We start from the raw sequence: 72,089 nt of genomic DNA, 5'->3' as shown, positions 1-72,089 counted from the left end.
TTCAGACATGTTTAGGGAGTATTTATAGTCTAGGGTTGAAGTCCTTCAGTCCAAATCCGGGTCGGAGTCTTTTAACCCGTGACTTTTAATTACCGGGCTATAGACCTCGCGAGGTCAAGCTTATAGCGCGGTCAACCTAGCTATAGACCTCGTGAAGCCTGGTCTGTAGCATGGTCAAGCTAGCTATATACCTCGCGAAGCCTGGTCTATAGCACGATCAAGCTGGCTATAGACCTCGCGAGGCCTGGTCTGTAGTGTCTCGCCCTTTTTCTCTCAAAATCGAGTTTCGACATGCGATAACTCTTTTAAGGAGGTATTAAAAGAGGAGAGTCACCACCTAACAATTTTTAAGGTGCGTTAGGGCACCTATTTGCATATGACTCGGGTTTGACTAGTTTTCATCACCAAAGATCGGGTAAGGGCTCAAAATTACCTCGAAGAGAAGGTGTTAGGCACTCTTCGAGGCCCACAACTGTGGATCCCGGCCGAACTTGAATTATATGTATTAGTCAGATAAACAAAGACAGAGAAAACAAGAAGTTTGGGAAGTTAGATTATCAGAGACTTTGAATAAATACAAACACTTGATTCAAAGATAAGATGGGGGGTCCAATGTTTTTTAGCCTAAAGGATCACCCCGTGCAACATAAATAATACTTCGTAACTCCCTCAAGATGGGGTGTTACTCGTATTATTCAGCAAGCACAGACTATAATCTTCTGCTACCCGATTCATATCTTTAAGTTATTACCTAAAGCGCACAAGTTGATTCTAAATCGTGCATTATGCGTGCACAACCTGTCCCATGCCTATGGTCCATGGAGCATTTGGACCTCTATTTTTGGGTGGTTCTAGACTTGACTTAGGCTGCTCAAAAATGTTAAAACTAGGCGACAATTCAAAACAAATAGGACTGCAATTAGATCAAATTAAAGGCTCACATTAACCTCCGTAATTAGGCAAACAAATGCACGCCAAATAGATTTTACATATTAGGCAGTTTTCAGAATTGAAGGGATTGCAGTTATTAAACTCTATAGGCATAGTTTATAGATGTTCTGATTCAGATGTGCAAGCCATTTTTAGACCTAAATATTTCCAAATTACCAATTGGTAAATGCCAGATGGTGCTAAGTGGCTTATTACAGATTATCAGTGGACAAATCTATAGGCATGATTTCTAAGTGATTTATATAATAAGAAACAGTGAAACTCATTAGAAGTGCTCAAAATTATTAGGATTCCTAATAATTCGTGTGGATGAACAATAAAAAAATGTTTGAAAAGCGAGTAGTGAGTCATATAAGCATGATTTCTAAATCTTGGCGATTGGAAATGATTCTCATACAATTAGCTCCTATAGGCATGCTTTCTAGATTGACAATGAGATTGCAATAGTGAATTAATTAGTTAAAACCCTATGGGCATGATATCTATTGAGCAGATTAAGGAGCAGTCATTAGCAATTATTTCCTACAGGCATGCTGCCTAGCAATACATAGCAGTAGACACAAGAATAGATAGAATACTCATGCATTTACAACATACTAATTATGTGAGTGTGTGATTCCCTAATGATATGATTTCTAATAGTGCACAAAGAGATTTACATATAACAAGTCAGATAGTAAATAAATCACACAAATCCTATAAACATGCTTTCTACCCTTTTCATGCAAATATTAAGAGATACCCATTTCCCAATTTCACTATCACCCCAATTGTTATTACAGAATTATTACAGGCCCAATAATGAATAAATTACAAAGTAGTACAAGCAATAACAGTAGGCCCAAGACAGGCCCAAAAGATACCCAGCACTGACAAGCCTTCAACTAAGCTCTTTCTCCACACAGATCTCATCATAGCACAAAAACCATAGGGGAACTCGAACCAAACCCAACAGCCATGGTTTGATCATAGGATCCAGGAAACAATCATTTACACAAGTCAATTTGCACATTCAATAGGCAGAAAGAATGATAGAACTGAGTAGTAAGGAAAATGGCCAAAGAACCTCAGGCCCTAGTGTGTCAGAGTTCACAAGGGTCTCAAAATGAACCCCGAGCAGTGCTCACACTAGAGAAGTTAATAGAGAAAGCTTTAGTGGCCTTGCCTTTCAGCCGACCAAGAATTATAGGTTCAAAATAGGGTAAGTAACCCATGAGAGTGAAAATAGTAGTCAAATGGCAGTGTTTGAAGAAGTGCATTTGGATTTTTAGAAACAGGCATTGTAAAGGTGATCACATAATGAACATATCAACATAGAGGGTAAGCAAACTCAAGAGACAAGTTAATATCATAAGTCCACACTTAGCACATTGAGGCAAGGAACATTTGTAAGAAAGCAAGGGGGATTATGGCTTCCGGGATTACGAAATTAATAAGCAAGGCATTATGCCTAATAGGACAAACAACAGAACATTAACTTGACAGGTTCAAGCCTAAGGGTCAAATTATGCTAAACACCAGGGGTTGAACAGTGCAACTCACATCAATAAGGCAAATAGAATCAAATGTTACAGGGAACACAAGTTAAGAAGCTATTCTAAAAGGTTTCAACTAGTTTCTAGGGAGTACAGAGTTGGGCAGGGTAAGGACATACTAAGTGATAAAATAATCATAGGATCAACTCATAGCTAGAATGAGGGTTTTAACATGGATTGGGGCATATCACAGATACAAATCAATCACTATAGAAATCCAGGACAAGGTAGGAAACAAATTGGTGTCATATAACCAATGTAAACACTCAAAGTACCAATACATTAAGCTAAACGCACTTCAAACAGTCTAAATTGCTCAAGTTAAACACAAATACATTTTAAAACTGACAATTTAGGCATGAGCAAATGCTAGAAAAGTTCATATCATAAGCAGAGTTACACATAGAGATAGTCTAAAAACACATTAGGTTATGCAATTTTATAGGCATGAATATGCTAATCAGGCATATAAGAGAATGAACATTGCAAGGGCTAAAGAACTCACCAGTTACTGATTGACAAGTAGACAAACAAGAAAAGAACAGAATCACTTTGAACGTCAATAAAGCAGTATAACCCAGGACCATAGATGCATCAAGTTCCCAAGGGCTTCATGGAACCCAGGGAAATGCTCACACCCAAGGAAGATTGAGAGAAATAGGAATTCTGGTGGCCTTGGCTTTCAGCCGGCCAAGAGCCAAAGTAGAACAAGAGAATAAGCAAACAACAAAGTGAAGATCTTTAGCTTTTTAGTGGAAATTTTGTGATTCAAGGTCTGTCCAAAAGCGAATGGGGGAGGGGTTTATATAGCAGTCAAAATCGAGCAAACATATAAGGAAACAGAATAATTTAAGTAACAAACAAGGAAAAGAAACATGCAAATCGAATTGAAATTAATTTAAGAGAGAAAACCTGTAAACCCTAGTTTTCTTTAGGGAAAGTGTAAATCAGGAGAGTCCATACAAAATCGAACTCACACAGTATAGTATTGAACTTATGTAGACGAATTAATGCTCAAAATCTAAGATTCGAACAACTTTGGTTCGATTTTGGAAGATATTACTTGCCATGTTTAGGCAAGTACCTAGGTAACACCACAAACGGACAACCAGTACCAAAAGGATTCGAATATGGCAAGAGAATGGTAGTCGAATCCCATTATTAGTGGGATTAGGAGAGGGGATTAAGGGGAAATGGCTAGGGTTCTCCAGAATAGAGAATAGGAGAGTTGAGCTTTTAGGGGCGGCGGATTAAGGGGAAATGGGTAGGGTTCTGGGTTAGGTTAATTTAAGGGGGGGGGGAGTGGAGGATGGCCATTGATCTTGAGAGATCAACGGATGAGATCAAAAAATTGGACGGGCGGGTCGTTTAGAAGCGGGTCGCGACCGGGTATTAGAAATGGGTCGTTTGGCTTTGGGCTTTTGTAATTGGGCGAGGTATTTGAGTGTTTGGGCCATTCATTTGGTCCTAAATATGGCCTAAAACTGGGCCACAATTGAAATACACAAAATTATCAAAACATTATAAAAGTAATTAATAAATAACGAAAAATATTATTTGTTCACTAAAATAATTGAAAATAATAACTTAACATTATAAAAATATAAAAAGCTATTTTAGCACAAATAATGTAATTATACATGAATATAGGCTGTTATTGCAAAAATGTGCAATTATCCTAAAAATGCAAATGGAATTATAGAAAAATTAAAGTAAAATATTATAAAACATACATGTTGGTGTAAATAATAAGTTTGGATGATTAAGTCATCACAAAATAATTTAAAGGATAATTATTAGATATTTATATAATAAAAATGTAGAAAGAAATTGATTTAGAGCTTTAAAAATGATGATGCAAATATGCTATTCTGAAAGTATATATGCATTTTTAGAAAATATGAGGGAAAATTTAGGTATCAACAGCTACCCCTCTTTACCCGGGAATGATGAAAGAATAGTCGGGTAAAGAAATGATGACCGATTTTGACTGAATGGCATGATTTGAAAAATGGAGGCCGAACTATGGTTTCTGAGTTGCCTACCTATCCCTGGTGGTACGGGACTCAGGCCATGTGTTGTTCTGAATCCAATAGTGAACTGAATCGATGGAATTGTTATAGGAATAGTCGTATGCTTCGGAAAGGCTCTTTTAGATAGGACAATATCAAATGAGTTTATACGAAATCGTGAATGGATGTATCATAGAACGGGTATCTGAACAGTTATCAAGTAAAAGTGGGTAACCGATGGTGGTTGACCGTGTTTGAAATAATTGCAGGATGTAAGCATTGAACAAAAACCAGAGCAAAGATTGCTCCCGTTAAGAGAACAGTTACCTCCTGGATTACGTGCAAAACTTAAACACAATGCATGAAAGTATATATTGTATTATTGCGAGAATTTAAACATGATACAAATTCTCTTTGGACCATGAAAGATGTCTTTGGACGATGAGGATGATGTCCTTAGACCATGATGTCCTGGGCCATGAATCGCGTGATAAAGGATTCGCATGACATGAAATGATGTTCTCGAGCCATGAGAATGGTGCCTCTGAACCATGACGCCTTTGAATAATGATGTGCATTATTGAGAGGTCCCCAGGCCATGGCATGGTATCTTCCGGCTATGCGAATGATGCCTTCAAACTATGACACCTTTGGGCAAAATGGCGATGTTTCAGCCCATGAGATACAAATACATGGTGCTTGGTCATATGCGAAGCAAAACAAGATAGAGCTTAGTCTTGTGTAAGATTGGGGCAGGGCTTAGCCCCGGGAAAGTAGAAAATAGTGCTAGATTTCAAGTAGCATAACAGAGGTAGCATTTGGTATTATGCAAAGATAAGGCGATGCTTAGCCTTATGCAATTAGGGAGGCAGTGTTTAGCCTCATGAAAGGAAAAGGAGACAGTTCTTAGTCTCATGCAATAAAGAGACAGTGCTTAGTCTCATGCAAGGAAAGGTAGAGCTTAGCCTTATGCAATTAGGGAGGCAGTGCTTAGCCTCATGCAAGAAAAGGAGACAGTGCTTAGTCTCGTGCAATTAGGAGACAGTGCTTAGTCTCATGTAAGGAAATGAGACAGTGCTTAGTCTCATGCAAATAAAGGCAATGCTTAGCCTTGTACAATTAGGGAGGCAGTGCTTAGCCTCATGCAAGAAAAGGGGACATTGCTTAGTCTCATGCAATTAGGAGACAATGCTTAGTCTCATGCAAGAAAATGAGGCAGCGCTTAGTCTCATGCAAGGGAAGGCAATGCTTAGCCTTATGCAATTATGGAGGTAGTGCTTAGCCTCATGCAATGAAAAGGAGAATGTTTTTAGTCTCATGCAAAGAAAGGCAATGCTTAGCCTTATGAAATTAAGGAGGCAATGCTTAGCCTCATGCAAAAAGAGGGCGATGAGTGATAGTAGAGTATTTCTTAGCTAGAGATATGTTTGCATTTGGCAACTTTGTCATTCTGAAAATAGTGATTTTTGTGAATATTCCTGTTATGTTCATTGTGCCTGCATTCAAAGAAAAATTGTGAGCTTTGCGGGGAAGGTTGGTCCGTGCTTTCACCTTCTTGCATTGATTTTGCTCTTGTTTCGAGATCCTGTTCGAGTTGTCCTGGGTAGCATCTGCCTGTTTATAAAATAAAGTTTTTGAGAAAATATGCGTGCATTTGATGAATGTAGCTAATTAAAAACACAGTAGTATGCAATATCAAGTAAGTTAGACGAACCAATGACTGTGACACTTCAATAAGAGATTCGTTGACCGTTCTGCATATGACGAAGTTGGCTGGACATGCTTTAGAATTTTGAGGGTCCTCCTCAAAATTCTGCCTCAGTTTCTGACCATGGCAAAAATGAAGATTTTATTGAGACCGAACCCACAGGGCTACTTACGTATCCCCTCTTAAACGGGAATCAGGTCAACCGTAGTTCAGTTACATCAGAAGAAATGCGAATAATCTAAACATAGTATCTCTTGACTGCGTCTGGGTTGATGGGCTTTGGCCAAATTTCTCCGTCTATTTCCGCAAGTATGAGCGCTCCTCTTGTTAGTACTCTGTGAACTACGCGGGAAGATTTCCCTTTGGCTTCATCTTGATGCGGGAAGATCCGCTTCAGGACCAGCTGCCCCGGTGTGAACTGTCTAGGTCTGACCCTTTTGTTGAAAGCTCTGGACATTCTGTTTTGGTAAAGTTGACCATGGCATACCGTATTCATTCTTTTCCCGTCAACAAGAGCTAATTGTTCATAGCGACTTCGTATCCACTGAGTTCAGCCTCTTGCATAATTCTTAAAGAAGGAATTTCGACTTCGGCGGGAATGATAGCTTCAGTACCGTAGACCAGCAAGTAGGGGGATTCTTTGGTTGATGAGTGGACTGTGGTACGATACCCTCAATAAGGCAAATGGAAATTTCTCGTGCCATTTATTGCAATTATCTACCATCTTCCTTAATATCTTCTTGATGTTTTTATTAGCGGCTTCCACAGCTCCATTCATTTGTGGCATGTAAGCTGTGGAATTTATATGCTTGATCTTGAAGGTTTCACACATGGATTTCATCAAATCATTGTTAAGGTTTACGGCATTGTCGGTGATGATGTATTCTAGCACCCCAAATTGGCAAACAATACGATCCTTGACAAAATCTGCGATGACTTTCTTGGTTACAGCTTTATAAGATCCAGCCTCAACCCATTTTTTGAAGTAGTCTATGGCCACTAAAATGAACCTGTGCCCATTTGAAGCGGCGGGTTCGATTGGACCGATGACATCCATTCCCCAAGCGGCGAAAGGCCAAGGTGCACTTGTTGCATTGAGTTCATTTGGTGGCACCCATATTATATCTGCATGTATTTGGCACTGATGACACCTTTAAACATACCTGATGCAGTTCGTTCCCATAGTCATCCAAAATATCCTGCTCTTAATATCTTCTTGGCTAAAATGAAACCGTTCATGTATGGTCCGCAAGTTCCGGCATGTATCTTTTTGAGCAGTTTGGAAGCTTCATTGGCGTCAACACACCAAAATAATCCTAGGTCTGGAGTCCTTCTGTACAGAATTCCTCCACTTTGGAAGAAATGGTTGGATAATCTTCGGAGTGTGCGTTTTTGAGTATGATTTGCATGCTCCGGGTACTCTCCGTTTGCTAGGTATTCTTTGATGTCATGAAACCACGGATTCCCATCCGTTTCTTCTTCAACATGAGTGCAATAAGCTGGCCGATTATGGATCCTTACTAGAATAGTGTCGATGAAATTCTTATCTGGGTGTTGTATCATGGAAGACAGGGTGGCCTATGCGTCTGCGAACTCATTTTGGATTTTCGGAGCATGTTTGAACTCTATCTTTGTGAATCTCTTAATCAACTCTTACACATAGTATAGATATGGTAATATTTTGGTATTCTTTGTAGCCCACTCTCCTAGAACCTAATGTACCAAAAGGTCTAAATCACCAATTACCATCAATTCCTGAATGTCCATGTCAATGGCCAAATTGAGCCCCAAGATGCAAGCCTCATATTCTGCCATATTGTTGGTGCACGGAAATATGAGTTTTGCGGATGCCGGGTAATGTTGACCTGTCTCTGATACCAAAACAGCTTCGATACCAACTCCTTTGAAATTTACAGCCCCATCGAAGAACATTCTCTAACCGTCGTAGGTTTCAGTGATCTCTTCTCCTACAAATGATATCTCTTCATCGGGAAAATATGTTTTCAACGGTTCGTATTTAAAAGGTGACTTGGATCAAATAAGTACGACTAGAAAAAGAAATACGCATGTTAGAGCCAATTTGAGCAAAGAAGGGAAGAGAAGGGAAGGGATTTGCATATTAATACGAATTCAAATAAAGGAAGAATAGAATAGGAGTGGGATATTCATGTAGCAGCAAAATAATAAAAGAACAAGGGAACACGTTTATTAGAGAAGACTAATTCATATAAACCAAGTTTGCTATGGTAAGAGCCTAAATATCCCCAGCAGAGTCGCCATGCTGTCGTGCCCTTTTTTCTCGCGAAATCGGGTTTCGACATGTGACAACTCTTTTAAGGAGGTATTAAAAGATGGGAGTCACCACCTAACGGTTTTTAAGGTGCGTTAGGGTACCTAATTGCATATGACTCAGGTTTGACTAGTTTGCATCACCAAAGATCGGGTAAGGGCTTGAAATTACATCGAAGAGAAGGTGTTAGGCACTCTTCAAGGTCCACAACTATGGGTCCCGGCCGAACTTGAATTATATGAATTAGTCAGATAAACAAAGACAGAGAAAACAAGAAGTTTGGGAAGTTTGATTATCAAAGACTTTGAATAAATACAAACACTTGATTCAAAGATAAGATTGGGGGTCCTATGTTTTTTAGCCTAAAGGATCACCCCGTGCAACATAAATAATACTTCGTAACTCCCTCAAGATGGGGTGTTACTCATATTATTTAGCGGGCACAGACTATCATCTCCTGCTACTCGATTACTATCTTTAAGTTATTACCAAAAGCGCACTAGTTGATTCTAAATCGTGCATTATGCGTGCACTACTTGTCCCGTGCCTATGGTCCAGGAGGCATTTGGACCTCTATTTTTGGGTGATTCTAGACTTGACTTAGGCTGCTAAAAATTATTAAAACAAGGCGATAATTCAAAACAAATAGGACTGCAATTAGATCCAATTAAAGGCTCACATTAACCTCCGTAATTAGGCAAACAAATGCACGCAAAACAGATTTTACATATTAGGCAGTTTTCAGAATTGAAGGGATTGTAGTTATTAAACTCTATAGGCATGATTTCTAGATGATCTAATTCAGAATGATTTCCAAATTACCAATTGGTAAATGACAGATGGTGCTAAGTGGCTTATTACAGATTATCAGTGGACAAATCTATAGGCATGATTTCTAAGTGATTTATACAATAAGGAAGAGAGAAACTCATTAGAGGTGCTCAAAATTATTACGCTTCCTAATAATTCGCGTGGATGAATAATAAAACAGCGTTTGAAAAGCGAGAAGTGATGTTATATAAGCATGATTTCTAAAGCTTGGCAATTAGAACTGATTCTCATACAATTAGCTCCTATAGGCATGCTTTCTAGATGGACGATGAGATTGCAATAGTGAATTAATTAGTTAAAACCCTATGGGCAAGATATCTATTGAGCAGATTAAGGAGTAGTCATTAGCAATTATTTCCTACAGGCATGCTGCCTAGCAATACATAGTAGTAGACACAAGAATAGATAGAATACTCATGCATTGACAACAAACTAATTATGTGACTGTGTGATTCCCTAATGACATGATTTCTAATAGTGCACAAAGAGATTCACAAATAAGAAGTCGGATAGCAAATAGATCACACAAATCCTATAAACATGCTTTCTACCCTTTTCATGCAAATATTAAGAGATATCCATTTTCCAATTTCACTTTCACCCCAATTATTATTACATAATTATTACAGGCCCAATAATGAATAAGTTACAAAGTAGTACAAGCAATAATAGTAGGCCCAAGACAGGCCCAAAAGATACCCAGCACTGACAAGCCTTCATCTAAGCTCCTTCTTCACACAGATCTCATCATAGCCCAAAAACCATAGGGGAACTCAAACCAAACCCAACAACCATGGTTTGATCATAGGATCGAGGAAACAATCACTTACACAAGTCAATTTGCACATTCAATAGGCAGAAAGAATGATAGAACTGAGTAGTAAGGAAAAGTTTGATATATTTCTGCATCGAATGTAGAAGTTAGAATTTCAAAAGTTCTTTAGGCTTGAATCGATGCGCAATTCATGGTTTTAGCATTGTTTGATGTGATTTGAAGGCTCGAATAAGTTTGTATCGTGGTTTAGGACTTGTTGGTATATTTGGTTGTGTTCCAGGGGGCCTCGGGTGGAGTTCAGAAGGTTAATGGATCAAGTTTGGAATTGAGAGGCTATTGAAGCTCACCAGTTCTGGTGCAATCGCACCATTGGAGTGGTGATCGTAGGTGCGAGTGGGCAAGCATAGATACGGCTTGGAGGGGAGTGTGTACTGGTCGCATGTGCAAGGGAATTTCTGCACATGTGTGGCCGCAGATGCGGCGACTGGAGCGCAGAAGCAAAAATGGATTGGGGATTGTGGAGCGCGGATGCAGAAGGATTTCTGTAGGTGCGGACTCGCACTTGCGCGTATGTGGTCGCAGAAGCGGAGGCAGTGGAGCCTTGGGCAATACGCAGAAGTGGAATATTTCTCGCACCTGCGAGACTGACGGTGCGACTAAATGAGTCGCAGGTGCAAAAGTGCTGTGAAGAGTATTAAGTTCGAGGGTTTCGTGATTTCCTTCATTTTGGACATTTCAAGCTCAGGATTAGGTGATTTTTGAGAGGGATTTCGAAGGGATACTTGAGGTAAGTCATCGGTGGTTAAATTTACTCAATAATTATGTTTCTCTATTGATTTTCCCACCTAGATTGTGTGGTTTTGAGGTGTAATTTTGGAGTTTGAGGCTAGGAATTTGGAGAGTTTAAATTGGGGACTTGGGTGTCGATTTAGTGCTTGATTTTGGTAAATTTTATATGGCTGGACTCATGGTTAAATGGGCTTCCAAATTTTGTGACTTTTATAAGATTTCAAAACGTGGGCTTGGGGGGCGGCTTTTGGGTTTACTTGTTGACTTTTGATTCAGAACTTAGTATTTACTTATGGAATTGATTCTTTTGGCTCGTGTTGATTGTATCGAATTGTTTGTGGCTAGATTCGAGGCATTCAGAGGCTGTTTCTCGAGGTAAGGGCTTGTTGGAGTAGAGTTTTTCACAATTTGAGGTAAGTAACACTTCTAATCTTGGTTCTGAGGGTATGAAACCTCGAATTTCATGCTATGTGATTTATGTCGAGGTGACGCGCATGCTAAGTGACGGGCGTATGGGTATGCGCCGTAGAATTTGTGATCTAGTTGATTCCCTGGAACTGCGTAGCTATATGCTGGTACTACTAGGACCCATAGTGGTCATTCTTTGCTGTTGAGTTATCTGTTTAATTGTAGTTGTGTATTTAGTCAGATTCATCATTACGTGTTATATCTCAATCTTTGTTATCATAACACATCTCGTATCATTGATTAGGGTTGATTAGAATGAGTGTTGTGAGCCTGAGAGACTGGAAAGTTTGGTGACTGAGTTGGGGCCTAAGTGTCGTGATGTGAGTGATATCTATATATATGTGGATCGGGTTGCACGTTGCAACAAGCCTTATGGCTATATATGTATATGTGGATTGGGTTGCACGCCACAACAAGCCTTATGGCTATATGTAGATCGGGCTGCACGCCACAGCCGGTATCGTACAGTGCTGAGTGACTGAGTGTGGCGAGCGAGAATTGAGACAGGCAGATTAAGTGCTCTGAGAGCGTGAGTACTTGGGATTTCACTGTGTTGCATCATATACGGTGTTCACCTTGGCATGTAGATATAGAGATGTCACACTCTTCTTATCAGTCACACTTGACCTATTTTACCTACGCTGAACTTAACTGTTGAATCTAGAAACTTGTCTAGTTTTCTATATTGTTAAACACTGTGTTTTACTTTATTATGTGAGCTCTTCACTGCTTTCAGTCCTCAGGTTAGACTTGTTACTTATTGCGTTGGTTGTACTCACGCTACACCTTGCACTTCGTGTGTAGATCCTGGTGTTTTCAGGCACAATGGCTGCTGATTCCTGACAGTTCATCAGTTTGGAGATCATCGAGGTAGCTGCCTTGGCGTTCGCAGTCCTTGACTCTCCTTCTTTAACTTTTAGTCTTGGTTATACTGTTCTACTTTCCTAGACAGTTTTCCAATGGTTGGACCGTGTTGTTATGTAGATGTTCATGTACTCCGTGAACACAGATCTTTTGGGAGAATTTTGTACTACGTTATAATGTTTATATCTAGTTTTTACAAGATTCTTACTTATTTAAATATATTTCAGTATATTTGGAATTTAAAAGATGTGGTATATGTGAGATGTCGGCTTGCCTAGTAGCATGATAGGTGCCATCACGACATGTTGAGGTTTGGGTCGTGACGAGTTGGTATCAGAGCCTAGGTTACATTGGTCTCACGAGTCATGAGCAGGTTTAGTAGAGTCTTACGGATCGGTACGGAGATGTCTGTACTTATCTTCGAGAGGCTGCCGAACCCTTAGGAAAACTTCACATTCTTGTATTCTTGTCGTGCGTATTTATTGATTCTGGGAACTAAACTTCGGTAATTCTATTCTCTCACAGATGGTGAGGACACGTGCTACCGGTCAGGATGGACAGCCACTAGTACCACCGGCTGGGGCCATGAGAGGTTGGGGTCGCAGTAGGGGTAGAGGTGCAACTCGTACAACAGCTAGAGCAGCATTTGCTGATCCACCAGTTTCCCTAGCTCGGGAGCAGACTCCAGAAGTGGTTGAGCCGGTGGGACCAACTCAGGCACCAGTTGTGCCTATTGTGATTCCAGGCCTTTAGGAGGCTCTAGCCCATATATTGACTGTTTTCACTGCCTTGCTCAGGCGGTCTCAGTTCTGGCCGTAGTAGCCACTTCTCAGGCTAGGGGAGGTACTCAGACTCCCTCCGCCCGTACTGAAGAGTAGGTGATGCAAGGACTTTAGACACCAGGGGTACTACCAGCCTAGCGGGTTATAGTTACTCAGGCCTAGGTAGGTCCCGTTATGACAGAAAATGAGCAGAGGAGACTAGAGAGATTTGGGAGGCTCCAGCCTCCGTCATTTAGTGAGGCTGAGTCTGAGGTTGCCTAGAACTTCTTGAATAGGTGCCAGCAGATTCTTCGCACAGCAGGTATTCTGGAGACTACTGGGGTCTCATTCACTACTTTTCAGTTTACTGGGGCTTCTTTCAGATGGTGGGAGGCTTATGAGAGGCGGAAGCCGGTCGGTGTAGCACCACTTATATGGTAGGAGTTCTCCGTTCTTTTCTTGGAGAAGTTTGTGCCACAGTCTCTTAGGGAGGAGCGCGCAGATAGTTTTAGTAACTCTGTCGGGAGGGCATGTCTGTAACCCAATATGAGATGAGGTTTTCAGAGTTGGCTCGTCTCGCAGTTTGGTTGGTTGTCCACTGATAGGGAGAGGATTAGGAGGTTCATTGATGACCTCACCTATCAATTACGTTTGCTTATGACTGGGGATAGGGTATCCGTTGCTACGTTCGACGAGGTGGTTAATATTGCCTGGTAGATAGAGATAGTCCGTAGTCAGGAGCGTGAGGCCAAGAAGCCTCGTGGTTGAGGTGGTTTTGGTGGTGTTCCTTCTAGGAGGAAGTCCCACCACATCAGGCGTCGTCCTTGTAGGCCCACTCAAATGACTCGTCCAGTTGATCGTGGTGCATAATCTAGCCATGGTTCATACAGTGCCCGTCCGGGTCAGTCATCTCTCAGTTCTCTTCCATCTTGGAGTTTATCCCATGCTCGTTCAGTTTAGGGTTCATCTGCAACGGGTTCTTCTTGCGGGTATTCTGGTTCTCGGGGCCCGATCCAGTCCCCACCACCATTGTTGAATCGGGGTATTCTGGTTCTCGGGTCCCGATCCAGTCCCGGCCGCTTGGGAGGTCAAGTTCAGCAGAGGGGCCAAGCTATGACTTCAGCACCAGTTATTTCACCACCCGCCCATCCAGCTCGGGGCGGGGCTCAAGAAGCTAGGGGTCGCCCTAGAGGGAGAGGCCGATCATATGACGGTCAGGCCCGATTCTATGTTATTCCTGCAAGACCAGATGTCGTTGCTTCAGACATAGTGGTCACATGTATTGTCTCAGTATGCCATAGGGATGCTTCTGTAATATTTGACCCTGGTTCCACTTATTCGTATGTATCATCATATTTTTCTCATTAAGTGGATATGCCCCGTGAGTCCTCAGTTTCATCTGTTCATGTATCTACGCGGGCGATACTATTGTTATTGACCGTGTATATTAGTCTTGTGTAGTGACTATTGGGGGATTGGAGACTAGAGTTGATCTCTTATTGCTTAGTATGGTTGATTTCGACGTGATCTTGGGTATGGATTGGTTGTCTCCATGTCATGCTATTCTGTATTGTCACGCTAAGACCGTGATGTTGGAAATACCGGTATTGCCAAGGATCGAGTGGAGATATTCTCTAGATTATGTTCCCAGCATGGTGATTTCTTATTTGTAGGCCCAACGCATAGTTGGGAAGGGATGTTGTAAGGCCCAGTAAAATTTCACTCAGAACCTGGGGTATAGTGATGTCAAGATAGACTTATGTGTTGATGATTGTAGAGATTCTTCATGGCAAGCTTGCTCGCCGCAGTACGAACTTTTTGCGTTGAACAGTGTGTTGGGGATTTGAAGAAAATGTTTGGCAGAATAGGGGATTTCTGCGGCCCACTATGCGATCGTAGAATCACTCTATGGGCCACAGATCCGCCGCAGAGTAAAGAAGAGAAATAGCCCATTATTGGAGGTTGTTTTGTGGTCCATTATGCGGCTGCAGAACCACTTTGTGGGCCGCATAATCCATCGTAGACCCAGCATGAAGATTTTTGGAGGGGTGTTTTGCGGCGCATTATGCAACCGCATAACTGGTCTGCGGACCGCAGATCTGCCGCAAACCTGACCCGAACAACCCAGTTCTTAACATCACTTCTGTGGCCCATTTAGCGGACCCCATATTCATTCTGCATTCCACTCTGTGACCGCAGAGCTGTGTTCGGAGGATCCATTTTTTTATTTTTATAACCCCACCCTATTTCGATATATAGATGTAAAGGGCCATTTTTGAAGCAAAAATCTAATATTTGAGAATGAGGAAATGCCATGGAGTAAGAGGGAAAGCTCCTAAGCTAATTGTTCACCTATTATTGCTCAAAAGTTGTAAGATTTGCAAGGAGAACCTCACAAGTTCTTCATCCAAGAGGTAAGGTTCCATATCCTAGTCTCAATTTCGAATTTGGGGTAGAAGATGGTTAATGGGGAGTGTGATTATTGGGTGTAAGAGTGTATCTATGCATGAATGTACAATCCTGAGTTGTGGGAAGGTAGTTGAGCTCAAATGGGTAGACTTGGAGTTGTGGGGTGAAGGAAATCCACCATAGGAGAAGCTGGAAATCATAATGCCGACCTAGTATTTGATAAAATGCTCAAATGAGCTGGAACCACGAACTCCTTCGTAATTTGTGTTCAATTTTTTTATATTTCTAAATAGATCGAGGTGGCTAAGATTTTAGAACATTGTAGTAATTTAAGGAAGCTCAAGGCAAGGTATGTTAGCTAAACTTCTCTCTTAGAATTAAATCCCACGATGTTCGTGTAAGTTCCTAGTTGTTCATTTTAAACTTGCTATTCCAACTAAACTTGGTGTCGAAAGGTATATATATATATATATATATATATATATATATATGTTAGAAATGTGTTTTGAATATTTTTATAATATTATGTTGTTCTTCGGGAGCGTGTTCAAAGCATGAGTCATGTATTAAACTGTTGTGACTTCAAGTCCAGTTCAAATGGAAGTTGTTATGCCAAATTGTGTAAGAAATCTCTGTGTGCCTAACACCCTTACTTGCTCACATGTATATTTAAAGTCTTCATTTGAAAAGCCTTGTTGTTGATTATCCATGATGAAATTTGAAAGTGAAAGAAGTGAGCATAAAATATGATGTGCGGCCCACGTGCCAAGAATGATATTGCGTTATAGACATTGGTGCCAGTGAAATGAATGATATGCAAAAGGTTATGAAATGAGTGGTAAATCCTTTAAATAATAAATGCTTTGGGAGTATCGTTTAGCCACCGAGGAAGGGTAGGTCAAAATAACCTAACCCTGAAACTACACATGCTGGTGTTGGAGTGATTGAGGGATAAATCATCGTGTTAATGTGATGAGGTTGTTTCCCCTTATACGGGATGAGATTGATGTGTTGAGATGTTTAACCTTAAATGGGATGAGATTATTGCTAGCGAGATATGATGTGATGTCGACCCATACGGTATTGTGGTGAGACGGCTTAGCCGATCGGGCTGAGATCTGACGCCATGCCACACACATGGTGGTATTATGAGTGGATGTCTCGGGATGAGACGGCTTAGCCGATCGAGTTGAGATTGGATTCTGTGCTAAACACACAGTGGGGTATCGGTGCTAAAGATCTCTCAACTTAAAAAGATTGGAACTTACTTGAAATTTACCTTTCCCCTAACTTGACACCTTGATACTATTTTATCTCTTATTGATTTAATGTTTCCTTCTCCGTTTACTATTACTTGTTCCATTGAGAGGGTGTTTAGTTTTACATACTAGTACTATTCCATATGTACTAACGTCCCTTTTGCTGGGGGTGCTGCATCCTTAATGGATGCAGGTGGTTCCATAGCAGGTGGTATTGATCAATGATAGTAGCGTACCCTCTCTTTAGCTGACTTGGTGAGCCCCACTTCATTTTGGGGCCCTGTATCTCTTATCCTTTGTACATAGTATTTTGAGGGATAGTCGGGGCCTTGTTGCCGGCACTATCGTAGTACTCTTTTGTTTCTGTTAGAGGCTCCGTAGACATGGCGTGGGTTGTATCGTATTTTGGGAAGGTTGAACTAAATATGTTGTAATCGTATCACCTGTTCCACTTCAACTATGATTGTATAATGTACTATTTTGGAGGCTTGTTAATGATGTAACCTATGGCAATGAACTGGTATTGTTCACATGATCTCTTACTATCTAATTAATAGAATGTATTCTTTTCTTTATTCACAGGCAAGTTGAGTAGATGGCATTGTGCAGGCTTACTCGACCAAGGTATCTCTGTTGAGCGTCCGTCGCGCTCCCCAAGGTCGGTGCGTGACAAGCTTGGTATCAGAGCCTAAGGTTTTAAAGTGTCCTAGGATGTCTTAGAGTCGTGTCTAGTCAAGAATGGCAACTGTAATTTCTTCATAAGTCAATTCTTCATTAACCTCAATCGTATCAATCGGAACAATGAGTGATGGATCTCCAACAACCTTTTTCAACATGGATACATGAAACAACTTTGGAGGTAGTTCAAGCTTGTAAGCCACCTGACCAATCCTTCGAATGATTCTGTACAGCCCGACATACCTCAGATTCAATTTCTCTTTCTCATCGAATTGCATTATACCCTTCATGGGGGAAACCTTCAACAACACCCAATCATATTCATTGAACTCCAAATCCTTACAACGAACATCCGAATAGGACTTCTGACGACTCTGAGCAGTTTTCAACCACTCCTTAATGATCTTAACCTTCTCCATAGCCTAATGCACGAGGTTTGTCCCTATGAACTCCGCTTCCCCAATCTCGAACCACTCAATGGGGGATCTATATCTCCGGCCGTATAGAGCCTCGAATGGTGCCATCTGAATACTAACATGGTAACTGTTGTTGTAGGCAAATTCTATGAGTGGCAAATTATAATCCCAGCTACCCTTAAAGTCAAGAACAAAAGCGCACAACATATCTTCAAGCGTCTTAATGGTCTGCTTTGCTTGCCTGTCTGTCTGTGGATGGAATGATATACTAAGATTTACCTCACTACCCAACCCTTGCTGAAATTTCTTCCAAACGTTAGCTCTGAACTATGCCCCCGATCAGAAATGATGGAAACTGGAGTGCCATGCAACCTGACTATTTCCTTGATATACAACTAAGCATACGGTTCCGCTGTGTCGGTAGCCTTAACAGGTAAGAAGTGTGCTGATTTTGGGAGTCGATCCACAACCACCCAAATCAAGTCAAACTTGCAAGGCGTGCGAGCTAGTCCTACTACAAAGTCTATATTGATCGTCTCCCATTTACACATCGGAATTTCTATGTTTGGTGCTAGCCCACCGGGACGTTGGTGTTCGGCCTTCACTTGCTGACAGTTTGGACATCTTGCCACAAAGTTCGCTAGATCACTCTTCATATCACTCCACCAATAGACTTCCTTTAGATCATGATACATCTTTATAGAGTCCGGGTGCACAGAATATCTAGAAGTGTGAGCCTCGATCATGATTCATTACCGGAGGCCATCCACATTTGGAACACATAGTCTCCCTTGGTACCTTAGTGTACCATCATCCATTCCAAGAGAAAAATTCGTAGTCTTATGTTTATGAATCCCCTCCCTCAACATAGGGAGTTAAGGTGGAACCGAGATCAATAAGAGAATATACATCATGAGATTGGACAGTCAATATACCTGTGACAACATCTGGGGAAGCCTTTGAACTCTGGCGACCCTTCATAGCATAGAAGCGGCTGGGTCCTCCCAAACTCTGTGCACCACCTCTAGCTGCACCACGACCTGTGGGTGCTGGAGTGCCTCGAGCCAGAGGAGGTGCTGCAGATGTAGTGGCTGCAGAACTGTCTGGTTGTGCCGTACCCCTGCCCACACTCTGGCAGGACAAACGGTAATCCCTCTGAATGTGACCCCTGATACCACACCCGTAGCGTATTTGATGGTCCATGAAGCAGGCCCCAAAGTGCATCTTCCCACACCTAGGGCATGAGGGCCTCCTCTGTTACTGAAATCTCCCACTAGGCCGACTATGCTGATAGGATCTCCTGTTGCCCCGGCTGGGCCTAAAACAACTCCATTACTGCTGACTGGGCTGCGATGGCTGTGCACTAACCGAGGACTGAGCAAAAGACTGGGATGGCACTGACGACCCTTTCCTAAACGCTGACCTGCCACCACCACCACTAAAGTTGCCTGCTAACCGGGCCTTGTTGCTACCCTCTCGCTCCATTCTATTATTAGGTTTGCGGTTCTTTGTGGCTTGAGGAAATGCCGCCATCTTACCATAGTTCATATCAAAATTCAAGGTAGTTGTAGCGGCTTCATTGACATCAAGGGGCTAAGGCCCTGTACAAACCGGCGCACTCTAGTCGCCATAGTCGGCAACATGTATATGGCATACTTGGACAGGCGCACAAACCTCATATGATACTCTCACACATTCATGCTACCTTGTTTTAGACTCTCAAACTCGGTGGCAAGGGCTGCCATAGTCTTGGTAGGCAAGAAATGGTCGATGAAGGCATCGGCAAACTCACTCCACCTCGCTGGAGGGCTCCCCTCCTCACAGGAGTCCTCCCACATCTCAACCCAAGAATAGGCCACCACTTTTATGTGGTAGGAGGAAAAATCCACTCCCTCTTTCTCAGTAACATGCATAACTCGTAGGGTCCTGTGAATCTTATCAATAAAGTCATGGGGGTCCTCTTCAGGAACAGTACCTGTGAACACCGAAGGATCCAGTTGAAGAAATTTGTTCACCCTGGAACTAGCAGAATCTCCTTGCTGGCTGGAAGAGGCATGTGCAACATTCGATCTCTGAGTTTGTGAAGCCACTATCTGTATGGCTCCCCTAAGGTCCCCATCAGAAACACCGGGATCGGAAGATGGGGCTGGAGGTGGAGTAGCTGCACCCTCTGTATATGTAGGAACTGGTGTAGTCTGATCAGGAGTAGTAGAATCAGGCAGTGTAGTAGCTTGGGGGAATATCCTCACCCCTTGGGTGCTCACCCACATCATCAGGTACAGAATCAACTGCCACTCCTAGGGTGGCATCGGCCTCTTGGCCAATTCTTCCCTTCTTCCCTTCTTCCTAGGTGTCATGTACTAAAAATCAGAGAAATGTAGGAGTTAAAGGATGAACAGTCTTATAATCAGCATTATCGCACGATATATAACATCAAAGAAAAATAAATGTTAGCCCTTTCCCCCTCCAGATTAGATTATTTACGCAATAATGATCAACATGTTGGTACGTTTTCTCCAAGTAATTCACATAATATTATGGTATTCTTTGGGATTATGGAAATCATGTTGGACTTTGGACAAGGTTCATCTAAGCGGCTTGATGTGTCAATGATATCTCAATCCGAACTATGTTTAGCATGATGCATGTACATTTGAAATCAGAGTGTGGTTTCTAGAAAGGTCTACACCGATACTCTCAAGTGAACAACTTGAGAGGGAAAGGCACGGGACCGTCGACTACACCGCTGATCGACTAGACTACTTCAAATAAGCCTTTTCAATTTAAAATGGTATTTTTAGGAAAGTGCGAACACTCATCAGGCGCCGCTATGTTGATAATAAGCACGAGTTGAGCATGTTGTTGGGAGCATGCTTTATGCAAAAAATAGTAACACTTTCTCAAATATTCACATGATGAAAGTGCGTGAAAACAGTAAACAATATAAACAGGAGAAAGAAAAGAAATAGGGAAAGACGAAAGAGAGAAGTCAATTTAATTCATGAAAACATGCGAGAACATAATTAAAAGAAGTAAATAGGGAGATAGGTATGGGAGAGACATGATATAGCAGTCTTAAACAAGATGAAGGCAACATAGAGAGGATGTGCATATCATAGCAAGTAAAGGGAAATAAGGGGAGGGGATATACATGTCATAGCAATTTAAACAAATAAGGGAATATAAGGGAAATGATGTTCATGTCATCAAAAAATCCACATAAGTCAACTTTGTTATGGTGAGAGTCTAAGTGTAAATCCCCAGCAGAGTTGCCAAGCTGTCGCACCCTAGTTTCTTGTGAAAGCGGGTTTCGATATGTGACAAATCTTTTAAATGGGTATTAAATGAGAAGAGTCGCCATCTAACGATTTTAAGGTGCGTTAGGGAACCTATTTGCAAATAAAATTGTTTTAACTAGTCAAACGTCACCAAAGATCGGGTAACGACTCAAATTACCTCAAAGAGAAGGTGTCAGGCACTCTTCGAGGTCCACAACTGTAGGTCCCGGCCGAAGTTTATACTATGTGTGATTATCGGATTATTATTGTCCTAAGTAATCATATAGGTGAGCAGAGATAAGGATTTTAAAAGTTCTATTATAACAGGTGCAAAGAAAATCGGGCAACAATTAAACTATATAGATAATCAATATAAGTCTTTTAGAAGTTGCGAGGTACAAATTATTCTATATTCGATGACTAAGTGTGAGCAATAACATATAATGGAGAAGGGGGTCCTAAGTTTTTTAGCCTATAGGATCACCCCATGCAACATAAATAATACTTCGCAACTCCCTTAAGGTAGGGGTTGCTCATATTATTCAGCGGGCACATACTATCATCTCCTGCTACACGATTACTATGTTAACGTTGTTTACTTAAAGGCACTCTAATTAAATTAGAGGTCGTGTCCTATGCGTGCACTACCCATACCATACGTATGGTCCAGGAGGCTTTAGATATACAATTAGGTGGTCCTAGACTCTACATAGGATGCTCAAAATTGATAAAACTAGTGCACATTCAAAATAAATCGAACTTCATATAAAAATGATAAACGGCTCAAGTTAACCTCCACACATAAACAGAAAATGCACGAGGACAGATTAGGCAGTAGATAGTTCTAAGAATTAAGATGCATTAGAGTTATTAAGTCTTATAGGCATAGTTTCTATGTGATTCTGATTTCCAGTATTACACATGCAACATTACAACTTTAGACTAACACATTGGCAGATTAAAGGCATTGCAAGTCCTATAGGTATGATCTCTACTTGTTTTCATGATGAGATGGTACACTGCTTGAAAGCTCAGGATTAATAACGCTTATTTTATAAAAATGTTGTCTAAGATGAGTAACAATATCCTATAGGCAGGATTTCTAACTGTGGACAATTGAAAATGATTTTTATTTTGTCTATATAGGCATGTTAACTAAGTGTGGCAATACAAGAAAGTAGCAATAGTAATTGATTAGTTGATTAAGATCTTATAGTCATGGTATATAGATGACCAATATACTAAAAGCAATAGAAGCGACTGATTGATTGATTAGTTGAAACCCTATAGACATGGTATCTAGATAATCATTAGCAAAACATATGTTATTGTATCCTATAGGCATGTTGTCTAAGTGTGCACAATAGTAGACATAGAAATGGCTATGGAAAATACTAGCATGCTTTGAATAGTGTACAAGTGAAGTGTATGTGATCCCTATAGATATGATTTCTATGAGTGTGTAGAATGGGAGCACGTCAAACGAATAGCAAACAAGGAAATTAAATCCTATAGGCAAGTTTTATAGCCGTTCATGCGAGAATTAGAATACCCCAACTTCTTTTCACTAGTCTCTCCATCGTTTGTTTAGAAATTATTTTATGCCCAAAGATAAAAGAAGAAACAGACTCAAAAATTGCAAAATCTAGATGATTACAGGCCCAACAAATAGAACAGACTCAAGAAGAGGTATACCAGCACTACTTGGGCCTTTAACAGACTCTTTCCCTCGTATAGGAGGCCCAAATCCAAACACTTCCCAAAATAAGAGTGTATGTCCATTCGCACAACCCAAAGCCACACATGGACTCATATCCCAATAGTTACAATATTGACCACTTTACCAAATAAATTAATATACCACACATGGAAATCAACTAAACAGTTCTAAGGCAACACCTCATAGAGACAGGGTTCTGTGAGATTTAGCAGGATTCGTAAACGCATGGGCATTTCATAAAGCAAGAGTAACAATATTGATTAAACAAAGAACATGAAACTAGGTGAGTCAATAGACTAAATTTAAAATATGATAAATGCAACATAGGTTAAATCATTTAGCATGTGACAACATGCTAAGGATAGTCATAACACTAGGAGAGATAAAAAGACATGCCATTTTGGATTAACAAGGTAAATGTCACGCCCCGACCTCGGGGAGCGCGACCGACGCTCAACCGAGATACCCCAGTTGTACAATGCCTTCTATCCAAACTCACCCATGAACAAAGAGAAGATATATTTCTTTAATTAGACAATGGGAGATAATGCGAACAACACCAATTCATTATCTTTAGTTACGTCATTAATAAGTCTCAAAATACATACAATTTCATAGTTTGAAGTGGAATATGTGATACAAATACAATGTTACTAGTCTGACTTTCCCAACACCAACATACGACCCATACTATGTCTACGGAGCCTCTAATAATAGAAGACAAGAGATACAAGACCCCGAGAAGAAGTGGGGATCACCAAGTCGGCAGGGAGGAGGATGTACCGCTATCACTGATCAATGCCTCCTGATGTGGAACCGCATGCATCCATTAAAGATGCAGCGCCGCTGACAAAAGGGACGTTAGTACATATGGATTAGTACTAGTATGCAAGACTAAACACCCTCTCAATAGAACGAGTAACAATACAATGAGAAACAATTATAGGATCCAAATGATAGCCTCAAATAATACCAATGCATCAGGTCAGGAGCAAGATAAGTTTTCAAGTAAACTTCAAAGCTTAGGTTGGGAGATCTTTAGTACCAATATACCACCGCGATTTTAGCACGGAGTCCGATCACGGCCCGATCGGCTAGGCCGTCTTACCGCAAGACATCCAATCACGATCACGATCACAATCACAACCACCACCATGTATGCGGCATGGCATCGGATCTCGACCCAATCGGCTAGGCCGTCTCACCACAATGCCATGTGGATTGGCATCACCCTCCCTAGGAATCATCTCATCCCAATTAAGGGGAATGACCTCAACACATCAATCTTATCCCATTTAAGGGGAATATTCTCAGTACATCAGATCGGGGATTTGCCTCAATCACGCCTACACCGGCACATGTAGTTTTGGGCTTAGATTATTTCAACCTACCCTTCCTAGGTGATTAACGATACTCCCAACATGTTTATTATAAAAAGGATTTTCAACTCAATTCATAAACTTTTACACATATTTTCATTTCATTGGCACTAGTGGCCACAAATGTAATATCATTCTTGGCACGTCGTCCATATTTCATATTTCATGCTCGCCCCTTTCACTTTCAAGCATCATCATGGATTATCAACAACAAAGTATTTCTAATTAGGACTTTAAGTATACAAATGATCAGTTAAGAGTCTTAAGAACATTGAGCTTTCTTCCATATTTTGGCATAATAACTTTTATTTGGAGTACGACTTGAAGTCATAACATTTTAATACACAACCCATCTTTTGAACACATTCTCAAATGATAACATAATATGACAAGAGCATTGGAAACAAATTTTGGACACATATGTTTCAACACAAAGCTTATTCGGAATAGTCAAATTTATAAAGAAATAACTCAGAAAATTAGAAATAAGAAATAGACCTATCATACTTTAGAATTACGAGAACAACGTGGGACTCAATTGTAAGAGGGAAGTTTATCCAACATACCTTGCTTGATCTTCCTTAAATTACTACAATGTTTCGAAAATCCTAGCAACTTCAATATATGTAGAAACATAACAAGATTGAACCATAATTAGGAAGATACTCAGGGGTTCAACTCATTTGAGCATTTTATCGAACACTAGGTGGTCATTATGATTTCAAGGTCCTCCTATGGTGGATTCCTTCATCCCACAACCATATGTATAGCCTTTCGAGCTCAACAACCTTCCCTCAACTTTGTTGGTACATGCATGCATAGATAATACCTCCTAGTTTTCCTTTTGAATTCTCCAAGTCTTGAGCAAGGATTGATGAACAAATAGCTTGAGGATTTATCCTCACTCTAGACCACTTTCCTCTCTCTAAAATAGCAGTTTGAACCTTCTAAAATAACCCCCAAGGTTGTTTTATAAGAATGGGATCAGGTAAAAATTTACAAAACTTAAACTTACGAAGTCGGGTCTGCGGTCGTAGACCGTACCGCAAAATGACTATGCGGCCTGCAAAGGGGACCGGATTAATGACCCCAAGAACTGGGTAGGCTTGGATAGGTCTGCGACTGATCTGAGGCCCGTAGATCAGTTCTGCGGTTGCATAATCGGCCACAGAATCTTCTTCCAAAGTTTTCTCCTACTGGTTATGCGATAGATGTGCGGCCCGTGAAACCCCGGGTTTGAGTAAAAGTTTACGGGGCCTTATAGTAAACATATTAAAAATATATGAGGTGAACACGCTAGGCTTTTCCGGAATGAGTTTAGATTAGCATTAGCCTAGAAGGATTTTAAAACCTGGGAATCTAAGTAATGAGGGGTCAGACATGGCCATAGTTAGGAAATGACAATTACACATGACAAACAGGCAAGCAGGCAATCGATGAGAAGCCTAATCACGCTGAGTATAACACAAAGATCTCATAGTCTAAAGGTATCATGGCTGGAAGACATTATCTGAAGGTTAAATAGAACAGGCAGACTCAAAACTTAAGCAAGTCGACTATGCGTGATCATGGAATCTAAATGTATTGGGATTCAACTAGAAGCATAAACAACACCAAAGAATTCAGGATTGACCAAACACCAAAAACAAAGCAACATATTTCGTTAAACATTGCGACAACATATATGGTTCATGTAAGCAAGTAAGAACAAAGTTCATATAAAGGAATTAATAGTAGAAGTTCATTAAGGCAAATTTTGGGTAGGAGATGATTCCCTAGGAATTTTAGTGCGAGAATCCAAAACAAGGTATGAGAAAAAAACTCACAATAAAGAGCAGAACAACAAAGAAAACTTAAAGGTAAATAGTCATTCAAGTTGAACATGTTGGAGTTTAAAAATCTAGGCAGGTTGTGACACTCGAAGACTCGGAATTGAAGAATAGTTACAAAGTAAGTAAAACTAAAAATGATAATAATACAATATTGGAGTCATATTGGTTCAAACAACATGGGTAAATAAAGCACTGCAAATAAGCAAAGAGGATAGAATTGCAAAGGTCGAGACACTCACCAGTTTATAGATTCAACAAACAAATAGAAGAGAAGATTAAGTGTCAGCAACAAAGAGAGCAACCAAAAGACCCAAATCCTAGTGCGTCAGAGTTCAAATGGGCCTCAAATAAGCCCCGAGCGGTGCTCACACTAGGCAGGTCGATGGAGAGGGTTCTGGTGGCCTTGGCTTTTAGCCAGACAAGAGCCAAGAATGCAGAAAGTATAGAAGAATGAGAGTTGAGAGAACAGTAGTGGTAATAGTAGTTAAGTAATAAATCATTAGGTCTTCCAAGGGAACGGGAAAAAGGGGGGGTTTATATAGTAGTTGAATTTGAACAAACAAACAAGGAAATATAATCAATCAATCACAAATAAGGAAAGAAGAGCATGTAGAATCGATTTGGAATGAAATTAGAAGAAACATCAGGCAAACACTAGTTCTGCCTAGAATCCTAATTGGCCGAAGAATCTTTGTAAATCAGACCCATATAATACTTTCCATGAATATATATAGAGGAAAAATCGTCTAAATCTAAAGGAGCGAGTCTGATTTTTCATGATTCGGGAGATTGGTACTTGCCAAAAATGGGGCAAGTACTATGTAATTCCATAGTCTTGTAATAAAAAATGAGATAATCCATAAAAGGTAAGTGAATCACTGTATGGCCCCGTAAGAGTTTACCTTAAACCCGGGGTTTCGTGGTGCCGAAGTAGGCTTATGTGTTGACGGTTGTAGAGATTCTTCGCAGTGTGCTTACGAGCCGTGATCCAGAATTTTTGGGTTGAACAGTGCATTGGGGAATTGAAATTTTATTTTTTGGAAGTGCAGGGCATTTTTGCGGCACAATCTACGGTCGCAGAACCGATCTACAAACCGCAAATCTACTGCAGACTGAGGCAAAAATCTGGGCAAATGTTTGGACCATTATGCGGTCCATTGTGCGGTCGCATAATCATTTTGTGGGCTGCATAACCCATCGGATACCCATCACAAAAATATTCGGAGGGAGGTTCTACGACGCATTATACGACCGCAAAATAGGTCTGCGGACCGCAAAGTGAGGTAGAAATGCCCAGTTTCAGAGGGCCATTATGCGGGCCATTTTATGGACCGTATAAGCATTTTGTGGTAGCATATGCAACCGCAGATCTGTATCAGGGCTTCCTTTTTTCTAATTTTTAAACCCGACCCCATTCTTATAAATAGTCTTAGGGATCATTTTAGAAGCTTAAAACTTGTATTTCTAGAGAGAGGGAGTGCCATAGAGTGAGATGGGAAGTTCCAAAGCTTATCGTTCATTAATTCTTGCTCAAAGTTGAAGAATTTACAAGAAGAATTCTCTAGGTCTTCATCCTAGAGGTAAGATTCTACTCCCTAGCCCTCAATTTCATAATTTTAACTGAAAATAGGTAATAAGCCAAACAATTCTTGGGTGTGGGAGTTGCTTCTTTTACATGCATGTACCATCAAGGGTAGTGGGAAGATTGTTGAGCTCATTTGAGTAAACTTTGGGTACTGAGATGAAAGAATCCACCATAGGAGGATCTTGAAACCTTAATGCACACCTAGTATTTGATAAAATGCTCAACTGAGATGGAACTATGAATTCCTTCCAAATTTGTGTTAAATTTTGCTTTATCTCTAAATAGATCGATGTGTCTATGATTTCCGGAACATTGTAGTAATTTAAAAAGCTCAAGCAAGGTATGTTGGCTAAACTTCTCTTTTAGAATTGAATTCCCATGATGTTTTTGTAAGTCCCGAATTGTCCATTATGAATTGACTTTTCTGAATAAGTTTGGTGTCGAAAGATGTATATATATGAATATGTTCAAAATGTGTTAGGGAATATTCTTATCATATTATGTTATTCTTCAGGAGCGTGTTCAAAGTATAAGTATGTATTAAAATCTTGTGACTTCAAGTCAAGCCCAAATGAAAGTGATCAGATCAAATTGTGTAAAAAATCATATGTGCCTAAGACCCTAAATTGCTCAAATGTGCGCTTAAAGTCTTGAATAGAAATGTTTGTTGTTGATAATTCGTGATAATGTTTGAAAGTGAAATAGTGAGCATGAATTATGAAATACGGTCAACGTGCCAAGGATGATATTACGTTATGGCCAATGGTGCTAATAAAATAAATGACATGTAAAAGAATATGAAATGAGTGGTAAATCCTTTTAATAATAAATGCCTTGAGAGTATCGTTTAGCCACCGAGGAAGGGTAGGTCAGAACAACCTAACCTCGAAACTACATGTGCTGGTGTAGGAGTGATTGAGGGGTAAATCCACGTGTTAATGTGGTGAGACTGTTTTCCCTTATATGGGATGAGATTGGTGTGTTGAGATGTTTCCCCTTAAATGGGATGAGATTAACGCTAGTGAGATGTGATGTGATGTCGACCCACACGGCATTATGGTGAGACATCTTAGCCGATCAGGTTGAGATCAGATGCCATGTCGCGCACATGGTGGTATTGCGAGTGTATGTCTCGGGGTGAGATGGCATAGCCGGTCGGGTGAGATCAGACTCCGTGATAAAGCACGGTGGTTTATCGGTGCTAAAGATCTCCTAACTTAAATTACTGAAACTTACTTGAAATTTACCTTTCCCCTAACTTGACACCTTGATATTGTCTTAATCTCTTATTGATTTCATGTTTTATTCTCCGTTTACTGTTGCTCATTCTATTGAGAGGGCGTTTAATTTATATACTAGTACTATTACATATGTACTAACGTCCCTTTTACTGTGGGCGCTGCATCTTCAATGGATGCAGGTCATTCCATAGCAGGTGGTATTTATCAATGATAGCAGCACACCCTCTCCTCAGCTTACCTGGTGGGGCCCCACTTTATTTCGGGGTCATGTATCTCTTATCCTTTGTACATGGCATTTAAAGGTGTAGCCGGGGCCTGTTGCCGACACTATTGTAGCACTCATTTGTTCCTGTTAGAGGCTCCGTAGACATAGTTGTATCTGTTTTTGGGAAGGTTATACTAAAAATGTTGTAATCGTATCATCTGTTCCACTTTATCTATGATTGAACAATGTACTATTTTGGAGACTTGTTAATGACGTAACTAATGGAAATGAAGTAGTGTTGTTCTCATGACCTCTTACTGTCTATTTAATGAATGTATTCTTCTCTTTATTCATGGGTGAGTTGGGTAGACGACACTGTGTAGGCTTGCTCTACCAGAGTAACTCTGTTGAGCGCAGGTTGTGCTCCTCGAGGTCGGGGCATGACAAACTTGGTATCAGAGGCTAAGGTTTTAAAGTGTCCTAGGATGTCTCAAAGTCGAATCTAGTGGAGTCCTTATTATCGGTGTGTTGTCGACCACATCTATAATTAGGACGCTACTTGGACATTTAGGAATAATACACTTCTATGATGTTCTAGATCATTTGATGAAGCTGATTGTAAGATTGTTCCCCCTTTAACTCGTGCATTGCTCTAATTTTTAGTATATGATATGGCGCCTAGGAAGAACGCAAGAATTGGCCAAGAAGCCAATGCCACCCCAGGAGTGGCAGTTGATCCATTACTTGATGATACGGGTGAGCACCCGAGGGCGAGAATATTCCCCCGACTACTATGCTACCTGATACTACTACACATGATCAGACTGCACCTGTCCCTACACCTACTAGGGTGCAACGATCCCTCCAACTGATATTCGAGTTCCACCTCTAGCCCTAGCTTTCGGTCCCGCTGTATCTGATGGGGATCTTAGGGGAGCCATACAGATGTTGGCTCAAATAGTGGCTTCCCAGGCCTAGAGATCAAATGTTGCACCCACTTCTTCTAGCAAGCCAGGGGATTCCGCTAGTTCTAGGGTGAAGAGATTTCTCCAGTTGGGCCCCCCAATAATCACAAATACTGATCTTCAGGAGGAACCCCATGATTTTATTGACGAGATGCACAAGACCCTCCGAGTTATGCGTGCTACTGAGATGGAGGGACTGAAGTTGGCCTCCTACCGCCTGAAGGGTGTGGCCTATTCTTGGTTTGAGATGTGGGAGGATCCCGTGAGGAGGGGAGCCCTCCGACGAGGTAGAGTGAGTTTCCCGATGCTTTCATTGATCATTTCTTGCTTGCCAAGACTAAGGCAGCCCGTGCTGCCAAGTTTGAGAGCCTGAAGTAAGGTAGTATGAGTGTGTTGGAGTATCATATGAGGTTTGCGCGCCTGTCCAAATATGACATCTACATGTTGCCCACTATGGAGGCTAGAGTGCTCCAGTTTGTGCAGGGCCTTAGACCCTTGATTATAAATGAGGTCTCTACAACCGCCTTGAATTCTGCCATGAACTATGGTAAGATGGTGGCATTTGCTCAAGCCACAGAGACCTACCAATTGAAGAATAGAATAGAGCGTGAGAGCAGCAGCAAAGCCCAGTCCGCGGGAAACTTTGGTGGTTCTTCTTGTGGTTGTGGTGGTAGGTCATCATTCAGGGGAGGGTCATCAGGGCCATCCCAGTCTTTTGCTTAGTCTTCAGTTAGTACCTAGGCATCAGGGCCCAGTCAGCAGCAGGGAAGCCGCTTTAGGCCTGGTTAGGGCAACAGGGGACCCTACCAGCAGGGTCGGTCAGGTGGGAGATTTCAGCAGCAGTGGAGGCCCCCATGCCCTAGGTGCGGGAATATTCACGTTGGGGCCTGCTTCATGGACTAGCCCATATGCTACGGGTGTGGTATGAGGGGTAACATTCAGAGGGATTGTCGTTCGTCTCACCGGAGCATGTGCAGGGTGCAGCACAACCGACCAGTTCTGCAGCTACAACATGCGCATCACCTCCTCCAGCTCGAAGCACCCTAGCACCCGCAGGGCGTGGTGCAGCTAGGGGTGGTACACAGAGTTCGGGAGGACCCAGCCGTTTCTATGTTATGAGGGATTGCCAGAGTTCAAAGGCTTCTCCAGATGTTGTTACAGGTATATTGACTGTCCAATCTCATGATGTGTATGCTCTTATTGATCTCGGTTCCACTTTGTCCTATGTCACTCCCTATGTTTCTATAGAATTTGGGATAGAGCCAGAAAAATTCCATGAGTCGTTCCCTGTATCTACTCCTGATATTAAGTCTATTGCGGTCATGCGGGTTTATAGGGATTGTGTTGTCATGGTGCGTGGTCGGGACACCATGGCCGATCTCACTAAATTGGGGATGGTTGATTTTGATGTAATAATGAGAATGTATTGGCTTTATTAATGTTTTGCCAAGCTTGACTGATGAACCAGAACCGTTATGTTTGAATTTCCAAATGAGTCAGTGATTGAATGGAAGGGGATTGATGTGGTGCCGAAGGGTAGGTTTATTTCTTACCTTAAGGCCACGAAGATGATTAACAAAGGGTGTATCTACCATTTGGTCTGGGTTACGGGCACCGATGATGAGGCACCTACACTTGAGTCTATGCCTGTTCTGAATGAATTTCTGGAGGTCTTTCCGGATGAGCTCCCTGGGATCCTGCCAGACAGGGAGATTGATTTTGGGATTGATGTGATGCCAGGCACCAACCTATATCTATTCCACCCTAAAGAATGGCACCAGCGGAATTGAAAGAGCTAAAGGAACACTTGTTAGAGAAGGGTTTCAGTCGGCCGAGTGTGTCGCCTTGGGGCGCACCGGTCCTTTTTGTAAGAAAGAAAGATGGATCACTAAGAATGTGTATTGACTATCGGCAACTCAACAAGGTCACGATAAAGAATAAGTACCCATTGCCAAGGATAGATAATTTGTGTGATCAATTGCAGGGTGCTAAGTATTTCTCCAAGATTGATTTATGATCCGGGTATCACCAATTAAAGATAAGGGAGCAGGATATTCTGAGAACAGCTTTCAAGAACCGGTATGTGTCACGCCCCAAACTCCGGGAGCACGACCGGTGCTCAACCGAGTGAACCCAGCCAAGCAAGCCTGTTGGATTTCCTTCTACCCAAACTCATCCATGAATAAAGAGAATACATATTTTCATTAATCAAAGAATAAAGTGATCATGCCTGCAATACCAATCCTTACCATTAGCTACTTCATTTTAAAGTCTAAACTTTCAGACATATTTTTTTCATAGTCTGAAGTGGAATTAGTAATTCAAACACAACATAACTAGTTTGACTTCCCCAGCACAAATATACAACCCACACTATGTTTACGGATCCTCTATAAATACAGAAGAGTACTAGGATAATGTCGGCAACAAAACCTCGGCTATACCTCAACCACTAAGTACATGAGAAACAAAAGATACATGACCCCGAAGTGAAGTGGGGCTCACCAAGTCTGCTGGGAGGAGAGTGTACTGTTATCACTGATCAATGCCGCCTGCTATGGAACCACCTGCATCCATTAAAAGATGACCGGCAAAAGGTACGTGAGTGCATGTGGAATAGTACTCGTATAAAAGGCAGACATAACAACGTTTAAAAATATGGTAACTCAAATAAGAGGCATTTAAAGTACATCAAAAGACTACAAAACATCGTGTAGGTTCAAATATCAAGCCTTATTATACTTGCATCATTCTAAACTTCTTTTAGGGTCAACCGAGCCATATGATCTATACGTGGAACACATAATATAATGTAAGTGAAACAATATGTACAAACTGTCTGCATTACTAATGCGTCCCATTAGACCGTTCTTAGTGTTCACATATCATATTATACACCTATGCGTTCATAGACCGTCCATAGTGTTTATTCATACCGTATACCTATACATATCATACACAATGCACCTATGCGTTTCGTCGACCATCCACAGGATTTCATAACACAATACACCTATGCATTTCATAGACCGTCCACAGGATTTCATAACATAATATACCTATGCGTTTCATATACTGTCCACAGGATTTCATAACACAATATACCTATGCGTTTCATAGACCGTCCATAGGATTTCATAACACAATATACCTATGCATTTCATAGACCTTCCACAGGATTTCATAACACAATATACTTATGCATTTCATAGACCGTCCATTAGATTTCATAACATAATATAATTATGTGTTTCATAGACTGTCCACAGGATTTCATAACACAATATACCTACGCGCTTCATAGACTGTCCACAGGATTTCATAACATAATATACCTATGTGTTTCATAGGCCGTCCACAGGATTTCATAACATAATATACCTATGCGTTTCATAGGCCGTACACAAGGTTTCATTCATTATTCCTGTTTTGGCAAACGGCCACAATTCATGTTCATACTTTGCTTACTCGTACTAGCCACGGGTGATCATAGGACATTAATGACATTATTATGTAAATGATCTACAACACATCTCATAATGTTCACACATTCTTTCATTTCATTGGCACTATTGGCCATATATGTAATTCTCATCGTGGCACGATGGCCACATTTAGCATTTTATACTCACCCTTTTCACTTTAAAACATCATCATCATCATCAACAATAAGGCATTATAAATCAATGTTTTTAGTACACATGTGAGCAATTAAGAGTATTAGGCACATAGAGGTTTTTCACAAAACTTGGAATAATATCCTTCGTTTGAACTCGACTTGAAGTCGTAATATTATTAACGCACATCCAATACTTTGAACATATTCTCAAATGAAAACATAACATAGTAAAATCATCTTGGGATATATATTGTACATATACCTTTTATCACAAGCTTATCCGGAAGAGCCACTTTCATAATGAACAATTCGGGACTTTACATAAATTGCAAGAATACCGTGGGGTTTAGTTATAGGAGAGGAGTTTAGCCAACCTACCTCAATGGAGCTTCCTTAAACTCTAAAATTTTCTGGAATTCTTAGCAACTTCAATCTATTTTAGAAATATAACATATTGAACCAAAATTAGGAAGATGATCATTGTTCTAGCTCATTTGAGCATTTTATCAAACACTATGTGTGCATAAGGTTTCAAGGTCCATTTATGGAGGATTCCATCATCCCACAACCCATTTGCTACCATTCTTAGCTCAAACAATCTTCTTACACCCTCTAATAACACATGCATGCAAGATGAACAACTCCCATGCCAAAATATTATCTTACTAATTTACCAAATTCTTAACAAAATTCGAAATTGGGGGTTAGGGTGTAGAATATTACCTTTAGGATGAAGACCTAGTGAGTTTCCCTTCTTAATCATCCAAAATTTGAGCAATAACTGAAGAACAATTATTGAGGAACACCTTCTCACTCTAAGGCACTCTCTCTCACTCTAAAATGTCAGATTTTAGCTCAAAAATGGGCCAATGCGTGTATTTAACGAAGTAGGGTCGGGTTATAAGAACCCAAAAATGAAGCTCCGGAATAAGGTCTCCGATCGCATAATTGATATGCGGACCGCATATCGGCCGTATAATTGGTGTCCAAAGCTGGCCAAAAATCTGCCTGGGTCGACGGTCACTATGCGGCCTACAGACCTGTTCTGCGGTCACATAATTAACCGTAGAACAATTTTGCAATTGCATAGTCAACCGCAGAATGGCATCCAAAATCACCCCTCTCTTGCCTCACTCTACGGCCATTATGCGGTCCGCAGAGTGATTCTGCGGTCGCATAATAGACCGCAGACATGCATTTTTCTGCCAAAAATATTCCTTTATCCCTCAGTGCATTGTTCAACATGTAAAGCCAATTCGTCACCACGAAACATTATTTTCTTTTGCAAAAATTTTCTCGGCCTTACAATATGGGAACTTATGGATCTTATGAATCGAGTCTTCAAGCCTTTACTTGACTCATTCGTGATAGTGTTTATTGACGATATCCTTGTATATTCACAAAGTCGAAAGGACCATGCCGGTTATCTCAGGGAAATTTTACAGACCCTATATTAGCGCAAGTTGTATGCAAAGTTTACGAAATGTGAATTTTGGCTTGAAACTGTCACGTTCTTAGAGAAGGAATTGAGGTTGATCCTCAGAAGATTGCAGCTGTGAAGAATTGGCCTATACCTACTACCCCAATAGATATTCGCAGTTTCTTAGGCCTAGCGGGGTATTACAGGAAGTTTGCGGAGGGGTTCTCTACTCTTGCCTCTCCACTGACTAAATTGACGCAGAAGGCGATTAAGTTCTAGTGGTCAAATGCTTGTGAAAGAAGCTTCCAGGAGTTGAAATCAAGATTGACTACGACACCGGTGTTGACCCTACCAGAGGGTAAGGATGGGTTTGTGGTATATTGTGATGCTTCAATAATCGGACTTGGGTGTATATTTATGCAACATGGCAAGTTGATAGCTTATGCTTATAGGCAACTAAAGAATCATTAAAGAACTATCCCACACATGACTTAGAGCTTGCAGCTGTGGTCTTTACGTTGAAGATTTGGCGTCATTATTTGTATGGGGTCCATGTGGATATATTCACGGACCATAATAGCCTTCAATTTATTTTCAAACAGAAGAAATTGAATTGAGGCAGAGAAGATGGCTTGAATTACTCAAGGATTATGACATCGATGTCCTATATCATTTGGGGAAGGCTAATGTTGTGGCAGACTATGGGTAGTTTGGCTCAGTTGGAGGCATATCAAAAGTTGTTGGTGAAGGAGGTTCATCGGGTGGCTAGTTTGGGAGTGCATCTTGCTGACTCTAGTGAAGGAGGGGTGATTGTGCAAAATAGGGCTAAATTGTCGCTTGTGGTGGAAGTCAATGAGAAGCAATACAACGATCCATTGTTGGTACAATTGAAGGAGGGGATTCATAAATATAAGACCATGGCCTTTTCTCTTGGAATGGATGATGGAACACTAAGGTACCAAGGGCGATTATGTGTTCCATGAAAGAATCATGGTTGAGGCTCACACTCTTAGGTATTCCGTGAACCCGGGATCTACAAAGATGTACCATGATCTTAAGGAAGTCTATTGGTGGAATGATATGAAGATGAATGTAGCGGACTTCATGGCAAGATGTCCAAATTGTCAGCAAGTGAATTTCGAACACCAAAGACCCGGTGGGTTGACATGGAACATAGAAATTCCGATGTGGAAATTGGAGATGACCAATATGGACTTTGTGGTAGGACTACTTCGCACTCTTCGCAAGTTCGACTCTATTTGGGTGATTGTGGACCGACTCATGAAATCAACTCACTTCTTACCTGTTAAGGCTACCGACACAGCGGAATAGTATGCTCAGTTGTATATCAAGGAAATTATTAGGCTGCATGGAACTCTAGTTTCCATCATTTCTGATCGGGGAGCACAATTCACAACTAACTTTTGGAAGCAATTTTAGCAAGGGTTGGGTACTCAGGTAAATCTTAGTACAACTTTCCATCCACAGACCGACGGGCTGTCAGAGAGGACTATTCAGATGCTCGAGGATATGTTGAGCGCTTGTGTTCTCGACTTCAAGGGTAGCTGGGATGATCATTTGCCTCCCATAGAGTTTGTCTACAACAATAGTTATCATGCTAGCATTCAGATGGCACCGTTCGAAGCTTTATATAATAGGAGTTGTAGATCTCCTATTGGGTGGTTCGAGATTAGGGAAGCGGAGTTGATAGGGCCATACCTCATGCATCAGGCTATAAAGAAGGTTAAGATTATTACAGAACGGTTGAGAACTGCCCAGAGTCTTCAGAAGTCCTATTCGGATATACGTCGTAGGGATTTGGAGTTCAAAGAAGATGATTGGGTATTCTTGAAGGTTTCCCCTATGAAGGGTATAATGCGGTTTGGTAAGAAAGAAAAATTGAGTTTGAGGTATTTCGGACCATACAGAATCATTCAGAGGATTGGCCAGGTGGCTTAAAGACTAGAACTACCTCCAGAGATGTCTTTAGTATGCGGACCGCAGATCTGCCGCATACTGGATAGAAATCTAGGTAAATGTTTGGACCATTATGTGGCCACATAATCATTTGCATAACGCATAATCCATCGCAGAACCAGCACAAAAATTTCCAGAGGGAGGTTCTACGCCGCATTATGCGACCGTAGAATAGGTCTGTGGACCGCAGACCGGTCGTAGAGTGAGGCTATATTTTTTCTAATTTTTAAACCCGACCCCATTCTTATAAAACAGTCTTAGGGATCGATTTAGAAGGTTAAAACTTATATTTCTAGAGAGAGGGAGTGCCATAGAGTGAGAGGGGAAGTTCCTAAGCTTATCATTCATCAATTCTTGCTCAAAGTTGAAGAATTTACAAGAAGAATTCACTAGGTCTTCATCCTAAAGGTATGATTCTACTCCCTAGCCCTCAATTCCGTGATTTAAATTGAAAATAGGTAATAAGCCAAGCAATTCTTGGGTGTGGGAGTTGTTTATTCTACATGCATGTACAATCAAGGGTAGTGGGATGATTGTTGAGCTCATTTGGGTAAACTTTGGGTAGTGGGATGAAAGAATCCACCATAGAAGGATCTTGAAACCTTAATGCATACCTAGTATTTGATAAAATGCTCAAGTGAGCTGGAACTATTAACTCCTTCCTGATTTGTGCTCACTTTTGCTATATCTCAAAATAAATCGAAGTGGCTAAGATTTCCAGAACATTGTAGTAATTTAAAAAGCTCGAAATAAGGTATGTTGGCTAAACTTCTCTCTTAGAATGGAATTCCCACGATATTCTTGTATGTCCCGAGTTGTCCATTATGAATTCACTTTTCTGAATAAGCTTGGTGTCGAAAGATGTATATATATTAATATGTTCAAAATGTGTTCCAGAATATTCTTGTCATATTATGTTATTCTTCGGGAGTGTGTTCTAAGTATGAGTATGTATTAAAATGTTGCGACTTCAAGTCAAGCCCAAATGAAAGTGATCATATCAAATTGTGTAAGAAATCACGTGTACCTAAGACCGTAAATTGCTCAAATGCATACTTAAACTCTTGAATAGAAATGTTTGTGGTTGACAATCCATGATAATGTTTAAAAGTGAAATAGTGAGCATGAATTATGAAGTACGGTCAACGTGCCAAGGATGATATTGCATTATGGCCAATGGTGCCAATACAATGAATGACATGTAAAATAATATGAAATGAGTGGTAAATCATTTTAATAATAAATGTCTTGGGAGTATCCTTTAGCCACCGAGGAATGGATGGTCAGAACAACCTAACCCTGAAACTACACGTGCCGGTGTAGGAGTCATTGAGGGGTAAATCCCCGTGTTAATGTGATGAGACTGTTTCCCCTTATATGGGATGAGATTGGTGTGTTGAGATGTTTCCCCTTAAATGGGATGAGATTTTTGCTAGCGAGTTGTGATATGATGTCGACCAACACGACATTGTTGTGAGACGGCTTAGCCGATCGGGCTGAGATCAGAATCCGTGCTAATGCACGGAGGTGTATCGGTGTTAAAGATCTCCCAACTTAAATTACAGAAACTTACTTTGTACATAGCATTTTGAGGTATAGACGGGACCTTGTTGCTGGCGCTGTTGTAGCACTCCTTTGTTCATGTTAGAGGCTCCATAGACATAGTGTGGGTTGTATCTATTTTTGGGAAGGTTAAACTAAAAATGTTGTAATCGTATCATATGTTCCACTTTATCTATGATTTTACAATGTACTGTTTTGGAGACTTGTTAATGACGTAACTAATGAAAATGAACTGGTGTTATTTTCATGACATCTTACTGTCTAATTAATTAAATGTGTTCTTCTCTTTATTTATGGGTGAGTTGGGTAGACGGCACTGTGCAGGCTTGCTCGACCGAGGTAACTCTGTTGAGTGCCGGTCGCGCTTCCCGAGGTCGGGGCGTGACAATAACAGTATGAGTCCATGAGTTAATCGGATTCAGAGAAGGTTGGTAAAGGCGGCTAGGGTTTTTGAAGGAGAAAGGAAGAGGGGCGAGAGAGAATAGAGGTAGCGGTCTTAGGGAAATGGGGATTATGGTTTGGGGTTGTGTAATTAAAAGTGGTAGGGTAGTTGTAAGCCATTGATCATGAGTGATCGACAGTCGGGATTAAAAATTGAACGGGCCGGGTTGGTTTTACGGGTCAAGACGGGGTTGGATTAAAAAGCTCGTTTGGTTTTGGCTAACGGGATTGGGCTAAGGGTTTTTAGATCCGGGCTGGTAATTTGGGTCCAAATATTGGCCTAATTTGGGCCAAATGTTAAATAAAAGAAATTAAGAAATAAATAAATAAAATAACTAAATAAATATATAAATACTATTTATGCGACTTAATCTTTAAAAAATAATACCTAAATATTGTAAATACATAAGAAATGTTATTTTGAGCCAAATAAAATAGTAAATTCAATTAATTGTGAAAGTATAGGGTACTAATGCAAATAGTGTAAAATGCAAACGTAATTATATAAAATTATTATAGAACATGCATGTGGGTATAAATAATTAATTTGGATGGTTAAATAATCCAAAAATAGTTTGAAGGGATAATTAGTAATTATTTAAATAATTTAAATGCAAGAAAAATCAATTTAAAACTTTAAGATTATGGAATATTATAGCAAATATTTATATGACTCTTGTCAATTGAGTCACGATGCAAAATTATATTTTAAAAAATATATAAAATATTTTACAAAATATGATGGCAAAATTGGGTATCAATACCGAGCAACGACTGAGGAGCCGCCAGTAGCTCCGGTTGGGGCACAGGCACCCAAGATGCCTGTCGTTGCCCCTGGACATTAGGAGAGTCTAGCATAGTTTTTGAGCATGTTCGACACTCTAGCACAGGAGGGATTGATTCCCCTTGCACCAGCCATATTTGAGGCTGGGGGAGGAGCACAGACTCCACAGCTCGTACCCTGGAGCAGCGGGTCCTCATTAACCAGGTCCCGAGTGTCATGCCAGCACAACCCGTTATACCGGTTTAGCCTGAGGTCCTACCAAAAGTATCTGAGGAGGAGTAGAGAAGACTCGAGAGGTTAAAGAAGTATGATCCTCCTACTTTTGACGGCATAACTACTGAGGATGCGCAGGGTATTCTAAAGAAGTGCCACCACATTCTCTGCACCATGGGTATTGTGGAGGTGAGCGGAGTTGCTTGTACTACATTTCAACTATCAGGAGCAGCATATCGGTGGTGGTAGGCTTACTAGGAGGGTAGGCCAGCTGATGCAGTTTTCAGAGATATATTTAAGAGAGTTTGTTCCCCAGACCCTTCGGGATGTATGGCGCATAGAGTTTGAGGAGCTGCATCAGGGGACTATGTTAGTGTCAGAGTATGCTATTAGATTTAGTGAGTTGTCCCGACATTCATCTGCCTTGGTATCTACAGTTAGAGAGCTAGTCTGCAGATTCATCGAGGGGCTCAGTTATGGTCTTAGTTTCAGTATGGCTCAGGAGTTGGAGACACATACTCTGTTTCGGCAGGTTGTAGAGATTGCTCGGAAGTTGGAGGGTATGCGGAGCCGAGATAGAGAGGACAGGGAGGCCAAGAGGCCTCGAGGTATTGGAGGATTTAGTGATGGCCACACTGCAGTTTCAGCTCGACATGGAAGAGGATATATGAGTCGACTAGTCCATTCACCACTTCCAATTTCTAGCAGCGCTCTGGCTACTCCGAGGTCTCAGGTTACCCATTTTGCTCAGCCACTGTCCAGTGCACCTCCTACATGGGATGCCTTCAACGGTCAGTCTAACCGACGAGGCCAGAGTTAGTTTCAACAGCCACATCCACCGAGAGATTGTTTTTAGTGTGGTGATACCAAACATATGGTGAGGGACTGCACCAGACTCAGAAGAGTTGCACCTCCATAGACTGCACAGGCTCCACTAATTCCACAGGGTTCACAGACTATGGTTGCTGCTCCACCTTCGCCGCCAGCTAGGGGTGGAGGTCAGGAGGGTAGAGGTCACCCTAGAGTGGGAGGCCAGGCTCACTTCTATGCTTTTTCAGTTAGGACAGAGCCGGTTGAATCACATGGTGTCATCAAAGGTATTGTTCTGGCCTATCATAGGGATGCATCAGTCTTATTTGATCTGGGTTCCACTTATTTATATGTATAATCTTACTTTGCTCCGTATTTGGATATATCTCGTGTAAGGCCCCGCAACATTTTACTAAAACCCGAGGTTTTGTGGTGTCGAGGTAGGCTAATGTGTTTGAGGATTGCAGACTTTTGGCTTATATAATATGTCGGGGAGTTGAAGGAAACGTTTTGCAAAATATGGTATTTCTGCGGTCCATTATGCGACCGCACAACCTCTTCATGGAACGCAGAATGGCCGCAGAATGCAACAGAACTTGAGCCAATTTTGGAGATCATTTTGCGGTCAAGTATGCGGATGCATAATCATTTTATGGGCCACACAATCCATCGCAGAACAAGCATGAAGATTTTTGGAGAGAGATTTTGTGGCGCATTATACAACCGCATAACCGTTATGCGGGCTGCATTATGACTGCAGACCCAACCAAGCCTACCTAGTTTTTGGGACCATTTTTACGGTCCCATTTGTGGACCGCATACTCATTTTGCGGTCCGATCTGCGACGCAGACCCGGCTTCATAAGCTTAAGTTTGGGAAAATTTCACCCCACCCTATTTTTTATAAACCAACCTTGGGGGTTATTTTAGAGGGTTCTAGCAAATGTTTTAGAGGAAGGGGAGTGCTTTAGGGAGAGAGGAGGAATCCCTAAGCATTTCTTTCATCAATCCTTGCTCAAGTCTTGGAGAATTCAGAAGGAAAACTTGCAAAGTTGTCTTCTAAGGAGGTAAGGTTCTAGCCCTAGCTTTCCATTTCGAATTTGGGGTAGAAGATAGGTAATGGGGAGTGTGATTCTTGGGTAGTAGAGTTGTTATTTATGCATGCATGTACCAATAAAGGTGGTAGGGAGGTTGTGGAGTATATGTGGGTGACCTATTGAAGTGGGGATTACTTGTGGGGCAAAGGAACATCACCATAGAACCCTATAGTTGAATATGCCCACCTAGTATTTGATGAAATGCCTAAATGAGTTGAACCCACGAATATCCTCCTAATTATTGTTCAACTTTGTTATGTCTCTAAATAGATTGAAGTTGCTAGAATTTCTTGATCATTGTAGTAATTTAAAGAAAGCTCAAAGAAAGGTATGTTGGCTAAACTTCTCTCTTAGAATTGAACCCCACGATGTTCTCGTAAGTCTCCAGTATGATGGGCCAGGTTCTTATTTCTCATGTTCAGAGATATTCAATATAAATTTGACTATTCCGAATAAGCTTTGTGTCAAAAGATATATGTTCAAAATGTCTTCCGAATGCTCTTATCATGTTATGTTATCCTTCGGGAATGGGTTCAAAATATGGGTCCTGTATTAAAATGTTATGACTTTAAGTCGTGCTTCAAATTAATGTTATTATGCCAAATTGTGGTAGAAAACTCAATGTGCTTAAGACTCTTAATTGCTCATATGTGTACTTAAAGTCTTGATTAGAAATGCCTTATTGTTGATAATCCATGATGATGCTTAAAAGTAAAAGGGGTGAGTATGAAATATGAAATACGGCCGACGTGCCAAGAATGAGATTACATTTGTGGCCACTAGTTCCAATGAAATTAAAAGATGTGTAAAATATTATGGAACGGGCTTAAATCCTTTATATAATAAACATTTTGGGAGTATGGTTAGCCACCGAGGAAGGGTAGGTTGAAATAACCTAACCCCAAAACTACACGTGCCGATATAAGAGTAATTGAGGGGTAAATCCCTGAACTTATGTGTTTAGAATATTCCATTTAAATGGGAAGAGATTGATGTGTTGAGATTGTTTTCCCTTAATTGGGATGAGAGCATTGCTAGTGGAATGTGATTCGATCCACACGACATTGTGGTGACACGGCCTAGGCGATCGGGTCGAGATCGGACGCTATGCCGTGCTTATGGTGGTGATTTGTGATCGTGATTGAATGTCTTTGGGTGAGATGGCCAAGCCAATCGGGCCGTGATCGGACTCCGTGCAAAAATCACGGTGGTATATCGGTGCTAAAGATATCCCAACCTAAAATATTAAAATTTACTTGAAAACCTATCTTGCTCCTAAGTTAATGCTTTGGTATTGTTATAGGCTTCAATTGATCCTATGATTGTTTCTCCTTGTTTTGTTACTCTTTCTATAGAGAGGTTGTTTAGTATTACATACTAGTACTATTCCATATGTACTAACGTCCCTTTTGCCGAGGGCGATGCATATTTAATGGATGCAACTGGTTCTACTTCATTTCGGGGTCTTCTATCTTTTGTCATCTATGTATAGTGTTTTGAGGTATAGCTGGAGCCTTGTTGCCGGCACCATCATGATACTTGTTTATGTTCATTAGGGCTCCGTAGACATAGTGTGGGTTGTATATTGGTGTTGGAAAAGCCAAACTAGAAAGTTGTATTTGTATCACATGTTCCACTTCAAGCTATCAATGTGTAATATATTTTGAGAACTATAAATTAAGTAATTACGGTAATGAAATTGTGTTGTTCACGTGATCTTCTTATTCTCTAATTAATGGGAATGCACCTTCACTTTATTTATGGGTAAGTTCATGTAGAAAGCATCTAGTAGGCTTGCTTGACCGGGATACGTCGATTGAGAGCCGGCTGTGCTCCCCGAGGTCGGGGCGTGACAGCTTGTGATTCTTTGAGTGCTCATATATATGTGTTCATGCCTGTGGGAGATTCTATTATCATGGACCGTGTGTATCGATCGTGTTTGGTCATTATTGGTAGTTATGAGACCAGAGTTGATCTATTGTTGCTTAGTACGGTAGACTTTGCCGTAATCTTGGGCATCGATTGGTTGTCGCCCTATCACGCTATTCTGGATTGTCACACCAAGAATGTGACACTGGCTATGTCAGGTTTTCCACGGTTGGAGTGGAGGGATACATTGGATTATATTCCTAGCAGGGTTGTATCTTTTCTTAAGGCACATCAGATGGTTGAGAAGGGGTGTGAATCATATCTAGCCTTTGTAAGAGATGTCACTGCTGATACTCCTATTATTGAGTCAGTTCCGGTAGTGAGAGATTTCCCAAATGTGTTTCTGGCAGAACTTTTGGCATGTCTCCCGATAGAGATATCAAATCGGGTATTGACCTGGTGTTGGGCACTTAGCCCATTTCTATTCCACCATATCGTATGGAACCCGTGGAGTTGAAAGAGTTAAAGGAACAACTGCAGGAGTTGCCTGATAAGGGTTTCATCCAGCCTAGTGTTTCACCTTATGGTACTCCAGTTTTGTTTGTGAAGAAGAAGGATTAACTACGCGGATGTGTATTGATTATAGACAGCCGAACAAGGATACAGTGAAGAACATGTACCCATTACCGCACATTGATGACTTGTTTGACCAACTTCAGGGTGCTAGTGTGTTCTCAAAGATTTATTTATGGTCGGGACTCGAGGTATCACCAGCTGAAGATTCGAGATCCGAATATCCCGAAGACTGCTTTCAGAACTCAGTATGGTCACTACGAGTTTCGTGTGCTGTCATTTGGGCTGACTAACACCCTAGCAACAATTATGAACCTAATGAACAATGTATTCAAGCCATATCTTGATTCTTTCGTCATTGTGTTTATTGACAACATATTGGTATATTCTTGCAGTCGAGAGGATCATGGGCAGCATTTGAGGATCATGCTTTAGACATTGAGGGAGAAGAAGTTATATGCAAAATTCTCCAAGTGTAAATTCTAGCTTGATTCAGTGGTATTTTTGGGTCATGTGGTTTCTAGCGAGGGGATCAAGGTAGATTCGAAGAAGAAGGCAGTTCAGAGTTGGCCTAGACCATCTTCAACTCCCTAGATCTGAAGTTTCTTGGTTTGGCCGGATATTATCACCGTTTCGTAGAGGGTTTCTTATCCATTGCTGGACATTTGACTAGATTTATACAAAAGGGTTCTCCATTCAGATGGTCTGAGGAGTGCGAGGCAAGCTTTCAGAAGCTCAAGACTACATTGACCACTGCCCCAGAGTTGGTGTTGCCTACAGGTTCAGTGTCTGACACTTTGTATTGTGATGCATCGCATATTGGGCTTGGCGCGGAGTTGATGCAATACGGTAGGGTGTTTACCTCCGTGTCTTGACAATTGAAAGTTCACTAGAAGAAATTCCCAGTTCACGACTTCGAATTGGCAGCTATTGTTCATGCATTGAAGATTTGGAGACAATATTTGTATGGTGTTCCATGTGAGGTCTATACCGACCACTAGAGTCTCCAGCATATGTTCAAGCAGAAGGACCTTAACTTATGGTAGCGAAGATGGTTAAAGTTGCTGAAAGATTATGTTATCACTATTCTATATCATCCCGGGAAGGCTAATGTGGTGGCCGATGACTTGAGTAGAAAGGCGGAGAGTATGGGTTGTTTGACATATCTACCGGTAGTAGAGAGGCCACTAGACATGGATGTTTAGGCCTTGGAAAACTAGTTTGTGAGATTGGAAGTATCGGAGCCCATTCGGGTTCTTGCATGCGTGGTCTCTTAGTCTTCTTTGTATGAGCACATTAGATACTGTCAGTATGATGACCCCCATTTGATTGTCCTAAAGGACACGGTGCACCACAATAATGCCAAAGAGGTTTCTATTGGAGATGATGGGGTTTTGCGGATGCAGGGCCGAATATGTGTGCCCAATGTGGATGGTTTGCGTGAGTTGATCCTTGAGAAGGCCCACAGTTCGTGGTATTCCATTCATCTGGGTGCTGCTAAGATGTATCAGGATTTGAGGCAGCACTATTGGTGGAAAAGAATGAAGAAAGATATAGTGGAGTTTATGGCTCGGTGCTTGAACTGTCAGCAGGTGAAGTACAAGCATTAGAGGCCGAGCGGTTTGCTTTAGAGACTTGAGATCCCCAAGTGCAAGTGGGAGCGTATTACCATGGATTTCAACGTTGGGCTCCCACGGACTTTGAAGAAATTTGACGCAGTATGGGTTATTGTGGATAGGCTGACCTAGTTGACACATTTCATTCTAGTGGTGTCCACCTATTTTTCATAGTAGCTGGCTATGATCTATATCCGGGAGATTGTACGCCTTCATGGTGTGCCGGTATTCCTGAGCCAAGGGTCAACCGAAAATAGCCTATCTACCTTCTAAAGGCAGAGGTAAGGATTGCGTACAATCTACCCTCCCCAGACCACACTTGTGGGACTACACTAGGTATGTTGTTATTATTGTTTCTTGGTATACGAGTGTCCATTATCTTCGATCGAGGAACGCAATTCACATCGCATTTATGGAGATCTGTGTAGCGTGAGTTAGGCACACGAGTTGAATTGAGTACAACATTTTACCCCCAAATAGACTGACAGTCCGAGCACACCATTTAGATATTGGAGGATATGATACACGTCTGTATTATGGATTTCGGAGGTTCATGGGACCAGTTCCTACCGCTTGCTGAGTTCGCCTACAACAACAACTAAGAAATCGAGTATTCAAATGGCTCCTTATGAGGCATTGTATAGGAAGCGGTGCCGTTCTCTAGTTGGTTGGTTTGAGCCGGAAGAGGCTAGGTTGTTAGGCACTGATTTGGTTCTGGATGCCTTGGAGAATGCCAAGTTGATTCAGGATCGACTTCATACATCTCAGTCTAGACGTAAGAGTTACACTGATCGAAGGGCTCATAATGTAGCATTTATGGTGGGAGAGAGGGTTTTGGTATGGGTTTCACCCATGAAGGGTGTGATGAGGTTCAGTAAGAAGGGCAAGTTGAGCCCTAGGTGGTCCTTTTGAGATCCTTGAGAGAGTTCGTGAGGTGGCCTACAAACTTCCATTGCCACCCAGCTTATCAGCAATTCACCCGGGTTCCATGTCTCTATGCTCCATAAGTATTATGGTGATCCGTCCTATGTATTAGATTTCAGCTCAGTTCAATTGGACAAGGATTTGACTTTTCATGAGGAGTGGTGGCCATCTTGGACAGACATGTCCGAAAGTTGAGGTCAAAGAACATTGCTTCAGTGAAGGTTCAATGGAGGGGTCATCTGGTCGAGGAGGCGATCTGGGAGACCGAGCATGACATGCGGAGTGGTTATCCTCACTTTTTCGTCACTTCAAGTATGTCTTTATGCACGTTTGATGAAGAACGTTTGTTTTAAGAGGGGGTGAATGTAATGACCCGGCCGGTCGTTTGTATATATGAGCCTTGATTCCCATTTTGATACTTCACACATGTATATTTGTGGTTTTATGATTTGCGGGATTGGTTAGTTTCGTTTCGAGAAGGTTTTTGGTTGATTTGGACCCTTTGGTTCATGGTTTAGAAGGGTAAGTTGTTTATGCTAATCAAAGTTTGACTTTTGTAAAAACAACCCCGGAACAATGTTTTGATTGCTCAGATAGGTTCGTATCGTGATTTTGGATTTGGGCATATTCCCGGACATGGCAATTTGAGGTTTAGAGGTTTTGCCAAACTTAACCATAGGTTGACTTTTTGGCTATCCGGTTCGGAATTTTGTTTTGGGACTTGGATTAGATCCGTTTTGCTATTTAGAACTTCTCTGCAAAATTTTGTGTCATTTGGAGTTAGTTTGATAGGATTCAGACTCTTAGTTGCAATTCTAGAGGTTCTTGAACTTTGAAATTCATGCGTTTTGATGTTCGATTAGTAGTTCTAGATGTTATTTTTTTGTTTTGATCCTGCGAGCATGTTCGTATGTGTTTTATACTTATGTGGATGTTGGGTTTGGAGCCCTGGGGTCTCGGGTGAGTTTCGAACGTGTTTCAGAATGGTTTTGAACTGAAATAGGTTGTTGGTGTCTCAGATGTCGCAATTGCGAGCACTAGCCTCGCAATTGCGAAGTGAACAGGTGAGGGTCATGTATTGTAATTGCGATGCCTCACTTGAAATTGCGATGTGTATTCCATTCTTGGTAGGTTCGCATTTGCGACATTTTAGTCGTATTTGCGAAGGGATCAGGTTTCGCAATTGCAAAGCCAATGTCGCAATTTTGACATCCCACATTGACTGTCAGTGCCGCATTTGCAATGAATTCTTCACAATTGCGAGGGTTCCCAATTGTGAAACTAGTGTCGCAATTGTGACATCTCCAACTCAACAAAGGGGCTGGGAGTCGGGATTTCATCTCGTTTTCTCTCATTTTAGAACCCCTAGACTCTGTAGGAGTCGATTTGGAGAGGGAATTTTCATCTACAATCATTAGGTATGTGATTGTAATCAATTTCCAACTATATTTCAATATTATATCTTATATTTAACATCAAATTTATGAGAATCAAAGAGGAAATTTGTGGATTTTTCTCAAAGTTTTGAACAAAATGACAATTTGGGTTTTGAGAGTCTAGTTGGACTCAGATTTGAAAACAAAACACATATATAGACTCGTGGAGTAACAGGTAGTCGGAATCTACCCTTGGACACGGGTTTTGACCAGGCGGGCTCGAGGTTGACTTTTGGGGAATTGTGTAAAGATTTTAGCTTTATCTATTGTAATTGGTTTCCCTTGCATTATTTGATGTTATTAAGTCATTTTAGGTTAGATTTGAGCCGTGTGGAGGCAAATTTTAGGGGAAAAGCTATTTTCGAGGGTTGATTTGGCATAGTTGAGGTACGTATATTGTCTAACTTTGTGGGAAGGGGGGGGGAGGGACTACCCCTTAGGATTTGGGTTGATTGTGTTATTTGTATTATGTGGAAGATGAGTATACGAGGTGACGAGTGTGTATACGGGCTATATGTGGTATTTTGACCGGTTTAGACTTCTAGGCTTCGTCCATACATTTAATTGAGTTTGCCATAACATGTTATACCTTTCATTGTTAAATTTACTCTCACATATTCTATTTGACGTTGTTAGTACTTGTTCTATCTTTCATTGTTGTGGCTTTAGTTGAAATTATTACCTCTCTTATTGCCTTGTTACCGCTCTATTAAGGAATTACTCTTACTTGAAGTTGTTATTTCGTGGGAAAATCTTCTTGTCGGGTTATTGATGTTGATGTTTTGAAAGTTATTATCACGTTGAGGTTGATGTTATTGATTGTTGAGATATCTTTCCTTGTTGAGTATTTCTCATTCATTTTGCTATCATTGAAATTCTTGTTTACGTTGTGGTTGAGCCATGGGCTATATGTTGTGGTAACATTGGTATTGTTGATTTTTGCAAGTTGTGGCATATAGGCACATGTGGTGCTAGTCATTATTATGTTGTGATATTGATGCACATGATGCGGTATAAGGATAGGACACGGGTTTTGACCATGCGGGCTCGAGGTTGACTTTTGGGGAATTGTGTAAAGATTTTAGCTTTATCTATTGTAATTGGTTTCCCTTGTATTGTTTGATGTTATTAAGTCATTTTAGGTTAGATTTGAGCCGTGTGGAGGCAAATTTTAGGGGAAAAGCTATTTTCGAGGGTTGATTTGGCATAGTTGAGGCATGTATATTGTCTAACTTTGTGGGGGGGGGGGGGGGGAGGGACTACCCCTTAGGATTTGGGTTGATTGTGTTATTTGTATTATGTGGAAGACGAGTACACGAGGTGACAAGTGTGTATACGGACTATATGTGGTATTTTGACCGGTTTAGACTTCTAGGCTTCTTCCATGCATTTAATTGAGTTTGCCATAACATGTTATACCTTTGATTGTTAAATTTACTCTCACATGTTCTATTTGACGTTGTTAGTACTTGTTCTATCTTTCATTGTTGTGGCTTTAGTTGAAATTATTACCTCTCGTATTGTCTTGTTACCGCTCTTATTAAGGAATTAATCTTACTTGAAGTTGTTATTTCGTGGGAAAATCTTCTTGTCGGGTTATTGATGTTGATGTTTTGAAAGTATTATCACGTTGAGGTTGAAGTTATTGATTGTTGAGATATCTTTCCTTGTTGAGTATTTCTCATTCATTTTGCTATCATTGAAATTCTTGTTTACGTTGTGGTTGAGCCCTGGGCTATATGTTGTGGTAACATTGGTATTGTTGATTTTTGCAAGTTGTGACATATAGGCACATGTGGTGCTAGTCATTATTGTGTTGTGATATTGATGCACATGCGGCGGTATAAGGATAGGACACGGGTTTTGACCAGGGGGCTCGAGGTTGACTTATTGGGAATTGTGTAAAGATTTTAGCTTTATCTATTGTAATTGGTTTCCCTTGCATTGTTTGATGTTATTAAGTCATTTTAGGTTAGATTTGAGCTGTGTGGGGGCAAATTTTAGGGGAAAAGCTATTTTCGAGGGTTGATTTGGCATAGCTGAGGTACGTATATTGTCTAACTTTGTGGGGAGGGGGGGGGTGATGGACTACCCCTTAGGATTTGGGTTGATTGTGTTATTTGTATTATGTGAAAGACGAGTACACGAGGTGACGAGTGTGTATACGGGCTATATGTGGTATTTTGACTGGTTTAGACTTCTAGGCTTCTTCCATGCATTTAATTGAGTTTGCCATAACATGTTATACCTTTCATTGTTAAATTTACTCTCACATGTTCTATTTGACGTTGTTAGTACTTGTTCTATCTTTCATTGTTGTGGCTTTAGTTGAAATTATTACCTCTCTTATTGTCTTGTTACCACTCTTATTAAGGAATTAACCTTACTTGAAGTTATTATTCCGTGGGAACATCTTCTTGTCGGGTTATTGATGTTGATGTTTTGAAAGTTATTATCACGTTGAGGTTGAAGTTATTGATTGTTGAGATATCTTTCCTTGTTGAGTATTTCTCATTCATTTTGCTATCATTGAAATTCTTGTTTACGTTGTGGTTGAGCCGTGGGCTATATGTTGTGGTAACATTGGTATTGTTCATTTTTGCAAGTTGTGGCATATAGGCACATGTGGTGCTAGTCATTATTGTGTTGTGATATTGATGCACATGCGGCGGTGTAAGGATAGGGGTTGATGTGCATGCGGCAACATAAGGTAGGATTTATGTGCATGTTGCTAGTAAGAGAATTACTTGAAGCCACGCGGCGATATATGGGGACGAAAGCGCGTGTAGCTATTTCTGAAAAAATGTTTTTCAAAAATATAGAAATGTAAGACTCACGCGGCGATATAAAGAAAAGATTGTGATTGAGATAGTGAAATGTGAATATGAGGCGTGATACCTCAGTTGTGAGTCTTGTTGTACTTTTCATATTAAAGAGGCTTGTTAGTTGAACTGTTTTGTTATCTCTTCATTTGCCTTACTTGTATTTGACCATATTGATTTCTTGTTATTCTTATCATGTGCTCATTCCTTGTTGCCTTTATTACTTTAAATTCCGTTATTAGCTTACGTTATTGACTTGCTTTATTGACATTTATTTCCTCGCTTTCCATTATAAGACTACACTATACTCTGTTTAGTTTTTCTTGTCCTAGTAGGTGTCTTGACCTGGCCTCGTCACTACTCTACCGAGGTTAGGCTTGATATTTACTGGGTACCGTTGTGGTGTACTCATGCTATACTTTTGCACATTGTTTTGCAGATCTAGGTACATCAGCTCAAAGTGGACACTAGTAATTATTCAGTTATTTCCAGAGACTTCAAGATATACCTGTCTGACGCTCGCAGGACTCGGAGTTACTTTCCACCATTTCCTTATTACTGCTTTATCCTATTATCAGATAATGTTGTATTAAAGATTTTAGTACCTTTCTGTAGAGCTTATGACTCAGTTTTCACCAGGTTTTGGGAATATTGTATTGTGGTTCTGTATTATGAGACTTATCAGCTTTATTTCACATTTTTAGTCATTGTTTATGTCATATCCTTGTGTATGTTAGGCTTACCTAGTCTTAGAGACTAGGTTCCACCATGACTACCTCATGTGGGATTTTGGGGACGTGATATTTTTTTAGAGTTAATTTAAAGAATAAATATCCTCACACTATCTCTAATCTATATGATATTTTATTTAAATTTTTTCCATTCAGTATTTTATTTATAGTTCAAATTGTAGCAACCCGACCAGTCATTTTGTGTATTTGAGTCTCTCTTCCATATTTGACGCTTTTCATATGCTTGTTTATTATTTTGTGACTTACGGGGGTGGTTGATTTGTTTTGAGGAAGGTTTGAGAGTGAATTGGAATGCTTAATTTCATTTTTGGAAGCTTAAGTTGTAAGAGTTAACCAAGGTTTGACTTTCGGGCAAATTATCTCATATTGGTATTTTGATAGTTCCAATAGGTCTGTATGATGGTTTTGTACTTAGGCGCAGCATGTCCATAATTGGAGGTTCCTAGGATGTTTTGGCTCTAGTTGCCGAAAGTTGACAATTTCAAGGTTTGGAGAGTTTGTAGGTTTGACCAAAATTTGACTTTGATGATATCAGATTCGGATTGTTGTTCCGGAATATAAAATAGCTTCGTTTTGTCATTTGGGACTTTTGTGCAAAGTTTGATTGTGATATGAAGTGGTTAGACATGAATCATATGCTTAGCTGGAAGTTTCAAAGCTTATGAACTTAAAAGAGAAGTTCACTTTGTGTTTTGATTGTAGACTCATAGATATGATGGTCTTATATGTGTTTGGAGGCTTTGAAAAGGTCCAGGGTGTTACAACCCAAATTTGCATATCATAGATCACGCCGTAAGGTAGTCGACGTAAATCCAAGAAGAGATTATCTTTGAGATGATAATAAGTTAATCCTATTGGTCTTAAACGATACAAGGGTGTATAAGAGTGGTTAACAAGTATTTGAAGTTAAGCTAATCAAGGATGTTGTAACCCGTATTTTCGGATAACACTAGAGGTGATTAACTGTCCCAAGAGGTCTTGTTTTAATGTATTTGAATCATATAATATCCGCATCATAAGTCTTGAAGTCAAGCGAGTTATGAAATAAAAGTCGATAAAAGTTGTCGCAACTTAGGTTTATAATTTTACTTAAACTTTAGGTCAAATGTTACTGTATTTTTCTCCCAATGTGCTTGGAATTATGGGGTGCTCTACCTATCAAATTGAAGATCTATGAGTCTAGTTTCCAACGCATTAAACCGTTCGTCGATACGATCTCGGAATAGAGAGATATTTGCGTTTTCGCGAGAGTGCGCCAAGCTGCTCTCTATGGGGCCCACAAAGGCGGTTTAAGACATTTGGACATATATAAGATAACTCAACCCCGTTTTAAGTCATTATTTTTCAGTATATTCAGACCTTATAACCCTAAAAACATTCTCTCAAGGTTCTCTCATGATCCAAGACCCAAACAAAGGGCAAACAACACAAATCAAATGTCGGGAATCCCGTGGTGCTAGTAAGTTTCTTGTTTTTCTTGTTGTTGCTGATTTTTGTGTTGTTCCAGCTCGTGTGGGAGGTTGTTTTAAGTGCTTTATGTTCTGTAAATACACCTTCAAGTTTTTAATATCAACCCTAGGTGATTTCAAGTCTTCTAAAGTAATTCTAGTGCCGAAAAACCCGAATTAATTGCTAGTTTCGCTTCCTTGTTCTTGTGGCAGAATTGAAGGGATATTTCATAGAAAATTAAGGTCAAATTGGAGTTGTTCTTTCTGTTTAAAGGTAAGTAACCTCTTACTCTATATATATTTAAGATTATCCAAGTTGCAGCTAAGTCGTTGAAGCTAGAACTTGTGAAATATATATCGAAAAGCTTGGTAGTAATGTTGTTGGTTGGTGGACTGTTTTGGAGGCTCAATATGATTATTAATGATGTTGTTTGGGCTGTTTGGTGATTGTATTGACTTGTGGGAAGTCATATAAATAGGGGAGGTGCTGTCCGTTTCATCGTAAAATAGGTTGTGGTCGATACATAATAGTTACGACGCTTAAACGATAATGATAGTGTCATTTATCTTATTGTAGACTAAGGAGTCGTGATATTTGCATAGCTTGAGGTTGGGCAGTATATACAAGGTATGTGAAGGCTATCCCCTTCATTCTTTTGCACGACTCTGATTGTACATAATGTAATGAACGAGCTCCCAAAGATACTCTACTCTTAGAAGCTAGCAGTACTTACATTGCTGCCCTTCTTATGAAACGATTGATATTGATGTTACTTCTCTTATTCTTATATTATCAATGTTGTTGGTAGTTCCTGATTCTTATAAGATTCTTGATGAAGAGTTAATCCTAATAACGTGTACGAAGGATACCAACCTTATGTCACTCCGAAAGGTTCAAAATGTGATTCCAATGAGTCCAGCATGCATCATATATATGTATCTATTTTACTCTACCGAGCCGCGCTATAGTCGGCCGGGTATGGCACCTATTGTGCAACCACTGATCAGTTGGGTTTTACCGAGCTCCACGTGGCCGGGTACGATTCTACCGAGCCCTATGATGGCCGGGTACGTTTTACCGAGCCTATTATGGCCGGGTACGATATGATGATGATGATGCCCACAAAGGCATATGTTTTAAACGTTTATGTATATATATATGTATGTATCATGTATTTCATGTCAGTAGCCCTCAGAGGTACCCAGATGTCACAGGTTGTATATTCCCTATCACTGTTTACATTATTGTTCTTACTTATGCTATTCTGCCTTACATACTCAGTACTTTATTCGTACTGACGTCCTTTTTATTTGTGGATGCTGCATGTCATGCTGCAGGTCCTGATAGATGGGTAGACGCAGCTCCCCCATCACAGTAGGCTATCCGGTTCAGCGTTATTGGCAAGATCCTTTCTCCGGACTTGCCGTGGTCTTGGTATGCATTTTTGTTATAGACCTTATGGGTATGTCGGGGCCCTGTTCCGGCAATGTTGTAGCACTTATGTTCTTTTAGAGGCTCATAGACAGGTGTCGACTCATGGTAGCTCGTACCTTATATATAGTTTCTTGACAGTCTTGTCGTCCCATGTTATGTATGTTCATGACATTATCTTTCATTGTTGGATGTTCATGATCCATGTCTACTATTTATATTGATCTTGTCGACCCTTAAAGATAATAAGGAAGGTTAGATAAAATGTACGTTGGTGCTCGGCAAGTATGGTCCGGGTGCTAGTCATGACCCTCCAGTTGGGTCGTGACAAACTTGGTATCAGAGCAAGTCTGTCCTAGGGGTTGTCTATGCGCCGTGTCTAGTAGAGTTTTGATTATGGATGTGTAGCGTGCCACATTTATAATCAGGAGGCTACATGACATCTAGGGTTGTTACCTTCTTCCTAAATCTAGATCGTGCGTAGAGTTGAGTCGTAAGTGTTCATATCTAATATTCACCTTGTTTTCTTTTAGCGATGCCTTCGACTAGGAAGCAAGCGATTAGTAAACGGCTTGATACAGCTGTAGGAGAGGGTAACATTCAGGTACCTCTAGCCATAGCAGGCCAAAGTGAGCCTCAGAGTGAGATGCCGTCTCATACCTCTCTGTCTCCTCTAGAGGATATTAGGAGGCACCCAGTTCATCCAGTTCCTCCGTCTGGCACTACAGACCACGATATGCGCAGTGCAGTACAGTTGTTGAGTAGCTTAGTAGCTGCTCAGGCTCAGAGGCAGAATACCGGTGCTGCTGATAAACCGGTTAGTGTGAGAGTTCGTGATTTTATTAATCTAGACCCTCCAGTGTTTACCGGATCAAACCCCAAGGAGGACCCGCAAACATTTATTGATCAGGTTCATCGTACATTGCGGGTTATGCATGCTTGTGATACGGAGGCAGTAGAGTTGGCTTCTTATCGGTTATGGGATTTAGCGGTTTTCTGGTATGATAGTTGGGAGAGATCTAGGGGTCCGAACGCTCCTCCAGCCGTGTGGAAGGAATTTTCTGAGGCCTTTCTTCGTCACTACTTTCCAGTTGAGATACGACGAGCTAGAGCTGATAAGTTCTTGAACCTTCGACAGGGTAATATGAGTGCATGAGAGTGTAGTATATAGTTTGATTCTTTATCAACGTATACTCCCCATATGGTGGCCGAGATGAGTGATAGGGTGACCACATCAGATAAATGAGTGCACAACAGCCTCCTTGGTAGAGGGCATGGATATTTCCCGTATTCAGGCTTATGCCCAGACCCTTCAGGATCATAAGTTATATGCTAAGCTCTCTAAATGTGAATTCTTGCTGAACTCAGTAGCATTCCTTGGCCATGTGATATCTGATGAGGGTATTAAGGTCGACACTCAGAAGATCGATGCAGTGAAGAATTGGCCGAGACCTACAACACCGTCAGAAGTCCGCAGCTTCCTGGGGCTAGCAAGATATTATAGGCGGTTTGTAGAAGGGTTTTCCTCTATATCAGCACCATTGACTAAGTTAACATAGAAAACTAAGTTCCAGTGGTCTGATGCTTGTGAACATAGTTTTCAGGAGCTAAAGAATCGATTGACATCCGCGCCAGTGCTCACTCTCCCAGAAGGAACAGAAGGTTATGTGGTATATTGTGATGCCTCAGGTATAGGTTTGGGGTGCGTATTGATGCAACGTGGGAAGGTGATTGCTTATGCATCAAGACAATTGAAGAAGCATGAAAAGAATTACCCGACTCATGATTTGGAATTGGCTGTAGTAATATATGCTTTGAAGATATGGCGGCACTACTTATACGGCGTCCATGTTGACATCTACACAGATCACAAGAGTTTACAATACATCTTCAAGCAGAAGGAGTTGAATTTGAGGCAGCGTAGGTGTCTTGAATTACTGAAAGACTACGACATCGAGATATTGCACCATCCTGGTAAAGCCAATGTTGTGGCAGACGCTCTCAGCCGTAAGTGAATGGGAAGCTTAATACATATTGAGGCAGGTAGACAAGGGTTGACCAAAGAGCTTCACCTGCTGGCCAATATGAGAATCAGATTGTTGGACTCTGATGACGGAGGTGTTACTGTACAGAATACAGCAGAATCATCTTTGGTAGCCGAGGTAAAAGCACGGCAATATGAAGATCCTACCTTAGTAAGATTGAGAGAGGGAATTCAGCAGTGTAAGATTACAGCTTTCAAGATCGGAGGAGATGGGACACTAAGATACCAGGGCCGATTATGTGTACCTAGTGTGGCAGGGTTGCGAGAGAAGATTATGATTGAGATTCACCAGTCCCGATATTCTATCCATCCTGGCTCGACAAAGATGTATCATGACGTTAAGGAGCAGTATTGGTGGGATAACATGAAGAAGTCTATTGCAGAATTTGTAGCCCAGTGTCCTAATTATCAACAAGTAAAGATCGAGCATCAGAAACCCAGTGGATTGATTCAGAATATAGAGATTCCGACCTACAAATGGGAGGTGATTAATATGGACTTCATTATTGGATTACCTCGCTCTTATCATAAGTTTGACTCCATCTGGGTGATAGTTGATCGACTTACAAAATCTGCCCATTTTCTACCAGTTAAGACAACTTACACGGCTGAAGATTATGCGAAGTTGTATATCAAGGAGATTGTTAGGCTTCATGGTGTGCCGGTATCTATTATATCAGACCGAGGAGCTCAATTTACGGCTAACTTTTGGAGGTCTTTTCAGAAGGGTTTAGGCACACAAGTAAATCTCAGCACTGCATTCCATCCGCAGACTGACGGACAGGCTGAACGTACCATCCAGACGCTTGAAGATATGCTACGAGCATGTGTTCTAGATTTCAAGGGGAATTGGGATGACCATCTGGCACTTATAGAATTTGCCTACAATAATAGCTACCATTCCAGTATTAAAATGGCCCCGTATGAGGCACTGTACGGGAGGAGATGTAGATCACCAGTTGGATGGTTCGAAGTCGGTGAGACAGAATTATATGGGCCAGATTTGATTCACCAAGCCATTGAGAAGGTGAAAGTGATACAAGAGCGACTGAGGACGGCACAAAGCAGGCAAAAGTCTTATTCCGACGTCCGACGTCGTGATCTGGAATTTGAGGTTGGTGATTGGGTTTTCCTGAAGATCTCGCCGATGAAGGGTGTTATGCGTTTTGGGAAGAAGGGTAAGTTGAGTCCGCGGTATATTGGGCCGTACAAAATTCTTCGACGAATTGGACAGGTTGCTTACGAGTTAGAATTGCCATCTGAATTGGAATTTGTCCACCCGGTATTCCATGTATCTATGTTGAGGAAATGTATTGGAGACCCTTCTCGGGTCGTCCCTATCAAAGATGTACAAGTTACAAAGGATCTATCATATGATGAAGTGCCAGTGGCTATATTAGATCGACAAGTCCGCAAGCTGAGAACAAAGGATGTAGCTTCCGTGAAAGTATTATGGAGGAACAAGAATATAGAAGAAATGACATGGGAAGCAGAAGAGGAGATGAAGTCTAAATACCCTTACCTATTCCAGAGTGAAGATAACGAGGATGCCGGGGGAAAGAAGGACGCATTATAAGGTGAAACGGCTCTATGAGATAAGCAATAGCTTGTGAATACTCTTTTTTTTAATACAAAATGGTGATATGCAGATAATGTACATATCCATAATGCTTTGTATAGTCTTGTATGGCCATAGGTTGGGTTTAACTGCTTGCAAGTTTGGCTAGTGTCCATTTTATAAGGGAAACTCAGCCGGAAATCTCCGTCGGAATCCACGATGAGTTAGACACCCCATAAACCCTTACATTCGAGGACGAATGTTCCTAAGGGGGAGAGGATGTTACAACCCAAATTCGCATATCATAGATCACGCCGTAAGGTAGTCGACGTAAATCCAAGAAGAGATTATCTTTGAGATGATAATAAGTTAATCCTATTGGTCTTAAACGATACAAGGGTGTATAAGAGTGGTTAACAAGTATTTGAAGTTAAGCTAATCAAGGATGTTGTAACCCGTATTTTCGGATAACACTAGAGGTGATTAACTGTCCCAAGAGGTCTTGTTTTAATGTATTTGAATCATATAATATCCGCATCATAAGTCTTGAAGTCAAGCGAGTTATGAAATAAAAGTCGATAAAAGTTGTCGCAACTTAGGTTTATAATTTTACTTAAACTTTAGGTCAAATGTTACTGTATTTTTCTCCCAATATGCTTGGAATTATGGGGTGATCTACCTATCAAATTGAAGATCTATGAGTCTAGATTCCAACGCATTAAACCGTTCGTCGATACGATCTCGGAATAGAGAGATATTTGCGTTTTCGCGAGAGTGCGCCAAGCTGCTCTCTATGGGGCCCACAAAGGCGGTTTAAGACATTTGGACATATATAAGATAACTCAACCCCGTTTTAAGTCATTATTTTTCAGTATATTCAGACCTTATAACCCTAAAAACATTCTCTCAAGGTTCTCTCATGATCCAAGACCCAAACAAAGGGCAAACAACACAAATCAAATGTCGGGAATCCCGTGGTGCTAGTAAGTTTCTTGTTTTTCTTGTTGTTGCTGATTTTTGTGTTGTTCCAGCTCGTGTGGGAGGTTGTTTTAAGTGCTTTATGTTCTGTAAATATACCTTCAAGTTTTTAATATCAACCCTAGGTGATTTCAAGTCTTCTAAAGTAATTCTAGTGCCGAAAAACCCGAATTAATTGCTAGTTTCGCTTCCTTGTTCTTGTGGCAGAATTGAAGGGATATTTCGTAGAAAATTAAGGTCAAATTGGAGTTGTTCTTTCTGTTTAAAGGTAAGTAACCTCTTACTCTATATATATTTAAGATTATCCAAGTTGCAGCTAAGTCGTTGAAGCTAGAACTTGTGAAATATATATCGAAAAGCTTGGTAGTAATGTTGTTGATTGGTGGACTGTTTTGGAGGCTCAATATGATTATTAATGATGTTGTTTGGGCTGTTTGGTGATTGTATTGACTTGTGGGAAGTCATATAAATAGGGGAGGTGCTGTCCGTTTCATCGTAAAATAGGTTGTGGTCGATACATAATAGTTACGACGCTTAAACGATAATGATAGTGTCATTTATCTTATTGTAGACTAAGGAGTCGTGATATTTGCATAGCTTGAGGTTGGGCAGTATATACAAGGTATGTGAAGCTATCCCCTTCATTCTTTTGCACGACTCCGATTGTACATAATGTAATGAACGAGCTCCCAAAGATACTCTACTCTTAGAAGCTAGCAGTACTTACATTGCTGCCCTTCTTATGAAACGATTGATATTGATGTTACTTCTCTTATTCTTATATTATCAATGTTGTTGGTAGTTCCTGATTCTTATAAGATTCTTGATGAAGAGTTAATCCTAATAACGTGTACGAAGGATACCAACCTTATGTCACTCCGAAAGGTTCAAAATGTGATTCCAATGAGTCCAGCATGCATCATATATATGTATCTATTTTACTCTACCGAGCCGCGCTATAGTCGGCTGGGTATGGCACCTATTGTGCAACCACTGATCAGTTGGGTTTTACCGAGCTCCACGTGGCCGGGTACGATTCTACCGAGCCCTATGATGGCCGGGTATGTTTTACCGAGCCTATTATGGCCGGGTACGATATGATGATGATGATGCCCACAAAGGCATATGTTTTAAACGTTTATGTATATATATATGTATGTATCATGTATTTCATGTCAGTAGCCCTCAGAGGTACCCAGATGTCACAGGTTGTATATTCCCTATCACTGTTTACATTATTGTTCTTACTTATGCTATTCTGCCTTACATACTCAGTACTTTATTCGTACTGACGTCCTTTTTATTTGTGGACGCTGCATGTCGTGCTGCAGGTCCTGATAGACGGGTAGACGCAGCTCCCCCATCACAGTAGGCTATCCGGTTCAGCGTTATTGGCAAGATCCTTTCTCCGGACTTGCCGTGGTCTTGGTATGCATTTTTGTTATAGACCTTATGGGTATGTCGGGGCCCTGTTCCGGCAATGTTGTAGCACTTATGTTCTTTTAGAGGCTCATAGACAGGTGTCGACTCATGGTAGCTCGTACCTTATATATAGTTTCTTGACAGTCTTGTCGTCCCATGTTATGTATGTTCATGACATTATCTTTCATTGTTGGATGTTCATGATCCATGTCTACTATTTATATTGATCTTGTCGACCCTTAAAGATAATAAGGAAGGTTAGATAAAATGTACGTTGGTGCTCGGCAAGTATGGTCCGGGTGCTAGTCATGACCCTCCAGTTGGGTCGTGACAAACTTGGTATCAGAGCAAGTCTGTCCTAGGGGTTGTCTATGAGCCGTGTCTAGTAGAGTTTTGATTATGGATAGCTTGTTTGATGTTGTAGATTTCTGCTGGTGTCTGGAGATCTTCGCGATCGCGGAGGAGGTCTCGCGATTGCAAAGTGTTATTTGAGATGGTTGTGATTTCTTCTTCTCGTTCGCAGTGTATTGGGTGAGTTCACCTTCGTGTTCGCATTATAGGGGTCACATTTGCGGAGCGTTGGAGGCAAGCTGGAAGTTAGCCTTCACCATCATCGCAAGGTAAAGGATGCGCTCATGTAGATCTAGGGCGCTTGTGCTTCGCATTTGCGAGGTGTATTCCAGTTCATGAAGAAGGTTTTGGAGGCAGTAGTAGATTTGTGCTTCGCGAACGCAAGGTTTGGGCCGTGTTCAAAGGATAGTGCTTGGCAGACTATATTAATTAAATATTTCAGGATTTTAGCCCATTTTCTCAAATTTTTAACCCTAGACTTGGAGAGGGCGATTTTTGAAGGGGATTTTCACACAAGGCAAGAGGATAAGTGATTTCAACTTGATTTTAATATAATTTCTTGTTTCCCCATGGATTATTACACATTGATTATGGAATTTGAAAGAGATTTTTTTTTTGGGGGGGGGAGGGGGGAGTTGCGTTAGATTTTGGAGAATGAATAATTGAGATTTGAACCCCGATTTGGAGTTTGATTTGGATGAAACTTGTATATATGGACACATATTGGATTCAGTAGACAGGGTTTGTGATTTTTATGGGGCTCCGGGATGTGAGCCCGAGTTGACTCTTTTGTTGACATTGTGCAATTGGGTAAAGATTGAAACACTATTGTTTGAAATTGATTCCCATGGCCTTGTTTGACGTTATTGAGTTATTTTATTCTTTTGCTAAATTTGACACGTTCGGAGGCTGATTTGAGAGTCAAGGAATTTTTGGAGTACTGATTTGATCGATCGATGTAAGTATCTTGTATGTGCTTGGCTTGAAGGTTTTCTCTCCATATGATATGATGTTTGCTATATGTTGGGGGTGATGCATATGAGAGGTTACGAGCACATATGTGGCATCGTGATTATTCATGATCTAGGTAGATTCTAGGATATTACATACCTTATATTTCCATCTCGCTTCTTTTATACCATATTTTCTACACTTGTATAACTATGTGAGCTATTATTCATGTCTAGGTTATCTATTTATCTATCTGAGATAAGATGGGGCTATTCATGCTATATTGAGCTATTTGCCTTAGTCGTAGTTATATTATTTGGTCATGATATTATATTCGCTTGTTATATCCCTGTATTTCTGTACTCTTTATATGATATTTCACATGTTGCTAGTGTCATTGTGTATGTGGAACGCGTTTGAGCTGAGTTGTGGCCCGTTAGTACATTCCATGCAATATTTTGATTATGGTACTGTGAGGTGTTGGCATATTGAGACTTGATGACTGATGTTGGGCCATAGAGCCAAATATAGCGGATTGATAACTGATTTTCGGCCATAGAGTCGTGTTGTTATTGGTTCTGAGGTGACGCTTGCGTCAAGGACCCATTGTGGGTTGAGTCATATTGATCATTGATTATTGATCTGATTAGCACTTGGGCTAAGATCCGCCCCTCCAGAGTCAGGTAATAAATGTGTGAGTGTAGGGACTTGATACGTGTTTATGTCAGACACCAGTATAGTGCTGAGTGTGGGTCTATGTGTATTATTATTTATGGACATTTTTCTAGGTAGCGTGAGTGTGCTGACAATATGTTTGAAGGAGAACATGTGCCAAGCACTATGAATATGTTGTGATCTTGTATGCTTGATGACAAAAATGTGATGTTGTTGTTTCTGGGATATTTATTTGTCATGCAGGCATAGAGTTGCATTATCTCGTTATTTGGATGTCTCTAAGTTAATGACTTGACTATTATATCTGAAAAGCATGCTTAATTATCCTCTTATTGTGATAGAGTTGAACCTGATATTTATTAAGTTACTTTTTCTTTTGCCATATTATGTTGTTATTGTTGTTGTCGCTGTTGAAAGTGAGTATTGGACCTTGCCAATCTCGTCACTACTTTCAGACCAAGGTTATGCTTGCTACTTATTGAGTATACACTTTATGTGCAAATCCAGGTGTTGCTGGTAGCGGTGATTGCTAGAAAGTTGTTGTCCATATCTACATCGAGATTTCGAGGTAGCACCATTGTTCTGTTCGCAAGTCTTGGAGTCCCTTCCTTTATTTCATGTTATTACTGTTTAGACTTTCCGATAGTGTTGTATTTTTTTCAAACCATGTATTTACTTATTCTCTAGAGCTCATGCACTCGGTGACATCAAATTTTGGGTCATTTCGATCATATTGTCATCTTGACTCTAATGATTTATGTTATTATGCTATTGCGACTATTTCTTACTATTGTTGAAGTTTATTTTCTTATATTTTTTGTTGGCTTGCCTAGAATGCAGTGTTAGGTGCCATCACAGCTCCCGTGGGATTTTTGGTCTTGACAAGTTGGTATTAGTGCATTAGGTTTCTTAGGTCTTACGAGTTATGAAAACGTCTAGGGTTTGCAGATCGGTACAGAGACGTCTGTAATTATCTTAAGAGGCTACAAGGCTGTGAGGAAAACTTCTCTTTCTTTCATTCTCTTTTCCGCGAATTTGCTTATCCCTAAGTCTAAATATTTGCTCTTCTATTTTCTCACAGATGGTGAGGACACATTCTTCTGGTATAGCTAAGCAGGCGGCAGTTCCCCAGTTCAGGGCCGAGGCAGAGGCAGGGGTGAAGCACGTGCCACACTTAGTGGCCCTACCGAGTAGCTGCTTTGAATCTACAATAGCTCCTGTTGAGGAGAAGATTCCTGAGTATGTTGAGTCGATGGCGCCAACTCAGGTTCCTCATGATCTACTTATATACTAGTTATTCAAGATGCTTTGATCAGTATGGTTGGTTTGTTCGAGAGTATGGCTCAGTAAAGAGCATTTCCTAATGCACCGGCTATTTCTCAAGCAAAGATTCAAGCTACTCATACCTCCAAGCAAATTGATCCAGGTTTTCAGATGGCATAAGTAGTTCCGATTATTGCACAGCCAATAGTTGATGTCAGACTAGTTGTTGAGCCTACTTGTCTATGAATGAACTGAAGAGGTTGGAGAGGTTCCAGACGATGGATCCTCCGCATTTTGATGGTTCTCCTATAGCAAATCCCTAGAATTTCCTTGATAGTTTCTTTGAGATACTTTAGAATCTCAAACTTATGGAGTCCAATGGAGTGTATTTCATTGTGTTTCATCTTAGAGGGCTAGCCAAGAAATCGTGGCAGTCATATGAGCAGGGTAGAGAAATTGGTTACCCTCGACTTAATTGGGCTCAATTCTTCAGGGTGTTTTTGGAGAAGTTTGTGCCCCACACCAGGCGAGAGAAGCTGACGAGGCAGTTTGAGAATCTTCAATAGTGTCAGATGTCATTTACTGATTGTGAGATGAGGTTTAAGAGTTGTCTCGTCATGCTACTATTTTGATTCCCTCTGAAGAGAAAATAGTGAGGAGATTCTTTGATGTTCTTCACCACAGTATTCGCCTTGCTATGGCTAGAGAGGTAGACACCGGGAATTCATTTCACTAGGTTGTGGAAATAGCACATCATGTTGAGTGCTTCCGCAGCCTGACTATGGAGATGATGCAGGGAAGGGACAAGAGGTCCCGACATTTTGGTAGTTTCATTGGTGCCTCAGCTTGAGGCTGAGGTCAATTTGGGAGAGGCCATTCTAGTAGGCCAGCATATCATGCACCACTACCTAGTCGAAGAACTTATGTGCAGTCTTTATTTAGTGCACTTCTAGTGCAGAATTCTCATCGCGCTTCAGCTATTCAGAGTTCATTTGTACCAGGTTCTTCTGGTAGATATTCTAGTTCACGGGGAGAGATTCAGGCCCCTCAGTCAATTTCGGTCAGATGTTGCTATGGGTTTGGGTACCTGGGGCATGTCAAGAAATATAGTCCCATCTTTCATATAGGTTCGTGGCAATAGGGAGATTAGACAATGACTGATGTGCTGATTTCCACACCACCCATTCAACAAGCTCGGGTTGGAGGTTATCCAAAACGTGGTTGTCGTATTGGGGGAGATTAGTATAGTGGAGGTTAGGTTAGATGTTATGGGTTCCCAGGGAGGATAGAGGTTGTTGCTTCTGATGCAGTAATTATAGGTATTATTTTTGTATGCCACAAAGATTCTTGGTATTGTTTGATCCTAGATATACTTATTCATCTGTGTCTTCATACTTTGCTTCTTATCAGGATATGACATGTGATTTTCCTTTTAACCCGGTTCATATATCAACAACGGTTGGGGATTACATTGTGGTGGATCCAGTTTATCGGTTCTGTGTGGTCACTATGTATGGTTTCAAGATCAGCGCAGACTTTTTATTATTAAATATGGTAGACTTTGAAGTGATCTATGGTATGGATTGTCTATATCCGTACCATGCTACCCTTGATTTTCATGTGAAGACCATGACATTGGCTATGCCAGGGTTGCTGAGGCTGGAATGGAGGGGTTGTCTTGGTTGTAGTCCTAGCATAGTGATCTCATTTTTGAAGGCTTGCTGGATGGTTGAGAAGGGATGTTTGTGCTAATACTGCTACTATTTAGTCAGCTCCAGCAGTGAGGTAGTTTTTGGATGAGTTTCCTACAGAACTACCGGGCATTCCACCCGATAGGGATATTGATGTTTATATTGATTTGGCATCAGGAACTTAACCCATATCTATTCCCAATGTATTGCATGTCTCCGGCTAAATAAAAGGAATTGATAGAGCAGTTGCATGAGTTGCTGTATAAGGGGTTCATCAAGCCTAGTGTATCACCTTGGGGTGTGTCGGTGTTGTTTGTTAAGAAGAAGGATGGGTCCATGAGAATGTGTATTACCTATCCGCAATTGAATATGGTTACCATCAAGAAGAAGTATCCATTCCCACGTATTGATGATTTATTTGACCAGCTTCTGGGTGCTAGGGTATTCTCAAATATTGACTTGAGATCATGGTATCACTAGTTGAAGATTAGGGCTTTAGACATTCCTAAAATGTCTTTCAAGACGCGTTATGGGCATTATGAGGTTTTGGTGATGTCGTTTGGTTGACTAATGCTCCAACAACTTTCATGTGATGAATAATGTGTCCCATCCTTATTTGGACTCTATTGTGATTGTGTTCATTGATGATATTCTTGTATATTCCCACAGTACGGAGGAGCACGAGTAGCATTTGAGGATTGAGCTTCAGACATTGAGGGAGAAGAAGTTGTATGCTAAGTTCTTGAAGTGTGAGTTTTGGTTTGACTCGGTGGAACTCTTGGGCCACGTGGTGTCTATTGAAGGGATCAAGGTGGATCCGAAGATGGTTGAGACAGTTCAAAGTTGGCCCAGCCCTTCTACCACTAAAGAGATTAGGATTTTTCTCAAGTTCGCCGGTTACTATTATAACTTTGTTGAATGGTTTTTGTCTATCGCAACTCCATTAAACAAGTTGACTCAGAAGGGTGCTCCATTAAGATGGTCTGATGAGTGTGAGGAGAGCTTTTAGAAGCTCAAGTCTTCTTTGACTAAAACTCTTGTTTTGGTATTTCCCTCAAAATCGGGGATGTATACTGTTTATTGTGATGCTGCATGTGTTGGTCTTGGCTGTGTGTTGATGCAAGATAGTATGGTGATTGCCTATGCATCACGCAAGTTAAATCCCCATGAGAAGAACTATCTGGTTCATAATTTGGAGTTGGCATGTTGTTCATACGCTCAAGATTTTGAGACATTACTCATATGGCATGTCTTGTGAGGTCTACACTGATTATCAGAGTCTTCAACATTTGTTCAAGCACAAGAATTTAAATTTGAGGAGGCATAGGTGGTTGGAGTTGTTGAAATATTATTATATCACTATCTTGTATCACCAAGGGAAGGCGAATGTGGTAGCAGATGCTTTGAGTAGGAAGGCGGAGAGCATGGGGATTGGGATAATATTCCTGCTATGGAGCACCTTTATCAATTGGATGTTTAGGCCTTGGCTAACTGAAGTATGAGATGTGATATTTTTCAGCCTAGAAGGGTTCTCGATCTTTTTGTTGCGCAGTCATCCTTGATTGAGCGCATCAAGGCTAGTAAGTATGATGATCCCCATCTTCTTATCCTTAAGGACACGATGTTGCGTGGTGGTGCTATGGAGGTGGCTATTGGTGATTAGTGTGTATTGCGGCTTCAGGGTCAGAGTTGTGTTCCTAATGTGAATGGTTTGGGAGAGTTGATTCTTCAGGAAGCTCATAGTTCATTATATTTTATTCATCCAGGTTCTACAAAGATGTATCGTGACTTGAAGCAGCATTATTGGTGGCAAAGGATGAAGAAGGACATTGTTGGTTATGTTGCACGATGTTTGAATTGTCAGCAGGTCAAGTATGAGCATCAGAGACTAGATGGTTTGCTTGGGAGGTCAGATATACCAGAATGGTAGTGGGAGCGTATTACTATGGACTTTGTGGTTGAATTGCCATAGACATTGAGGATATTTGACGTTGTTTAGGTCATTGTGGACTAACTGACCATGTATGCACATTTCATTCCAGTCATGACTTCCTACACTTCAGAGCAGTTGGCTAAAATCTACATCAGAGAGTTACATGGTGTGCATATGTCTATCATCTAGGATCGAGGCACTCACTTTACTTTGCTCTTTTGGAGAGTTGTTTAGCGTGAATTGGGCATCATGTTGAGCTGAGCCCTATATTTTACCCTCATACGGATGGACAATCCGAGCGGACCATTCATATTTTGGAGGATACATTGAGGGCCTGTGTTAATGATTTCGAAGGTCAGTAGTATTAATTTCTACCATTAATGGATTAGCATACAACAATTATTATTCTAGTATCCAGATGGCTCCATATGAGGGCTTATGCGGGAGGCGATGTTGTTCTCTGATTGGTTTGTTTGAGCCTGAGGAGGCTAGGTTGTTGGCCCCAAATTTGGTTCGTGATGCTTTGGAGAAGGTGAAATTGATACTGGAGTGGCTTCGTACAACACAGTCTAGGGAAAAGGGTAATATTGATAGGAAGGTTCATGATGTGGTTTTCATGTAGGGTGAGAAGGTTCTTTTTTGAGTGTCGCATAGGAAAAAATTGATGAGATTTTGTAGGAAGGGAAAGTTGAGCCCTCATTGTATTGGTACAGTTTAGGTCTTAGAGAGAGTTGGTGAGGTTGCTTATATACTCTCTTTGCCACCCAGCTTGTCAGAAGTTCATTTGACGTTTCATGTTTCCATGCTTCAAAAATATTATTAGGATAACTTATATGTGTTGGATTTCAGTATAGTGCAGTTGGATAAAATCCTGGCTTATGAAGAAGAGCCGGTGAACATTTTGGATAGTCAAGTTTGGAACTTGAGATCTAAAGATTGAATCAGTGAAGGTTCAGTGGAGAGGTCAACTAGTCGAAAAGGTGTCTTCAGAGACCGAGCATGATATGCATAGCAGATATCCTTATCTTTTTAACATCTCAGGTATTTTTCTAAACCCGTATGAGGATGAACATTCATTTAATAGGTGGAGAATATAATGACCCGGCCGATTGTTTACTGTATTTGAGCCATATTTCCCTATTTGATGCTTCTCATATGCTTGCTTGTTGTTTTGTAACTTACGGGGATGGTTGGTTTGGTTTCGGAAATGTTTGAGAGTGAATTGGAACACTTAGTTCCATCTTTGGAAGCTTAAGTTGTAAGAGTTGATCAAAGGTTTGACTTTCGAGTAGATGATTGCGGATTGGTGTTTTGATGGTTCAAATTAGTTGATATGGTAATTTTGGACTTAGGCGTATATCTGGATTTGGATATGGAGGTTCCTAGGATGTTTTAGCCCGGGTTGACTTTGTTGACCTTTTGAGATTTGATTAAAGGTTGAAGATTTATTGTTTGGGGTTGAATCTATAGCTTGTACTGACTAATTTCGGTAATATTTGGCTAGATTCGAGTCATTTGGTGGTGGATTTGAAAGGAAAAGCGGTTTTGCAAGGTTGATGTTCTTCCGGGGTGGAGTTAAGTCACTTTTCTATCATTGAAAGAGGGAATTCTCCTGATAGGTGATCTATTTGCTACTTGTTGAATGATTTGAGAGCTACGTATATGCGAGGTGACGAGCGTATATGCATTAGCTAGATTATGATCACGCGTGGGTAAAATCTGGCTTACAGTATGCCTTACTTGGATTGTGTTAATTATTTATTTGTGTTTTTATTGATTTTATGACCGCATGATGAGTCTTAACTATGATTAGACGCCATGATTTAGAGTCACGACCCAATATCCCATCGGAGCCATTATGGCGCCTAACAGCGCTTGCTAGGCAAGCCAACAATAACATATGTAGATATAAACATCAATAACAGTAAGAAAATAGTCTCAATAGTGGAATAACATAAATAACTGAAATCAACGACTATACAACTGAAAACCATCTCAAATTCTGGTGTCATCAAGTGCATGAGCTCTATAGAGAATAATTAAAAGTCTGAATAAAATACAGAACTGTCTAAAAGACTAAATAGTAGTAATAATGAGATAAGGACAGACTTCAATGCCTACGAATGGGACAACAGTGCTACCTCGAAATCTCCATGCAGATACAGACAACAGCTCTCTAGTAATCACTGCTACCAGCAACACATAGATCTGTACATAAAGTGCAGAGTATAGTATAAGTAGTAAGACTAACCTCGGTCTGAAAGTAGTGACGAGGTTGACAAAGTCTGCTTCTCACTTTTAACAGCCAAGGACAACAATACCAACATAATAATGGAAAATGAAAAATAGCTCAAATAATATCAGAGTCATCTTTATCACAATTAGAGAAAAATAAGCATACTTTCCAAATACATCAGTCAAGGCATCAACTTTAGAGACATCAAATATCAATTAGCATGAGGAAAATACAACTATATGCCTGCATGACAAATGTATACGCCAAAATCAACAATATCATAGTTTAATCAATAAGTGTACACAATCTCAGCACATTTATAGTGCCTTGCACAAATACCTTTCAATCATACTCTCAGCACAGTGATGGTGCCTGGCTCAATGCCCTTGAATCCTCGCACACTCACTCAGCACTATACAAGTTCCTATCGTAAGCCTTCACTAATCACATATCGTGTGCCTGCACTGACAGGGTCCAATGTAACATAGGTTATCACCTGACTCCAGAGGGGCGGATCCTAGCCCAAGTGCTGATCGGATCAAAAGTCAACAACCAATATTACTCAGCCTAATATGGGGCCTTGACGCAAAAGTCACCTCACAATCAATATCGACACGACGCTATGGCCCAGGATCAATATCAATCCTCTCAAAATGGCTCTAAGGCCTAAAATCAATCATCAATCTCCTCAAGTCTCAATATGCTTACATCTCACAATACCATAATCAAAACATCGCACGGAATATACCAATGTGCCACGACTCAGCTTAAACCTGTTTCACACACACAAGGACACTAACAACATGTAAGATAACAAATAAAAAGTGCATAGTGATACATATATACCATGTAGATATAATATCCTAATTAAAAATATGACTATGGCTAAAGCAAATAGCTCAACATAGAAACAATATCTCTATCATGTCTCAAACAGATAAGTAGATAACCTAGACATGATTTCTAGCATGAATAAAAGCTCACGTGGTCATACAAAAGGATAAACAACATTATCAAAGAATAATGATAGCAAACAAGGCATATATTAGCCTAATGTCTAGCCAGATCATGAATAACCACGGTGCACACATATGTGCTTGTCATCTCGCATATGCATCACCCCCAACATATAGGAAACATCGTAGCATGGGGAAATAACCTCAAGCGAAGCGTAGGAAATATACATACCTCGATCGAGAGAGAATTAATAATCCAAATATCTCTTGCCTCTCGATTCAGCCTCCGAAAGAGTCAAATTTAGTCAATATAACTTAACAACATCATATGAAGCCATGAGAATAAATTTCAAACAATAAAGATTCAATATTTAATCGATTACACAAAGTCAACAAAAGAGTCAGCCCGGGCCTACTTCCTGGAACCCGATAAAGCTCACAATTACTGACTACCCATTCGAATACGAGTCCAAATATACAAGTATCATCCAAATTCAACTCCAAATCAGGGTTAAATCTCAATTATTCACATTCCAAAATTACTTACAAAAACCCCACTTTTATTCCTAAAATTCATCAAATAAAATTCCATAATCGAGGATAAAATTATGAATAATTATCAAATCAGAGTTAGGAGCACTTACCCAACCCACGTAAGTGAAAATCACCTCACACATCGCCTTATTATGAGCTCCTAATCTCAAAATAGTGAAAATTTGCCAAACCCTCGAAATATAATCTCCTGCCAGCAATTTCTGCATCTGCAGACAAAATGGTCGCTTCTACAACATTGCCTCTATGGAAACACTTTCACAGATGTGAGTTTCACTTATCATGTTGACCGTTCACTTCTATGACACTATTCCGCATATGCGGATGCGCTTTTATGAGACACCCCTCGCACAAGCGGCTCCGCACCTGTGCAACTCCAGAGCAGATGTAATCCCCCTGGGCCTCTTCCAAATTCCACTTATGCAGACAATATCCTGCACATATGGCTCTGCAGGTGAGATGTACTAGATCTCTAGCAAAAACCAGCAACGCCATAACTCACCAACATAGCCTCTAATCAATTTGAAACACTCCAGGGCCCCCGGTACCCCATCCATTCACACCAAAAAGTCCAAATATATTATCCATATTCATAAAAATTCTCAAAACATATGGAATAACATTAAAACAAAAAATCAACAATCAAAATCAATCGTTTAAGTTCCAATATTTCCAACTTTGCCGAACATGTCCGAATCATGCCTAAACATTCCTAATACCAACCATACTTTAC

The 72,089-nt window shown here is 40.7% G+C and overlaps 2 protein-coding genes across 2 annotated transcripts; one reads left to right on the top strand and one right to left on the bottom strand.

Moving 5' to 3' along the window:
- Positions 1–19,434: 19,434 nt before the first annotated feature.
- On the bottom strand, positions 19,435–20,016 carry LOC138893991 (uncharacterized). Its single transcript, XM_070178663.1, has one exon. It carries the CDS (start codon positions 20,014–20,016, stop codon positions 19,435–19,437), a length of 582 nt encoding a protein of 193 aa, XP_070034764.1.
- An 11,050-nt stretch (positions 20,017–31,066) lies between these two features.
- On the top strand, positions 31,067–31,741 carry LOC138893990 (uncharacterized). The gene is made up of 2 exons (XM_070178662.1): positions 31,067–31,374; positions 31,420–31,741. The coding sequence occupies exons 1-2, from the start codon at positions 31,067–31,069 to the stop codon at positions 31,739–31,741; spliced, it is 630 nt and encodes a 209-aa protein (XP_070034763.1).
- Positions 31,742–72,089: the final 40,348 nt, after the last annotated feature.

Source organism: Nicotiana tomentosiformis, chromosome 6 (genome assembly GCF_000390325.3).
Source record: "Nicotiana tomentosiformis chromosome 6, ASM39032v3, whole genome shotgun sequence".
Lineage (NCBI taxonomy): Eukaryota > Viridiplantae > Streptophyta > Magnoliopsida > Solanales > Solanaceae > Nicotiana > Nicotiana tomentosiformis.
The sequence above is the reverse complement of the archived record's forward strand: the minus strand, read 5'-3'. Positions and strand labels throughout refer to the sequence as shown.

Excerpts from the sequence above, each read along its gene's own strand:
- LOC138893991 (XM_070178663.1), bottom strand. The coding sequence starts at position 20,016 with ATGTGGGTGAGCACCCAAGGGGTGAGGATATTCCCCCAAGCTACTACA.
- LOC138893990 (XM_070178662.1), top strand. The coding sequence starts at position 31,067 with ATGAGGGATTGCCAGAGTTCAAAGGCTTCTCCAGATGTTGTTACAGGT. Across the intron at positions 31,375-31,419 it reads TTTGATGTAATAATGAGAAT|AACCGTTATGTTTGAATTTC; the intron begins GTATTGGCTTTA and ends CTGATGAACCAG.